The following is a 60,948-nucleotide window of genomic DNA, read 5'->3' as shown; positions in this document are numbered from 1 at the left end:
GTTACAAATAAAATTAAGGTTATTGGTCAATGAATAGAGGGTGGGGAGGTGTTTAACAGGCACCCTAAATAGGACAAGCCATGTTTTAAATGATAACCTAAAGGCGTAAATGTGGATAAAAGCTGGTCTCCCAATTTACAGAAAGTCATCCAGCCATAGCACTGTTCCAAATCAAATAATGCATATATCCAGTCAGAAATACATTAAATCTGGAATCACTATACTCAGCAACATCTTCAATCTTAGATTAGTACGATTTCTGATTCCAAGAACTATCTCTTCACATATATATCCAGCAACTGGAATGCTGTATATGGTACTACATCCACAGCAGTGGAACCAGCACAGTTTGGGTGGAAACAGTGTAAACATTAAAATCGATATATATGGCTCATCTAACCTGATGAGAGTCAACTAAGTGACATCAATCGGGACTTTCCATTGGAGATCCAGTGTTGAAAAAATCATGATGTCTGTGTCAAATGTTCTAATGATTTGGTAGGACAGTCACTCTTCTCATTCAAAACAAATCTACTTCTAAGCGTTTTTGCAGTCTTAATTCAAACTAGGTTCTGGGACTATTTCTTTGCATAACAACTGAAAGGTGCAGCATTCAAGTCAGAATAAATGCAATTATTTCTTCTCCATTCTCTCTATATCCATTAAAATAGAACGTATGTGATAAACAGTCTCAAGTGGGTTACATAATGATTGAACTCATTTTAGAAATTCAGCATTAAATAATTGTCCATTTGAGATCCTCTACTTAATATGAATCCTGCTTACAAAGGTAACTTATTGTTAAACTTTAAAAAATGTTTCCAGAATACAGAAGTAAAATAATTCAAAATATTTGAATACATTCATATTTTTCTGGTTATTTTCCTTCCAATAGTTGTATTGGATTTTGTTGACCAGTCTATGCACAAAAGATGTATACCAGTCTATATAACTCTATGATGCAAGAATTATATAAAAATAAGTACAACTCTGATGACTCCAGCATTAAATGATTGAATATTTTGCCACACTCAAATGACTTGCTCATTTCCTGTGCATTTCTTCTCTGTGACCTCAATAAACTCAAAACAAGTGGAAAATAAAGTGGAAGAGATAATTTGGACCTGCAGTGCTTTGAGTTTCAAAGTTCTAATGTACATGTGAATTGGTGATGTGATAGAAAGCAAACAGAGATATAAAATCTCTGGCAAAGAAATAGATCTTTCTTTCTTGGAGTCCAATCAGTTTCCTGACGGCTCAAGAATTACATGGAAAAATGGTAAAATTTCCACAACTCAGCCATCCTCTGCTTGAATATTGCACATTACCCAAATAATTTGGTCTGTCCCCATGTCCTTGGTCTGTCCCCATGTCCTTGGTATGAATTAATCAAGTGGCGAGCCGTCTTATTAAAAGCCAGTGACATTAGAAACATCTAAACACTGGAAAACTTGAACAAAACAATTTGGGAGCACACTGCTTCAAATTTTCAAAGTTCTAATGTACGTGAAAATTGTTAAGATAATAGAAAGCAAAATGAGACAAAATCTTTCTTCAAAGCAGCATGTCTCCATCATTTTCTCAGTGTTTCATCATACCACCCACTAGACAAGTGATAGCTGTGTATTGCTACCTGCTAATACATGCAAGAAGAAAAAGAATTAATGAACAAACATGTTTATTTAAAAGAGAAAACTATCTTAAAACTATCCTAAAAGAAAGATGATGATCGTATCAAGGAGTTAAAAGGGTATATGTACACGTGCTTTTAGTTTAAATATGATTTTCAACAAAAGTCAAAAATAAATTGATTAGGTTAATAAAATCTTGTACCTTGTTGCTTTTCTGCTAAAAATAAATCTAATATAGTTTAAAGTGCAAGTTCTTTTGTAACAGGCATGCTACAGACAGATATGTGTAAAGACGACTGTCTATGGATCCTTCTGCATACAATTTGAAGGTAAAATCTAGTATTAAAATACAATAAAAACATTAATTTATCTATGAATTACAAAAGTTGTCACTGACTGTATATACTACATCCAATCCAAGAAATTTTAAAATGGAAAATTATGTGCAAAATTTGGCAGTGATTTTTGTCATACACATGAATGAAAAAAGGAAAAATTTGACATTAAAGGACATCCTATCTACAAGGTTGGAAATTAAACACATCTAATATTTATAAAGCTATAACAAAAATAAAAACAGAAATATACAATTCACTGTTGTGTACAATTGTATCAATAATTACTCTGAAGACAAACAAAAGTTACAAGTTAAAGACAAATGTAGCAATTTGTAGAAAGTCTTATATACAATTAATTATAAAAGGACAAATTAAGAAAAAATGTCAGAGTATATCTAATATTTTCTTTATATTCCAGTCCTTGAGATTTTGATGCTTTTGATGCATCTAGATTAACAAACAGAGGGTCTTACAGCCGAGCTAATTTCAAATGAAATTTACTAAATGAATACATGTGAAATTCCTGGATGCTGGGGTTTTCACCCTGAGATGAGGGGAGTGTCTGGTCCTCCTTTCACTCACTGAAATCCCCAGTGTATGCAAAAGTATCATTGAAAATTTTTATTTCTTCCATTTTTGTTACATCATTCCTATGGCAATGCTGCTTGTGATCACACATCTGTGAATTGGCTTGAAGCAGTGCAAGACAATTAAGTTGCTAATTTCAAGCATCGTTCTGATGGCAATGCTGCTTGTGATCACATGACTGTGACTGGCTGCAAGACAATTAAGATGCTAATTTCAGGCATCATTCCTATGGCAATGCTGCTTATGATCACATGACTGTGAACTGGCTGCAAGACAATTAAGTTGCTAATTTCAAGCATTGTTCCTATGGCAATACTGCTTGTGATCACATGACTGTGAACTGGCTGCAAGACGATTAGGTTGCTAATTTCAAGCAACACAAAACATTTAACACCCTTTGGAGCTAGACTCTATGGCAGCAAATAAAATGTCAAATAAGAAACAACAAAAAGACAAGGAAATTTCAGCAACACTTGGTTGATAATTATCTATGGCTTGAATTCAACAACTCTAAAGGAAAGATGTACAGGTTGGAAATTCAGCCAGTGAATTTGTCATTGGAACTAATAAATTCAGGATTTAATCTAGCAAGTCTCATGACAGTTTTGGACCTCATAAAGCCTGTGCAGCACAGTATATGTATTACACTAGCCAGCATGTGCAGCACAGCATATGCATTACACTACACTAGCCAGCATGTGCAGCACAGTATATGCATTACACTAACCAGCAAGTGCAGCATAGTATATGCATGACATTAGCCAGCATGTGCAGCACAGTATATGCATGACATTAGCCAGCATGTGCAGCACAGTATTTGCATTACACTAGCCAGCATGTGCAGCACAGTATTTGCATTACACTAGCCAGCATGTGCAGCACAGTATATGTATTACACTAGCCAGCATGTGCAGCACAGTATATGCATGACATTAACCAGCATTTGCAGCACAGTATTTGCATTACACTAGCCAGCATGTGCAGCACAGTATTTGCATTACACTAGCCAGCATGTGCAGCACAGTATATGTATTACACTAGCCAGCATGTGCAGCACAGTATATGCATGACATTAGCCAGCATGTGCAGCACATTATTTGCATTACACTAGCCAGCATGTGCAGCACAGTATATGTATTACACTAGCCAGCATGTGCAGCACAGTATATGCATGACATTAACCAGCATTTGCAGCACAGTATTTGCATTACACTAGCCAGCATGTGCAGCACAGTATTTGCATTACACTAGCCAGCATGTGCAGCACAGTATTTGCATTACACTAGCCAGCATGTGCAGCACAGTATATGCATGACATTAGCCAGCATGTGCAGCACAGTATTTGCATTACACTAGACAGCATGTGCAGCACAGTATATGCATTACACTAGCCAGCATGTGCAGCACAGTATTTGCATTACACTAGCCAGCATGTGCAGCACAGTATTTGCATTACACTAGCCAGCATGTGCAGTAAATCCCTAAGTTAGAGTTCATAAGATTCCTAACTGAATGAGTATGAGATGCAAAACAAATGAGAGCTCTCCTTAACATGGTATACACCAGGGGTCTCAAACTCAAACCACCCTGAGGGCTGCATGAGTGGATTTTTGATGACCCCAAAAGGCTGCACCACCTTTGTTATTTCTCATGACACTTTGTGGTGTCTCTCATTTTGGGGATCACAAGATATGGTTTAGCAGGCTGTATGTGGTTCCTGGCATACACCCTAGCTCAATATGGAAAACCAATTTAAAAAAATGGAAATTCTGTTGTTCATTCCAGGAGAAGAATGGTCTTAAACTTGGTGCTAATTAATTATACGATCAGAGGCAAGAGACTTTGTTCTGTCAATTGACTGAGTCTTGAGAGAAGTTAGCGAAGGTCTGAATGCCAGTAAATTACTGTCCATGATTCTTGCTGATGGAGGTACTGGTACTACCATATTGGAGCAGGTAATAGAGTAAATAACGTACCCTGAAAGGATCAGAGAGATTAATTGATTATGTTTGGATTATCTAAGGGTTCAATCAGCACATAACAGGTAAGTTTGGCTTCAGTGTTTAAAGTTTCATCAAACTGTCTAAGTGTGTATTATCTCCTAATGCTAAAATGGCAAAATAAAAAATGACAAAATCTAAGCTACTGAAATATCACATGATATTCTGTGATGGATAGAAATGTGAATTTCAGTGGATGAAATAAATTCAAAGGATATTAATATGCATTCTACCCTTCCAATAAAGCTGATTTTAAAATTTGCTACGATGGTAAGAATGATATTAAATGACATGAAGCATGGAGCATATTAATACATATTATATGTGACAACAAATATGCCACCATTGAAATCCATGTCCATGGAATCGGCATCAAATGTGGAGAAAATTACACATAGGTAGACACCATTTGCCAACTTTATAGTCAAACATAATCACCTGTTTAAGGGAGCAGATCATTTTTCAGATCTAGTCAAAATAATGTTCCCTGATGCATAAATTGCACAAAAATTATCCTACAATGGATGAAAATGTCTCACATAGTGACACAGACTTCAGGTCCTCTTTGCATCCTGCCAAATCTTGCAAATCTTCCAACTTATCCTAGTCTGACTTCTCTGTTCTGTCACATGTATAGAAATAAGTCAATAGAAATAGAAATGAGTCAAATATTTTCTACCTTTTGTGGGCCTTGGTAAAGAAAATATTGAAATTATTGAACAAGTCTGATAAATTTTATATGGAATGAGTACAATTGTAAGATGAAAAACATGAAACTTATTCAATAAAATCTTATGAAAGTGGAGTAATGCTGACTTTTTAGATCACTGCGATGAGTTGCCTGCCTATATCTCTCAAACATGATGATATAATGAACTTTGCTATGTCTGTAGGTTTTATTAAATATGTTTAATCTGAGAAAAATATGAACCTCAAAAACACAAGTCATGTGATAAACAATGCAACTTTAAGATTTATCTTTTGTTTAAATGTAAACTCTTAAAATGATGCACAAATAGGAAAATAGAACAACTGATTCATTAAAATAACTATGCATAACAAAAATTGTATTATTTATGATTCTCCTTATTGGATCCAAGCACTGCAGCATTATCATGATAAGTTTTATTATTGAATGTAAATGTCTCCATATTTGATTTTAGGAAGAATGCATTCTTTAATTTGTATTAGCTCCAATAAGATCCAAAATATGAAAGCAACCAAAAATCAAAACTCGGGTATCTTTTAAGTACGTATCAGGTCACCAGTCTAGACCATTACCTCCCTTTTCAATGGAACTGTGCAACTTTTGAAAACCCGTCTTATGAGCATCAGCACATCAGTATGTAAATGTCATGATGACGGAAGAAGAAAAAAACTGGCCATAATTCTGTACAAAATAAGACACTAAGCTCTTGACCACTTGACCATTTTCACAACCTCATGTTAGCTAAACTGTATTTAAAGGGGTTCAGAGAGAGACCTTGAGGTCAAAAAATTAAATGAACAGAAATATGAGTTTGAGTTACATCTTAAAATTCTAAAGTTGGAATCTGACCTGTATTTTTTAGTATGTATCACAATATAATATTTATAACTGTTTCATTAACACAAAATTATCATGACATTTAACAGGTGTGTTATTAAATACCACCAAATTAACAAATATATAATACACATAATACTTACTGAATAAACTCACTTTTAAGTTGAGTCAAAGCTGCACAGACCCAGATCTACCATTGCATAATGCATCTGCAGGTCTGGGTTTATGCAGTTTGTTAGGAGTAATCAGTAGAATGAACAAAAGAACCTAATCTGCCAGTGCATTATGCTGTGGTAGATCATGGTCAATGTTTCTTGAAGTTGCATTCAACTTATGATCAGTGAGCATTTATTGTATACATCTGAAAATCTGGTCATGGTAAGATGCCATTAGATTATACAATTTGCTATGAAGTACACTGGATCTGATTTGCATCAATTTCTGGTAATGTAAGAAATTACTCAAGGTTATAATCTCCAAGACTTCCAAAAATTACAGATGGCATTTTTTTAGATTGTCTTCAGACCCCCTTTAACAAAATGATGTAAACAAATAAGCCATCACAAGCATGTGGTTATAGATGAAATAAACAAATTTGTGTTTTCTAATCCTTATAAGGCACCTTACAAAATATGCATTATTGATGATTTTTAAAGCCATTTTTCTTGTATATAATTCTTTACTTTACTTATTTTTCATTTGTCAAAATCATTTATTTAGAATTAAATGATGTCACCATGTTGAATGTTATCATCTGGTTTATCACATGAAAAGCCTAAAAATAATCTTAATGCTTATGATGGTTCACATATTATTTTTCTGGCATCTACACATATAAATATAACAGAAAAACAAGAAACCAGTTAAGTGTTCAAATAATTCTATCCCCGAAAAAGAGCAAATTCTAAACCAATAAACCAATAAAGGCCCAATGAAAATATTAAAAAAACTATTGAAATATCCTGAAACAAAATCCATACAAGAAAGAGGCTGTTAAAATTTGATCTGAAAAAAGAACAATCTTACTTGAATACCATGTATGAATATAAATGTGTTAAAATGTTTACTCAGGTCCACTGATTTTCATGGAAATGAAACTAAAGTTAGGAGAGCAGGCAATCAGGGGCCATAACTCTCATCAATGCTAATGTGGGTGCTCAAAATTGAAATCATCAAAGGCCTCATGAATATAAAGCCGTGGAAGAAATTTGGTTGAAATACAACATAGCTTACAAAGGTATGATGTAGAGGAATGCTTAAAATCAATTTACTAAAGGCCTCCTCAATCTGAAGCGATATACCAAATTTTGGCAAAGTGATCTGGTGGGAACCAAAGTCAAAGGAAAAGCAATCTTTGGACCATAACTCCTTTAAATGCAACCAAAACCATCAAATGTAAGTCTATGAGACATACCCAGTTGGATCAGAATACATGCATGCTGATTCCTTCTTAAGCTATACCAGTTACAAGCAACATCCTATGTGATGATATAAAATTAATATTCAAGGGCCATAACTCAAGTCTATGAGACATACCCAACTAGATCAGAATACATGCATGCTGACTCCTTCTTATGCTGTGGGGGTGTTCACCAGTTATTATGTATTTTTGAGAGAGTGATGTATGTAAGGTGAAGTTGTTTGCATTTAAAACATGCACAGTGAAGAGAATGTTGGCATACCTCTATGCTACATTAATGTAATGTGGATGATATTTCATTGGATATTGTACTTTTGGAAACTGTACATGATCTAAGCACACTGCTAACTAAAATGACTACTCCCTTGTGCTAAAAAATTCAGCCTGAATTAGTCCAAAGTTCACTATCCATAGCAGCTATTAAAATAGGGAAAATAAATTTTGCCAGACTAGACAATTCCAGCTTCTAAAAGTGCGATGAATAAATTACCAAACACATAAAATGGAAAAAAAAAACTATTGGCTCTTTTTTTATAAAAATTACCTCTGAAGTTCACAAAGTGACAATTATTAAGTGGAGCTAGCACTTTTTTGAAAGGTACACATCTGTAGTAAATCCAAGCTGTATACTCTATAACCCATATTATACCCATCAATCATACACCAAAATAAAGGGAATTAAAGGTTCTTTGAACTATACCTAAGATATACAGGGTCTTTTTTAAATAGCCAGTATAACCTGTGAGGAAAGCTGGGGAAATTCTTTTGCTTTAAAATTCTAACCTATTCAAAATAAAAAAACTGTATAGCGCCACCTATATCAGTTACAAGCAACGTCCTATGTGATGATACAGAATTCATATTCAAGGGCCATAACTCTAACCATAATCCAGTTGACAAAAAAAAAACTATAAAAGTCATGTCTATGGCTAAGAGACAATGTATACCAAATTTCATCAAATTATGTTCAATGGTTCCAGAACTATGCTGGTTATAAAGGATCTGCTGTAATGGAGGTGAAATATTGATAGAAATATAGCAAAATCCATGTCAAATTGGAAAGACAACACTATTTAAAGGCACATCTACATTTAATAGGCAATTGCCTGAGAAATAGCATCCAAATATGTGCATGGGTTGCAGAGCTATTCTGGATACAAGCAACATCCCATGTGAAGATATGCAGTTGACTTTCAAAGGGCAATCATTCTTGTAATTGAAGCTGACAAGACAAAACTCATAAAAACACATCTGGGGCTATGCGACAATTTACACTCTAAACTGCATAAAAGTATATTGAATTGTTCCTGAGCTATAATTGTCACAAAGTCTGCTGTTGTAAAGATGCAAAATTGAAGGGAAAAGGACAATTGCTCCCTGAAAATTGGAGATGATGAAATGAAAGCTTTAAAAGGCAGATCTACATGTAAAAGGCAATTCACCTACCAAATGGCATCCAAATATATGTAAGGGTGGCAGAGCTATGGAAGTAAGGATGGATGGACAGATGGATGGTGAAGCTGAATACTTCAGGACTCCCACATCTTCATTTGGAGATCATAAAAAAGTGAGTCACCTAGAGATGACATATTGCTCTGGTCAACTGCCTATGTACCCTATATAATCAATTATTAGTTGAATCCAACTACAAACAACATCGACCCTGATCTGCCATTGCATAATGCACTGGCAGACCATGGTCTGTGTAATTTGTTCTACTGATTACTCCATCCAAACTGCATAGACCCAGATCTGATAGTGCATTATGCAATGTTAGATCTGGATATGTGAAGTTAGCAGTTGGACTCATAAGAGAGTATATATGGTAGTGATTCCTACTAGAAGCCAGGAAAGTCCTTGCCTCATTTTTTAATACTACTTATGCTAGTACCCTATGATCCAGTATTCTCAATTTATATAATATTTACCTTATACCTTATTTCCATTTTAACATAAAATGTTCTGAATGCAGAAAATTCAAAGGCACCTCTATGCAACTTGCATGATGTGCACCAAGTCTGTTTCAGATACCTTAACAGTTTGAGAGTTATGCCCCAGAAATGAAAAGATGAAAGTGGGATGCCTTGGGGAAATTATTCATGTATGACAATTAGACAGATGAATATCATTAAAGCAAGTTGCCCTTTCATCTATAGCTCTATGGGTTGTTAATTTACCCAGTCATCTGTAGCCCTAGGGGTCATTAGGTCAATATAAAATATCACGTGTTGTGCTGCCAATTATATTAACTGGAATAAAAATACACATTATCAGGCAAAAAGACAGGTACACATTAAGCTTCCAATTACCTACATTGATAAAAATTCAAAATGTACACAATATTACATGAATGATGAAATGTACAACTCCTCAAAGTTTGTAATGGACACAGTTTTCTTCTATTTTCACAAGTCTATTCTGATCCTCTGTTACTTGATCCTGCCCTTCCTTCCTCACAGGACTGAGCTCAACAATGCTGTCCAATCTCTCTCTAGTGGTCAGTTCAGATCTTGACAAGTGCTGGACAATTCCCGCTCCAAAGCAGTCACCTAGCACATTCACTGAGGTACGAATCCTGTCCCTGTGGAGAGAAAGAAAGAAAAGATGAATAGTAGGGTTGTACATGGTTACTAATCTTAAATGTTACCATATATACATTCTTATAATTGGAGTCCAATTGCCAACAAGATAGACCCTAATTTTTGTTGCATAATGTGCCAGCAGATCATGGTTCACTGATTACTTCTAACAAACTGCACAAACTCAGATCTGCTGGTGCATTATACAATGGCAGATCTGAGTCTGTGCAGTATTCAGTTAGAGTTTACTTACAAACGTGTATATATGGTACATGTTCAAACTGTGTTTTGATATTCAGTGGTCCCATACTTGCAAGACAACTCTTTCTGCAACTGAAATTGTGGCCCATCATTAAGTGGACACAATTAGTAAAAAAACCAACATGTACATGTATATAGACATGTATATAGACATGTATATAGACAGATAAATGGATATGTAGAAAAGGGTTTGGAAATAGCTATATTTTTAAAGTACAGGATAGAAAGAAAGAGATGTTGAGGTGAAAGACCTTGAACTGAAAATTAAATACCCAATAACAGAACTGCACTAATTTAATTGTAATAATGTTTTAATATATTAATATTTTTCTTTATCTACTTTTCCACTGAATGTTCAAATGATCATGAAGATTTTAATATCCATCCAAAAAGAAAACAAGGTTAAAATGAGTCAATGACTGAAAAATTTAAAAAATATCAGTTTCAGTCTCTGCTTTTATCGCCTGCACATTTTGTAGCATCATACTTGTCCATTTTTTGAGAAACAAATTCATTTGACTTTTTTAAAAACTTCATCATGTTTCCATTTTTTGCCAGATAAAATAACAGTCTCATCTCATCAACAGTAATGAAAGCTAGGCTGTAATAATTTATTTATTCTTGCAAATGAAAGATTTCTGAAGACTTGCTTTATCCATTTATTTAACAATCATTGTCTAGTCGCCATGAAATTAGTGACATGCATCAAAACATGTTTTTGCAGACTGATATATCCTTTTAATTGCATGCCAAGCAGTAAGTATGTATTATTGCTTGTAATTAACATGTAAACAAAAGATCATAAGCACTGCTTGTTTGTGCTGCATTTATAGTACATAAATCACACTTTGAATGAAATCTTCTTGGTGGTTAATCATTAGAGATGAGTGCCTTTTATTTCTAAAGACACCTGTTCAAGAAATCTCACAAAATATATTATCAACTATTATTACCTACTCAACTGAACTTAGTGACATATATGAAAAATAATTTTTGACGAGCACACTGTTCAGAGACAACAAGCTCACAGACTGCCAGAGGTTATAGGTTATCACCTAGAATTTGTCAAATCCTGGATATATACAAATATTATGATTAAAATATAACTGATAAGTTAAAATATAAATACATATTCCACATTGTCAACACTTTTTTAAATAGTAAATATTCAGATTATCTTATCTGTGTGTGAAAATGTGAGATTGACCTTGACACTGGGTACAAGCTGGAAGTGACACATGACAGATGAAGGAAACTGTGGCCTGTCACATAAAAGAAGAATGCAGTACATATAAACACTAAACAAACGGGCTGAAATATGTTCTGTGGCAAGATTGCAGGATATAAAACTTGCAAAACATAAAGCATTATGAACATAACATAATTCCTTTCTCCCTCCCTTTCTGTCTGACTGTCTGTCTCCGAAATTTTGGATTTGCCTAAGGGCAAGTAACCTGAGCTTGTGCTAGGAGTAAGGCAAGTGCATTTGTAAATCCCAGCTGACCCATGCTATTTTTTAAAATTAAAACCACATACAATTTTTTACTTAAAATCCATGAAGCCCATCAAAATTTAGTGAGCTGAAATTAATGATGTGAGAACAAACCACAAAGTCCAACAAAAGGGTTGATATTCAGTCAAATTTGACAAACTACACACACACACACACACACATATATATATATATATATATATATATGTTTCATTCAATATAAAGCCTCATGGGAAATCTGGGTTCAATCCAGAATTTACAATACAAGAACAAACTCTGAAGTAAAACATGGACTATTACTTGGTCATAAAAACTAAGTTTCACCAACAACTACCAACAGATAGGCACCATGAACATCAACAAACACCAATAGATATGCACCATGAGCACCAACAGATGGATTGATAGTTTAATGGTCAACAATGTGACCTTCACAATGCATGTTTGGGACATTTATTACAAGTAGCAAAATGAAAATAATGCAAGACTAAAGTGATGCATGAAGTCTGCCCCGGCTTTATCATTTATGTATATGGAAGCATCAGTGGCCAGTTGTCAGCATGCTGGATTCTTGATATTGGGATATATGCTTGTAACCTGCATGAATAATAAATATTATGAAATGAGAGAGTAACCTTTCTTGACATTGGGATATATGCTTGTAACCTGTATAAATAATAAATATTATGAAATGAGAGTGTAACCTTTCTTGACATTGGGATATATGCTTGTAACCTGTATGAATAATAAATATTATGAAATGAGAGAGTAACCTTTCTTGACATTGGGATATATGCTTGTAACCTGTATGAATAATAAATATTATGAAATGAGAGAGTAACCTTTCTTGACATTGGGATATATGCTTGTAACCTGTATGAATAATAAATATTATGAAATGAGAGAGTAACCTTTCTTGACATTGGGATATATGCTTGTAAATAATAAATGATCATATCTTACTTCTCATAGAATACAATCACCCTTAGGATAACTGTGGCAATTAGAAGGTAAAGGTGGTCAGAGACAAACAACCACCAATCCACAGGTTAATTAACTGAATGACAAACGCCAAATTGATTTTGTTTGCTTTTCCACTGTGCACTGTTGTGAGAATGTACATTAGGTAAGCACTGCTGTGAGTGTCCATTAGGTGAGTACTGTATTGAGAGTGCTCATTAGGTGAGCACTTTTGTGAGAGTGTCCATTAAGTAAGCATTGCTGTGAGATTGTCCATTAGGTGATCACTGCTATGAGACTGCCCATTAGGCAAGCACTGCTGGGAGTGCTTATTAGGTGAACACTGCCATGAGAGTGCCCATCCTTCCTTGAAATGTTCACTAAACATAGAATCAATACACTAAAAACAGTTATTATATTTTGCCAAATAGATGCACCTGGTAAGTGAAAACTAGTGTGGATGGTAACTCTGTTGAGGACTCCAATTGCTAAAGTATCTAGTTCTGTATGACATTCAATAGCTAAAGTGTCTGGTTCTGTTTGAGATCCAATAGCTAATATATCTGCTTCTGTCTGGGATCAATAGCTAAAGTGTCTGGTTCTGTCTGAGATCCAATAGCTAAAGTATCTGGTTCTGTCTGAGATGACTTTTAAATACAAGTTGTCATGCTTCATTTTGATTTCATCTTTCCTTGTGTGTGTAAATTAGAGAGTTAAATGATTTGCTTTCTGGATTGAATTCCTTTACTGGATATATCAAAATCAAAGGCAGGCAAAAGTGTTTTGCATATAATAAGGAAGATATAGTAGTACAAGGGAGTTTGTATATGTGTTGAAAGTTACCCTGTTGTTTTCTTCATTCAAAAGGATAGAAAGACAATAAAAAAATATTTTTTTAAACAGTTTATATCATTTACTTAATGTTTCAATCTGTATTGGTAGTTAGAGTCATATCATGATACACTATCAGTGGAATAAATACTGTAATTCGTAGATAAATCACCTCTTTTTACTATGATGCAGAAAATAAATTCAGACTAAAGCAATTTTTACCTATGAAATGTTACCCCCGTGACACGGTTTAAATGACCCCCCCCAATCTAAAAAAAAAGACTTTTTCGATAATATCGATAATTTTGATAATATCGATAATTTCGATAATATCAAGGCAAAGCCTAAGAGGAACCATAATGAGTTGATAAAATTAGATATAATTTGTTCTTCTTTTTCTTTCCCATTTTCACATATCTGTTAATAAAATCTGTTTCGAAAGCTATTATCATAGTCAATCCACACTGCTCTAGTGGCCTAATTTGTTAGAGCTTACACTTTGGATGCAGGGGGTCAGTGGCGGGTTTGAACCCCGGACAAATCATAACAAAGACTTAGAATGATGGTAAAAGCAGCTGCCTTGCTTGGCACTCAGCATTAAGAGGTTAGTGTTAGGACAGGTTGACCTGGTGTCAGGATAATGTGACTGGGTGGGACATGATGCTACATGTCTGTGACATGATATCCCAGTGCTAGACATCACTATAAATTGCCATACTGTAGATATTGTAGTGATATGACTGAAAAATTGTTAAAATCTAAATCACACACACACACACATCATAGTCCACCCCAAATCTTCCTGGCTGAAGGTGACAAGGTTTGAGTAAACTTGGAGTGACAGCAAGGATGACCACTATTACAAAAATAGTTCATGCATCATTAATTACCTTGATTAGCGACTACATCTGAAGCCATACATGAAATGCAGGCAGTTCATTCCTCTGTGACCTATTCATTTATAGAACCATACAAAATTAACCTCTTCAGAATAACATGTAACAGTACACAATTCATATTCACTAAAAAGTGTGCCAGGAAACAAACATATTATTTCTTACTTGCATTTCACTGGTTGGAAAGGGTATTCTTTGTAGCAAAACCTATGCTGTCATTAGCTAAACTCAAATACTTAACATGTTATCAAAGCACAAAAATGAAATGCAGTGAATTTTTTTATTTGTAAACATATGCATCCAATTATCAAGTTTGATCAACTTAACATGAACAACGAACTTTAAATAAAAAATTTCAACAAAGTCAAGGAACAATGAAATATAGGTCACAGAAACCTCTAATTTGCAAAAAGGCTATAGTACTTATCAAAATGCATCCTCGTGCAATGATTCATGATTCTAGGTAGGGTAGTGTGTACACAGCATGCCAAAGACATGTATGGTCACAAGTTAAATGCAAAAATGTAACCAAAGCCTGTAACAGGTGACATTTATTTCATGGTGAGATTTTTGTTGTTGTTGTAATTGTTAGTTACTAATGGATATCTATATTATCATCAATTTTCATGATATCAGTACATGATAAAATGAACACCAAGTTAGGCTTTAAATCCCAAGTTTTTAAATCCCAAGCTGGTGAATCATACATTATGGGTCACAATAACCTACTTTTGCCAAGAGAGGGTAAGGCTGATCAAGATGCATCCCCTAAAAAGTTTCATGATAACATTGTTATACACCTGAACAGTCTTTCAAGACCGGTTCCATGGTAATGACTGAAGAAAACATAACTCAAAATGCAAAGACAAAGTTGAAAATCAAATAGAGGCCATGGTTCAATCAAATTCTTGAGGATATCTTTCTGAAACAAGCTTAAACCCAATCTGCTTACTAAAAAACTTCATAATAAATTTAACTGACATTACACAGAGACTTTCAAAAGTTAGTTAGCAAAAACACATTCTTGAAATCTGGCTAACAATATGTACTGAACCTGTGGGCACATAAAAATCTCTTTTGTTTACGAATTCGAGACTTCATATTGGAGTAAAACTTACAAGAACCAGTCCACAGCCAGAATAATACTGACATCTTCCACCGGAAGTCCTACTGATGTCAGAACCATTAGCATGGTTACCAATCCGGCACTGGGTATGGCTGCGGCACCGATAGCTGCACATGTTGCAGTCAGACTGAAATAAAAGCCACACCTTGTCTTATGTTTATTGCATGTTTGAACTTGGCAAGCAATGTACAAATCTGTATTTTAACAGCTATTTGAGAGCTGATTGTGAAAATTCAAGATTGCAACATAAAAATAAATACCCAATTTATCTAGATTAATCTAAATGCTTTGTAAAATATGATAAAATCTGGAAGGAAATAATTGTTTGAAGTGTTTTCAATTTATAGTAACAATGCCATGTTTTGTTTGGCAACTTAGACACTTCATAACTGGATGCTGTTGAACAGTTACAAGAGATAATTTTAAATTTATGCTATTTTATAAATTGTAGATATTTTCCCAATATTTCATTCAAAAGGCTCATTGTCTTATTGGAATACCAATATCCAGACTCCACCATGGTATCTGAGGCTCCGACACATCAATCACTGATAAACCAATAACATATACATACACTGATGGCATACAAGTTCTCAAAACAATAGACTAGAGATAGTTCTATCTCATGGGATCCTGAGGAACAGGCAGAATACAATGTATGTGCATAGGCATTGTTTATTCAGATTTGGAAAGTCTTGATGCCAAGATGTTCTCCACTGAATTTGTGCACTTTAAAAATTTTTGATAAACAACTGCTACATACATCAGTACCATTTTTTCTAACTTGAACACCACAATGGTCTCCATTAAAATTGATCAATATGATCGTGAGATTTTAGCAAATGCGAAGTTTGCTTATGTGACTTACATTAGTATAAATGGTGGAGGAAGAACCGGGAAAACCCCAGAAAGAACCACCGACCCAAGAGAAGCTACTGGCAAGCTAGCTCACATACCCACTTTGGCTGAATCTAAGACTCAAACCCATGTCGACAGAGGTGAGATGGCAGTGCTCCATAACGGTGAGTGCTTTGGACCACTTGGCCACTCAGGGCCCCCTCTGATGATAAGTCTACCCTTACTATACAAAAACTGTACAAGGCAGGCCCTCTAATTTTTCACTGGAGATATGCCATATATAGATGCTTATGAGTTGAGTACACATGCAAACTGCACAGATCCAGATCTGGGTCTATGCAGTTTGTTAGGAGTAACCAGGAAAAGAACATACAACATAGACCCTGATTTGCCAGTGTATTATGTGATGAAAGATCAGGGTCTATGTTGTATGGAGTTTGATACAACTTATAAGCAAGTCTAGGCAGTACTAAATTTACCTGACAGTGACAAGCTGTCCAAAAGTCAACTCTATTCCATTCATTTGAGCAATGAAGATTGGAGCCACTGCTTCATACAGAGCTGTACCATCCATGTTGATAGTAGCACCAAGGGGAAGCACAAATCTAGTAACACGCTTATCTATGCCTAGATTCTCCTCCAGGCATCGAAATGTTACTGGTAAAGTGGCTGAGCTGCAAAAGAAACATTAGAAACTAACAATTTTATACAACAATTTAGCACTACATAATAATTACCACCATATAGCAGATTGACTTTATGAGTAAACAGGTATATGATTTGGAAGCATTTTATCTTGCTTACAATAGACTTGAGATATGATATTTAACTCCATAAATCTTGTTGTTTTCTTAAAAAAAATTGATAAATGACTAAGCTGATATTACTTAAACTCTATCGGCTGAGTCATACCAAAGACTTATAAAAATGGTACTAACCGCTGCCTCACTAGGTACTCAGTATTAAGAAGTTAGTGTTAGGACTGGTTGGCCTGGTGTCAGGATAATGTGATAGGGTGGGACATCATGCTACATGTCTGAGGCATGATGCCCCAATGCTAGGCATCTCTATAATCTGCCACACTGCAGACATCGTAGCAATATGACTGAAAAGTTTTTAAAGCTACGTTAAAAATCCCAATCACATACATTCACTTAAACTCTATGACAAAGTTTCATCAAATATTTGAATACTGAGTACTAAAATGTGACTATGATTTATGTTACGTCTAAGCTAACAAATGATAAACCATGTTAAGGAGGGCAATGTTACCCAATATACTTGCTACTTGTTAAGATGCACCAACATACAAAGTTTCATCAGTGGAATATGTGAAAAAATGCAAATGTCACACAATAATGAAAATTAGGTCACACTGACCTAGTATTTGCTTGGATGAGTTACACTTATCAAGATTCATATAACAATGTTCATGAGAGTAGGTAAAATAGGGTTCAGGATATCAGTGGTGTAATGAATGGATAAAAAACAAGTCAGTCAAGTGTGAAAATTAGGTAACACTGACCAACATTTGAAATGAAATGGGTGAGTTACTCTACTTGAGATGCATATACAGACTAACTTTTATGAGTATAGGTGATTAAGATCAAATAAACTTAGGGTGTATAGAATGGTTTGCTGAAAATACAAAGGTGAATCAAGTCTGAAAATTGGGACAAAGTTACCTAATTTTAAAATGGTTGAGTTATTTTTGTTAAGATGCAGCCACATGCCTTTTTTTATAAATGTAGATGAAATAGGGTTCCAAATATCTGGATTTAACAAATATAAACTGAAAATACAAAATTCACTCAAGTATGAAAATAAGTTCACAATGACCTAGTTCTGTAATGGCTGATTTACTCTCAGCGCCATGCACCTACACACCAATTTTGACCTTTATTGGTGAGGAGATGAAAAAGGACAGATGCTACCAATAATAATTTCTTGTGTTTCCTTGAGCATCCTTTATAGACAGATTTCACAGCAGCATTAAACACCAGTAGCAGGCCCAAAAATCTAAGTCAGAATGACTTTTTTATTGATTGTATAGCTTAAGAAAACAATTGTTGTGGTGGTTTCTGTTGTTGGGTTGTTTTTTGGTGGTTTGTGGGGGTTGTATCTTCATCCATGCTTCATTATATCTCTGCATCATCTATCAAATACTGAAAGACCTTCATCCCAGGATGCTTTCTGTCAAAGTTGGTTAAAATCTTTTGAGCAGCATTTCTGAGATAAAGTTGTTGAAATGTTTCTCAATTTTTACCAATGGCAGCCCCACTTGATTGTGGATCAGCATGTCTTGTAAATGCTTTAAAGCCTTTTGTGTGATGGTTCATTCCAACAAATTTGGTCAAAATTCTACTGATTAGTTTTTGAGAAATAGACATTTAAAGGTTTTTCCAATTTTCCTCACAGTAGTCATATTTGATGGAGGATTTGTCTCATTTATATCAAAATGAAAGCTCTTAATACCAGATTGCTCTTTTCAGATTTGGTTCAGTACTATCATGTACAGTGGTTTCTGAGAAGAAAACATTTAAACATTTTTATACTTTTAGTATAACAGCAGCCATACATGATGTCAAATTGGAATAATTTGCACCAGTTTGAGAAGCCTATATCCCATGATGCTTTCTGTTGAATTTCATCAGATTCTTTAACCGGAATTTTAAATTTACTTATTTTTTATAGCAATTGTGGCCAAATTTTAAGGTGAATTGGCACCATTTGTACAAATCTGAAATCTCTTGCATGCAGGGTGCTTTCTGGTTAAATTTGATAAAATTCGTTGAATGGTATTTGAGACAAAGTTATTTAATTTTTCTTGTATTTCTAGTAATGGTGGTGATACTGGATGACAAATCAGCATCAACTCTGAATGGCCTGGGAAATTATGTACAAAGCTGTCAGTGGTATATAGGAAGTTTCTAACAACAAATGGGAATGGAAGACTCAGATAAACCATGCCATTAGACTACTTGGTGTTACCACCAGGGTGAGGTAAAAATATGTGAACAAAATTATCAAACATAACTCAAAAAAAAATGACTGATTTTTAAAAAATTTATCAAAAATAACCCACTAAAAAATCTGCCAAACATGACTGATTTTAAAATATCTGCGAAATGTGAATGATTTCATTCAGGAAACCAATTTTTCTTAGGATGGTTCTGAAAGAGTAAAACAAACTTAGCAAATGCAACATCATTTTCATTTGGCAAGTACTCAAAACATTTCAGTTATATCTATATGTGGTAATTCCGAAGTACAAATGCAGGAGGTTTGTGAGTCCAATGTGGGAGATTTATTATCAACATACTGATGTATGCCATAAAAAATTTAATATCTAAATTTTAAAATCAGTCAAAATATTTAAGTTGAAGAAAGAAAAGAAAAAAAATTACAATTTTTTCCCAGCACTTTATGGAAGAAGATAGTAGTTTATTATGAAATCAATAAGAAACTATGTGTCCATGTTTTGAATGCAGTCCAATATCACTAGGCATAAAAAGCCATAATTAAACAATGAGATTTTGTTTCTTTAGAATCTTTAACTGCAGATCATTTACCCAAACTACCTGTCAAATTATATTTATTAAACACATTTAATTTAAAAAGCAGAATGGAATCAATGGCTACACAGAATGGGATCAATGTCTACACAGAATAGAATCAATGTCAACACAGAATGTAATCAATGTCTACATAGAATGTAATCAATGTCTACACAGGTAATTAGTGTAACTCCTTATGGTGGCTGTACAATATGTTTTGGAAAGGAAAACAACTCTTTAGAATAGTATAAATTGTTCTGCAAAGGGAAACAACTCAAATTAATAATTTGGCAAGAAATCTTCAAAAAACCTCTGGCAAATTCTTATAATCTTTGCATTAAGAAACAATTAATGTTTTTAATATGCATAAAACCATTGAGAAAGTAGAACACTTACTGTTCTGCCTACCCAATTATCTATCTATCATAAATTAATAACAGTAAACTAAAGAACAAAAGCAACAAATTTATAAGCCATTAGCAAAGCTGGGAAATCTCTTAATGGTCGAGGTATACAATTGTAAAGTTTTCATGCTTTCTGTGAACTTTGGTCAAATTCTGCTAAGCATTTTCTAAGAAGTAATTTAAAGGTTTTTTTAAATTTTTAAAATCGTAAAGCCCCTTGTGCCATGATGTTTTCTGGCAAGTTTGGTAAACATCTGTTGAAGGTTTTATTGTTTTATAAAAAGAAATAACTTAAAGGGTTTCTTAGTTTTAGTAATGATGGATATACTTGACAGTGGACTGGCATCATTAGTAAACAACTGAAAGCTTTCTATACAAGGATGCTCTCTGTAAAATTTTGTCAAATTCTGTGGGGTTCTTTATGTTGATTCCAGGATGCCTTTTGTCAAATTTTGTCAAATTCTGTGGGGTTCTTTTTGTTGAGAAGTTGTTTAGTACTGGAAGTCTTATCTGAAGCTACATCAGCATCATTTGAAAAATAAACCTGAAAGACCTTGATTCCAGGATGCTTTTTGTCAAATTTAGTCAAATTCTTTTAACTGATGTTTGAGAAGTAATTTCAAGGGTTTTCTTTTTTTAGTAACATTAGCCATATCTGATGGCAGATTAGCATCATTTGCACAAAATTAAGACCCTCTATGCCAGAAGGCTTTCAATTAAATTTGGTGAAAATCCACTGTGTAGGTTTTGAGAAGAAGTTTCTTAAAGATGTTTTAATGTTAGTAACAATGGCCATATTTGAGGATGGATAGTATGTCTGCCAAGTCTGGTTTAAACTGGTCATTTGGTTTTTGAGAAAAGGTTGAAAATTTTGATGGACACAGCAGACAACACACAATGGACATGGAACCATAACATAAGCTCAGTTGGTAAGCTAGAAATAGGCCATTTAGTTTTCAACTTCAAAGACTGTGTTGTGAACCGATTTTCCGAGAGACTCCTGGAAAGACCTACAGATATCACATGTACGGTTTTGCCTATGTCATCTGTTGCAATATGTTTCGTTTATTATATATGTTACTATATAAATTTTGCCCTACTCCATGTAAGACAATTTATTTTGATGATCACTATCAAACCAATGAGATGACAAGTTGACATGTATGGACTGTTATGCCAGTCCTGTATGACTAATTCAGCGATACACTAACCTTGATGCGGTTGCCAAAGCAGTCAGCCAGGCCTGGAAAACCCCCTGGAAAAGCCTGAGTGGGTTTTTACGGCAGATGATGAAGTATATCAGTGGGAGAGTGATACCAGCGTGTATGACGAGACCTGTGATGACCGTGATGATGTAGAGGCCAAGGCGCTGAGCAACTTCAGATGGATCTTCTAGTTCCAACACCTTACCAGCAATTAAAAACATGATACCAAATGGAGAATACCTGTAACACATGGAAAAACTCTTTGACTGACTGACTGTTTGTTTCAATACTTGCTACCAACTCCAATTTATGCAGACCACTTCAAGACATTAAAAGAATTCTGCAGAATGCTATTATTGACTCTATAAGTGAAATCCATGGCCAGACAGCTTAAGGCAATCAGTTTTCTCACTGCAAGCACTTTGCTTATGTGGCACTGGGTGAACCGAACACAGTTCTTTTAAATAACTTAAGATGGAAATAAACCACTGTCTGGTAATGCTGTATGGTAAAGAAACCTGTGTACATTTTCATTCAGGTATAATGCATAACCATTAAGTACAAATAATTCTATGACACACATATATTCATGAAGATAAACTGAGGGATTCATATTTTGAATATTTGAGTGCTTTTGTTACTGACATAAGTTATAACTAAAGTTTCTTTCATTGCTTGGCATGGCAACTCCATATGCTTTTTATTGCATAGTCCCTTTTTAATCCATAGGCAATAACCAAAATTGCATTAGTTATATTATGTGGCTTTTCACTTAGACTGCATACTTCAGTATTAGTTAATAAAATTTTACCAAATGCCACTATTACTACAATTTTTATATATTTGACCTTTGCCCCTTGCCAGGGACCCATGGAAGGGGCCAAGAAATGTGCACCCTACTGGATGGTTATCACATGAGGAACCCGAGTAAAAAATTTGGTGAATTTCCCTCAAGGAGGGGATAGTGTTACTTACAAATGGACAAACAGAGGGTATGACAATAATCCCGATTATAGCACATGCATTCATGAGTATCCTCTAATTCTACATTAAGTTCTATTTCTTTGTCACTTTGACATGTACACTCATGAACCTTCATGAGTGTACTCATCTTTAATGGCACCACATACTGCTTTCACACCATCCTTCTTTTCTTGATTGTACTGGGTTGAATTATGTGCAAAATGAGAAGCTAAGAAGTTAGGAAGCTGTCCACTTTATAGGACCAGTTTTCAGCTTAAGAAGCATGTGAAATAAAAATATGTAATTTTTTTTCTTTATCTGTATTATCTGATAGAATTGTTTTGATATATTGGATGTTCCAGTATTTACTCTAAATTTTACAGATAGTTAAACCTACCGTATGTCATGTTATTGGATGTACTATAGTCTGTTTTCAAGTTAGCTGTTTCATAAATGAATAGACAAATTAAACATGTTTGTACACTGCATGTACTAAAGGAGGAGAAAATGTTTGAGTTCTTATAACTGTGAGTTTTTCTTGTTCAATACAGATTCATGTATGAACCTGGTTAATGTAATACTAATCACATACAATAGTTCTGATAGAATTATTTAATATGTAATGAAGCAACTTCACATGCATGCATGTGTAATGTAGATCTCTGCATTTGAACTTCACCATTTCTCATGGCTCTAGTCATTATATGTTTAGCTGATTCTGGATAGGGATTCATGGAACTCTGTGGGGTTTTGTATAACATGTGTGCTGCTGTCAATGCTGACAGACTGGAATGGACTGACCATGTGTGGTGGCTCTTAGACCATTCAGCGAGAGTGGTGAAACTGAAAATGCTTCATAATCATCAACTGGATGCCGTGAGTTAGATATACTCTGTTGTTCAGTCAATATTAAATATTGCTATAAGAGCCAAAAAAACTATTCCATACAACTATATGAGTGCAGGTCAAATCAATGATATATCCAACTTGTGGATGAAACATTCACATTTTTATAAAAATTCTATGCTTTAATCACCCATGGTGACAGAATTATACCTTATTTATAGTTGTGTAAATCCTATACTTTGATACTCTTGGTGGTAGATGAGACATTGTTCACTTTTGTGTTTAAATTTTAAACATTGATACCCATGCAGAGAGATCCATATATCAATCATATTATTTACAAGTTTTATACATTGATACTTGTTTAATTACTCATTTAAGTTATGTGTTATGATTTGGAACGATACCATTTCTTTAGATCACATTTTTATATCAGTGTGCATCATTCTGTAAAAATGATTGTTGCACTTTATGTGCACAAGTCTGGTATTAGATTCATTCATCATTTCAATTACATTATAAATAAATATCTTATTCATGAAATCATTTTGTGTCTTTGCTAAAATCTAATCCCAGCCCAGATCACCCTGTTACAATGTGCGATAATCTCAGAAATAATGAAATAAATGTAATGAAAATTCTGCAGAATGCCACGTCTAGATAATATTCCAAATACCCAATAAAGTCACTTGAGTATGCAGATTAGGTCACCATGACCTCCTTTTGCCTGCAATGAACATTACCATCGATTATGAATACACCCCTCAAGTTTCATTACTGTACATGTAATTAGTGTCTGAGAAGTTGATCTCATTGCAAAGACTTGATGTTGATTTGTACATGAAAATACAAAACTGTCTAAACTGGGATAACTATAAAAACCTGGCATAATGACAAGTATGCAAAAAGTTGTCAAGTGTTACTTTTAATGGACCATCCCATGACCCTACTTGTAAAATTGTTCAGGAAATAGAGGTTAATGCAATCATTCACCTGAATGCCAGAGATGTTACATTACCTGGAATACCATATAAAAAGTGACACTCATGGACTACAAATCTAAACAAAAATGGCAATTTCTGAGGTGTCTTGGCTTACAGTGAACATTTGTACATTGAAAATTCCAAATAAAAATGTGTGTTCTGCTGCAATCAGTTTTCTCATCCACATCTTTGCAATGATGTAAGGGCCCCAAGTGGCTGAGTGATCTAAAGCACTCTCCGTTACGGATCACTGCCATCTCACCTCTGTCTGTGTGGGTTCGAGTCTCGGATTTGGCCAATGTGGGTATGTGAGAAAGTTTGCCAGTAGCTTCTCATGGGTCGGTGGTTCTTTCCAGGGTTTTCCCAGGTTCTTCCTCCATCATTAATACTGGCCGTTATGAATAGCCTATCATGTGCTGATAAATGGCGTTAAACCCTACAACAACAGCAACAACGACGTATCTCCAAAATACCCCATTCACCACCACCACTCCTCAAAAATGCTTGTAACAAAACAAAAATATTGAGAATACCAATGCCAATGCATACATTAATTCTTATCAGAGTGTAAATAGAGATTTTCCATGTCCATGAAGAAAATGAGCCATGGGGTTAGAATGCCAGAGTTGTGACCAAAATGTTCCAAGTTTGAAGCCTACCAATGGATAAGCCTAAATACACTAACATTAAACCAAACCCATACCAGAAAAACCTTTAAGAAATTTGGATAAATATGAAGTCATCTATCAAACCTCCAACAGCTGGGTCAGTCTAAAGTGTTTTATGAAACAGACTGAACTGGATTCATGAAACAACTGTAGTTTGTGAAAAGAATGAATAATACAAGTTTCATTACATACATCAATGTACACATGATGTTAAGTCCCAAATCAACATCATTGTTCAAATTTCATGTTTAGCTCCTGAGTTCCAAACACCCTAGAGCAAACAGGCCAGGCAGTGATACAACTTTCCAAGTAAAGGACTCAGGCTTTCACTCTATAATGCAACCATGGGAAATATTGGCACCACCAACATGAAAGCTTTCAAAACTGACATAAATATTTCTTAGAAGCAAATGATCTAAAAGTAGGAAATATAAAACTATAATAAAAAACTTCAATAATTTTTTTATTAAGTTTCAAGTATCAGGTAACTTGTCATTGTCTAAGATATGACATCAAAGTTTCAAGTATCATGTATCTTGTCATTGTCTAAGATATGACATCAAAGTTTCAAGCACATATCAAATTTGCAGTTTCAATACTGGAATTTTTATCAATTCAAGCCAAGAGGTGACAAAGTGTAGTATATTTTGTCACAAGTTGTGACATTATCTCATCACTGCATGACAAGGACCACAAGCCTCATCAACAATATGTACATTACTTGTGACATTGTCTTGTCACCACATGACCAGGACCACAAGCCTCATCATCAAGTACATTACTTGCAACATTGTCTCATTATAACATGACAAGGACCACAAGCCTTGTCAACTACTTTACTTGTGACATTATCTCATTACAACATGACAAGGACCACAAGCCTCATCAACAATATGTACATTACTTGTGACATTGTCTCATTATAACATGACAAGGACCACAAGCCTCATCAACAATATGTACATTACTTGTGACATTGTCTCATTATAACATGACAAGGACCACAAGCCTCATCAACAATATGTACATTACTTGTGACATTGTCTTGTCACCACATGACCAGGACCACAAGCCTCATCATCAAGTACATTACTTGCAACTTTGTCTCATTATCACATGACAAGGACCACAAGCCTCATCAACTACATTACTTTTGACATTGGGGCCCCAAGTGGCCAATTGGTCTAAAGTGCTCTCCATTATGGATCAATGCCATCTCATCTCTGTCTGCATGGGTTCGAGTCTCAGATTCGGACAATGTGGGTATGTGAGAAAGCCTGCCAGTAGCTTCTTGTGGGTTGGTGGTTCTTTCCAGGGGTTTTCCTGGGTTCTTCCTCCACCGTTAATACTGGCCGCCATGTATAGTCTTCTAGTGATTAAAAATGGCGTTAAACCCTACAACAACAACAGCAACAACTTGTGACATTGTCTCATTACAACATGACAAGGACCACAAGCCTCATCAACAATATGTAATTTATTTGAGACATTGTCTCATCACCACATGACAAGGACCACATACCTCATCAACAATATGTACATTACTTGTGACATTGTCTCATCACCACATGACAAGGACCACATACCTCATCAACAATATGTAATTTGTTTGAGACATTGTCTCATTACCACATGACAAGGACCACATACCTCATCAACAATATGTACATTACTTGTGACATTGTCTCATCACCACATGACAAGGACCACATACCTCATCAATAATATGTATATTATTTGTGACATTGTCTCATCACCACATGACAAGGACCACAGACCTCATCAACAATATGTACATTACTTGTGAAATTGTCTTATTACCACATGACAATGACCATTAGCATCACCAACAATAAGTGCACCGCATACAGGGGCTAGTTACAATTCTGATAGGCTAATAAATTGATAGCTGAAAACAAAATGAGCTAGAAGTTTCTTCCTAGTAATTTATACGTATTCAAAATAGCTTAAATTTGGTGGTTGAAAATTTTACAACTATCAAAATGATGCTGGTACTGAAAAAGTTAATTTCAAGCCCTGCACATGACCAGGAACACAAACTTCATCAACAACAAGTGCCTAACTTGTGAAATATTTGTGAGATATTTGTGTCAGTCTCAGTATTACTTTACAAGAACCACAGATGACATCAACAACAAAGTATATTACTTGTGACATTGTCTCAATACTACATGACAAGGACCACACACTTCATCAACAAGTATATTAATTGTGACATTTTCTCATTGCTACATTACAAAGATCAGAGACCTCATCAACAATAAAGTATATTACTTCTGACACTGTCTCATTACTACATGACAAGAACCACAGACCTCATCAACAATAAAGTATATTACTTCTGACACTGTCTCATTACTACATGACAAGAACCACAGACCTCATCAACAATAAAGTACTTACATGTGACACTGGTGGCCAAGTGGTCTAAAGCACTCTCCGTTACGGATCACTGCCATCTCACCTCTGTCTACGTGGGTTTGAGTCTTGGATTCAGCTAATGTGGGTATATGAGAAAACTTGCCAGTAGCTTCTCGTGGTTTGGTGGTTCTTTCTGGGGTTTTCCCAGTTTCTTCCCCCACCATTAATACTGGCTGCTATGTAAAGCCTATTGTGTGCTGAAAAACGGTGTTAAACCCTATAACAACAGCAACAACTTGTGACATTGTCTTATTACTACATGACAAGGAACATAGACCTCACCACCAATAAAGTATATTACTGGTGACATTGTCTCATTACTACATGACAAGGTACATAGACCTCATCAACTATTGAGATATTGTCTCCTTACCACATGACAAGTACCGCAAACTTCATGACAATATTGTTCAAGTACATCAATAAACTATTGAGATATTATCTCCTTACCACATGACAAGTACCACAAACTTCATGACAATATCGTTCAAGTACATCAATAAACTATTGAGATATTATCTCCTTACCACATGACAAGTACCACAAGCTTCATGACAATATCATTCAAGTACATCAATAAACTATTGAGATATTGTCTCCTTACCACATGACAAGTACCACAAGCTTCATGACAATATCATTCAAGTACATCTATAAACTATTGAGATATTGTCTCCATACCACATGACAAGTACCACAAGCTTCATGACAATATCATTCAAGTACATCAATAAACTATTGAGATATTGTCTCCTTACCACATGACAAGTACCACAAGCTTCATGACAATATCATTCAAGTACATATATAAACTATTGAGATATTGTCTCCTTACCACATGACAAGTACCACAAGCTTCATGACAATATCATTCAAGATGTTGAAGAACTTGACCATGACCTGACCCTCAGGTCCCATCTGCCCAAGGATGATGGCAAATCCCACACAGAAAGTGATCAGCCCTGAAAATAAAAAATCCCATTAAACAACAAGTGTAAACAATGGATTTATCCACATGCTTTTCAATTAAGAGGTGGGGATCATGTAATCTTGTCTGTTCAAACATGTGTGCAGGCATGATCAGTAATATCAGGCAATTCCTCTTATACTGTCCAATATATAGATTTCATACTGTCCAGGATATAGGCTTCATACCATCCAAGACATAGACTACATATTGTTACAGATATATGCTTCATCCTGTCCAACATATAGAATTCACACTATCCTGTATATTGGCTTCATACCATAAAAGATTTAGACTTCATAATGCCCAACATATAGGCTTCATACTGTGCAATATATAGGTTTCACACTTTCCTAGATATAGGCTTTATATTGTCCAAGATATAGGCTTCATACTGTCCAAGATATAGATTTCATACTTTCCTTGCTATATGTTTCATACTGTCCTATATATAGGCTTCATACTGTCCAATATATTTGACTTCATAATGTCCAACATGTAGGTTTCATACTGTCCAAGATATAGGCTTCATACCATCCTAGATATAGACTTCATATGTCCAAGAATAGACTTCATACCATCCTAGATATAGACTTCAAATCTAAAGATATGATTAAAGGTGGTTTGTAGATGTAAATTTCAATCCAGCAACTTGAGTGAATGCTAGGGAGTGGGCGAGAGATTTTGCATAAACTTGAAATAACTCCAAAATTATGGAATCAGTATGTCTGAGAACAGGTGTATGTGATCTCTAGACCAAGTATCAACACTTCTGATAAAAGGATTGAAAGATAATCATGTGTTTTGTCCTGGAGGCATAGTTTTGGTCCTTGTATAATTACCCATACACTTCTGGTCTCTCACCCCAAAGATAAGGCAAATATATACAAAAGATATTGTCTCCAAGGTCCATCCTTATCCTCAAACAATTAATGCCTTAGTCAAAACTTTGAAACTACTGAGATCCCCACCCTATGGCTAAGTATAATATTAAATGAGCATGGAAAGATGAATTCAGATATGTAGCTAAAAGTAGGGCATAGATGGTTAGGTGTGTACATGAATACATAATTTACAAAAATGCATTAGTTAGTTTTGAACAAAATGCTTAAGGAAAAATTCAAAATTAAGATAAGAATGGATACACCATGCTAGGCTATATGATTCATATTTTGTTGTCTTTGAATAGTATTAACTGGAAATTAGAAAGTATATTAAACAAAAACACAAAATTGTTCACACAAACAAATCAACAAAACCTGTACAGGAAACTAGAAGATCAGGAACCTTTTAAAATTTTGATATCATTTGAAATGCAAAATTCTGTTGTTCAGCCTGTCATTGAAAAGAAATGCTTAAATTTTTAAAAAATTGGCAGTGACTAAAGAAAGATTTCACAGAAATGAAAAAAAATGTATCATTCGATCATGATGATACCACACTTAACATGAAATTAATACAAATAACAAAGTACGGTACACACTATAGTACTTTTGTTTCCATCACTGCTATTTTTGTATTAAATACATTGGCTAAAATTTATCTCAGCATAGTATAACTTACATGCTTGTCTATAAGTCTGCATAATGTGCCAGGAGATCAGGGTCTACATTATGTGTTCTGTAAACAGACCCAGGCTGCAGGAACATTATTAGATCTGGGTCTATGAAGTCTGTAGCTAACATTCAATCATATACAGTAGCCAATCCAATTTCCATCTTTGATGCTCATAAAATTATATAAAGTTGATACGTTAAACATTTCATGTTATATTTTTTGTCATTTCACAGGTATTTAACCTTCTCTGCAGCTTAGGATCATTCACTAAATCCCATCAAATTAGAAATTTGCTCAGATAAAGATTATAACAAAGAAACAATGCTGCATTTGGCTGAAATTAAAAGAATACATTTTATATTTCTGAAATTTTTGTAAGGCTGAGCAATTTTAACATTAGCTTTGTATAAAGAGTCTTGATGACTGACAGACACAGACTAATTCTTTAAAGATGAGTAAATTTGCAAAACACAATCTCAAGCTATTAAGATGAGTCTTAAACATGAAGACAAATATTCATGCCTTTTTGGGTGCATCAAACAGCTTTATCAACCAAATTTAGGATGCACTTGATTATTTGGGTCTGTTTGAATGTTTTCACAATAATTAAGTACTGAAACATGCACTAAACATCTGAAACCTGAACTAACATGGCATAGTTTATATTGATCAAACATGCCATCATTCAACATTGTGTTCACAAATGAAGAGGAAGTTGAAAACTTTGAAATAATTGCTTAAAATTAAATTGTTTTGCATATTTGTAATGCATTTAAGAGTTTAAAAATGTTGGTATGCATTTTTAGTTAATTTGTTTGCATAAAATATGCAAATATGCAGCTTATCTGGAGCTATGATGCTGATAAGAAATTGGATGTTCTGACATTCAGTGGCCAAAACTCAACTAACTGAAGAACACCAACAATCAAATGCAGGTGAGGTTTCACAACCTGTGCACAAAATTTGCTTGAAAAAAAGGAAAGATTAATCAAGTCAAAGTAGAACCTGTATTGAAAGACCACAATTCTGCCTAAAAATAATGGTCTCTCAAAACAGGTGGTCTCTCATAACAGGTCACAACATTATATAATCAATAAATCAGTGCATGGTGATCCTGTTATCTCAAAACAGGTGGTCTCTCATAACAGTGGTCTCTCAAGATGGGTTTTACTGTATATGGAAATGGTCTTGCCTATTCCCCTGACACAGGGGTACATAACAATCAAGGACAGGAGTTACTAGGGTCAGAGCAAGGGTAGAAGTGAACAGATATGAAAGGGTAGAGCTCCCTGATTCTACAGTCTAGGTATGATAGCTATGTCTTACAGGGATTGGGATGATTATGATCATATACAAAATCGTCAACCAAAATTTGAAAAGGATTTTTAAATGACCTTGACCTTGCATATGGGTCAGAGCAAATATGGGGATGCAGGGATATAAAGTCATGGAGCTCCCTGATTCTGTAGTCCAAGTATGAAACTATCCCTCCCTAAATCTGGGAATTTGGGACTTGAAACCAAATAGAAAAACAATTAACTGAAAGCTCAACTATGATTTTGCAGCAGCTTTTCCTATCCTGAGGATAACAGGGTGGGTTGGGAGTGCATGGATATGAAATTAGGTGGAGTTTCTGAATAATAGAGTTCAAGTATGACATCAATCCCTCCCAAGGTTTAGGACATATGGCCAGTGAAAAAAAAACATTAACCAAGACCATCACTAATGTGGAGGTCGCCAATACCTGTGGTGGCAGAATGAATGACACCTGGGTCTCACCAATGCTACAAAAGGCAACACAAAAAGTGGGCGAGTCTGACAATAAGGGGCCAAAGTTCTGCTAAATGATGAGGTAGAAAGCAGAAAATCAAACTCAGCCAATATGTCATCAACATAAAATTGAGTACCAAATTTAGTCCACATCCCATAAAAATAAAGGGACTCTATGTGAAGAAAAGAAAATCGGTGAGTCAATCAGGGACCATAACTCCTCATAACGTTCATTAGGAATGCTGAACATTGAACCAAGCAACACCAACAATCAAACTCAGCAAAGGCTTCAGCAAGCAGCCTCTAAATTAGTATCAGTATTCCAACTGACTTCTAATCATATAATATGTGTCAATCATTACACAGTGTGTTTAATTTATGACAGAGAATCTGTTTATTGACAGCAACTTAAATATGTTTTTGCTTTCAGTGGAAATTCCTGTCCATGATCATAATCGTGATTAAACAAAATTTAACAATTATTCATATGCCTTGTTTTTGTTGTTGAGTGTTTAACACCATTTTTCAGCACATGGCAGTCAGTATAACTGGTGGATGAAAAAGTCATAGGAAAACCCCAATTGAAATGGTCCAAATCATGGGAAGCTACTGGCAAGCTTTCTCAAATACCCACATAGGCTGAACATTTCCACTCTGTAGTAAACCAAGAATAACCACATGACCTATTTATCTTCAATTGTTTTGGACAATAGTTTCCATGTTTATTTTGGTCACAACCTCATTCTCAGACCCATATGTATATTCATGCCTTTCGTTAGCTGATAATTTAAAAACTTAATTTTCTGCATTCACAATCTGCATAAACAAAATAACAAGCCATCAACATAATATGGCCACCCTTGTTAACATGATAATGAATGAGCAATATGACTGGATAATGACATCATCAACAAACCAATGAGCATTTAAATTAAAGTTTTATCAAGCTACATACCTAACACATTAATTCCATCAGAATATGGGAAGTACCGAATTTCCTTAATTTCCTCTCTTTCAATAATAAATTTAGTCATGTTTCTGGGCACAGCTGTTGTTGCTAGTATTTGATTGGTCATAGTGATATTGGCTAGGCTCCCAATGGTGCTATTGATATCTTCCACAGGCACGTAAATTATCTGTTTCCTGGGTATTGTCACATTCTTGTATGCTGTCTTCTCATGTTGGAAACATGCCTGGACTATGTTGTCTGGGAATATGTTTCTGTGGAAAAACAGTGAAACTTCTTAGCATGAAATTTCTTTTTGTCTGAGTTTTAAAAGAAACAAACAGTGATTCTGCCACAGTCAAGTAGCATAGACTATGAGTCAAAATTTTGGCAAGAGATGCTAAAAATGTTTTAAAAAATATTTATTTACATACCTGTGTAAGCCTATTTAATTCTGATACAAATATTAAGCAAGAGTTACTACCCTTGGATAGACCTTGACCATAAATTTTCAGTTAAGATTTACTACATTAATAGATGTAAATTATTACAAATATGCATTGTAACTATCCTTTATAAGTCCCTTTGAAGAACTCTCAGTGTTAGTTTATCATTTAGATCACAGAAGGTGGCAGCAATGGCCTGTATGTCAAGTCAGCACTAATATTACGGTAAACCTTGTGACCTTCACCCTTCAATGGAGTGAACAGGTGGGTCACTGAAAGGATTATTTTTACTGACAAAAATTATACATTAGAAAGGAAAGGTAGTCCTCAGAGATTCAGACAGAAAACACAGAATGAACATTAAAATGTGACCCACATGCATAAGTCCTTAAGCAGTAATGGTGGTATACAGTCAACAGCATCAGGTATCTCTTTAGTGTTAATTCAAGAAAGCAGGTTTATTTAGTTCACTTATGTATGGAAAAGATGCATAGCAATATAAGATACTGTACTGTGGATTGCTGTCAGTGTGTGTGTGTGTGTGTGTGTCTGTGTGTGTGTGTGTGTGTGTGTGTGTGTGTGTGTGTGTGACATAATACATATTGTGAGATACCTTATCAAGTCAAGGAATGCATCAACTGAGGTAAGTTTGCTGGTACTGCCAGTCACTGTCTCATCTTTTAGTACAGGGTCACCAGGGTGGATACAGATGACCAGGATAATGCCCAAAATAATGGCTGCAAATGTCGTGGCAAAATAATAGACAAGTGTCCTTAGTCCCATACGACCGCTGGACTTAGCATCCAGTGCAGAAAGACCTAAAAGAAATGAAAAAAGCAATGAATGAGGAAAGAAATGAAATTGGGGGTAATTTTGTTCTTGTGTCACTTCACAATCTAAAAGGGAAACTGATGGTTTATCAGCAAATGAGCCCTAAAACCCTAACCTCTGACCTCTGACCTGCAGTTAATGAGAGCTCATGTACAGCCCTGCTGAATAAAAGTGCCAAATCAAATGGGAGTCCATGACTGCTTTGTCAAATAGTTACTATTTCAACGCTTGGGAAAAGGATATAATTGGTTTAATGCAGATACTCTGAACAGTGGTATAATAATACTATCCCATAATAGTAGTCATTTAGAAAGTATTAGCTAACAGAGTAAATGTTGCAGGGTTAAAGTTGTTGGAATCCATATGTCTTCAGTTATAAGTCATTTAAAAACATCTCTCATCCTGGCACAGGTTTTCCTTATCCCAAAATATTAGTTTAGTTACAAATATGTTTAGTTTCATTGTCACTTTTACCAACCTATCATGTTTGTATCAACTAAAACCATATGCAGCAAGTTACAAACTAAATCGTGCAACATTGTTACTCAACACCATACTTTGGGTCTCTAAACCAGTACTTCCCAACCTGTGGGCCTCGGATCCCAGAAGACTGGGGTTATTTCAAGGGGTCAGTGAATTCACATACATTCAATCCAAGTCTTACTTCTCCAGCCAGCAACTATTAGCATGTGGGGTCTGCAAATTTGTTTCTAAGCTAAGAAGGGGTCCTCATGCTCAAAATGGTTTACCACGGTTCTAGACAAAACAACTGACCACTGCAAGTTTATCCACTTTACTACTTCTTCCAGGTGATTAAGTGTCACCTGACTTATACAACTTGAAAATCAGTCATTTTACTAAGCAGGCTTATGTAGTATTACAAGTACACATCCTATATAACTACTTCCCAAGCTTTTTGACCTATTTTACTAAAGTCTGATACAAATTCTTTCCAATAATTAATTAATAATAAGGCCATAATTAATATGCATGGTCTTATCCTCATGATTAATTCATTGTGATTCCAAGATCTTGTCTGCATGCTATAAACCTATTTTCCAAGTCACATAAAAATTGGATATGTATAGTCACAAGACATGTAGAGAGAAAAAAAGATTGCAGCCAACCAAATGCAAGATCATCTCATTAATATGCACAAATCTACTAATTATAAAACCTTTCTAATGCAATGATGATATAAGTTTATTTACCAAGATGGAGTAAACTTGTATTACATTTTGACCACCAAAGAAGCAACAAGCTCAGCCAATCTGATACAAGATTACCTGATAAATATCCAAAGGTCTTGTTCATAATCAAACTCATCCAAGATTTTAATGATACAAAACTATTAACAAGTTTGATCAAAATCTCAATAGAAATGCTGTTTGAGTTTGACAAGCAATCCAGTACAAGATCACTTCATCTATATGAGGAGATTTTGCTCATAATCTGATCAGAGATATCAAAAATCTGTTTTGGGTTTTACACTGAGACAAGTTAATCCCAGTCAATGGGTTACATTATTTGTCACCCCACGAGGCATAGCCTCATGTGGAGACAGATAATGTAACCCCATGACTGGGATTTCTTGTCTTGGTACAAACACGAACATAGATTATTTTTCTCACAATTTTTTCAGCTAAATTAAAATAGTCCTGCACCTTTACAATATAGTTAGAAGATTCAAAACACAGTATTCATCAGGTATTATTATTGCTTCTCACTCTATATAAAAGTCATCAGGTTTTGTATTCTTTTTTGAAAATTGAAATAATTATCTAAGCAGAATCTAGCAAAATATGCAATTCTTAGAAGAAGAGAAAAAAATAAAGAAAAAAGTTAAAACTGTTAGAGGCTAGAAGTATTGCACAACATTAATAAGGGTAATTGGGTGACCTGTCAACCATAACTAAAAAAGTTCTACACATAATAAAATAGAAACATAAAACCATTTGATATTACTACTTTATTTTCACATTTAATTGATAGGTATCATTAGAAAATAACAAGAAGTAATTCATATATTTTATACAGGTAACTTTTAACTTTTATTAATTCTAATCTGGAAAAAGGCATACATTACATAACTGGTACAGACTACCATATGTTCTAAGTGTGTAGTGATGGAGGAGATTTCTAATTCATGATAATCTTGGAAATTAATATTTTCTTTCTGGGAAATATGGCAAGTGTTGCTGCTGCTAGTGCAATAATAGGTTACATGGAAATCTTCTTGTGGAATTATAGCATGTGGACTATGAATGAACCACTCTGATTGATAAATACAGGAATTTTCATTTGTTTACAATGTTTGATTCAAATGGTGCTGTTTGGGGGTGTTTGATAAAGTTTGAAAACTGCAGGTTTGATATAACACATTTCTAGCTGTTATGGTCTTTGTAGTAGCTCTTGAGAGAGTTTGCATTTTTTATTTTTATAGTCAGTAATGTGTATAGTCTGTTTGCCTAAAACAGTGTTTTCTGTCATAGTTCAATTTCCACATAGCATTGCAAATTTTATCCTATCTGTAGATCAGCCCATTTTCAGGTCAGCACAGTTAAATGTAGCTAACAGTATCTAATTTGTTTCACATAAAGTAGTTAAAACTAATTAGGTAATTTTAGCTACATTTAATGGCACTGACCTGAAAATGTACTTAGGCCTCCAGATAGGATAAAATTCACCATTCTGTGTGGAACGAATTGTAGTTTCTAGCTCAATACCAGATAGCTTGATTTTGTGGTTTGGGTGTGTCTGTCTGCTTTACATGGTGTGTTCTCAAAGTTGGAGAGACCTTAAGTTGCTATATGGATGTTTTGTGTTATATATCTGTTGTTGCTGTTTGATTTTAGATCAAACAACTCTGTCAGGAACAGCACAAGACAAGGGTTTCTTCTTTTGGAAAGCAGTTCCTAGCACATGGACACCTTGACTCAGATGACCTGACTGAGACAACCAAAATGTGATAAGAAATGAATAGCAAAACAGCCAGATTTCTCTGACACATGGGTGAGAAATAGTTGTTACAGTGCTGACAAACACTGCCAATGAAATAAAAGATTATTTGATTAATATGAGGAGATCTCACAATCATATCAAAGAGATTTTGATGATAAAAAGCCTAAAAGTCTGATTAGATTGTTACTAAGAGACCTAACAAGCACACTCAATCATATGCAAGCACACCTTATAAATATGTACAGGTCTTGCTCATAATAAACTCACCCAACATGCTGAGTTTGATAAAATACTGTTTCATGAGTGGTCAGAATCTCAGCCAATCAGAAACAACATTGCTTCAATAATATTCATAAATCTCACTTCAACAAAAAATTTCATATCATGATGAAAAACTAAATTTGAAAATATCATGTCATAAGGTGGCTTGGTCTGTACAGCATCAAACTTGTAAACCAAGGATTGTTGGTTCAATATTCATACAGGCCTGGCCAGGTCGACTGCCTTGATGTGTCCACAGGAAATTATACTTAGCTATAATGTTTCCAGCATGATACAGCCAGTAATTTTTTGAAAATGTCAACAAAAACCAATCGATGTTGTCATAAATAGATTTGCTAAAGTGCTGAGAAGCTCCACCAATCAGATATAAGATCCTTCAAAAAAAAAACACCACCTGATTAGTATGTGTGGATCTTACTCGTTACTGAAATCATCCAAGGTCATCATGATACAAGCCTATCTTCCAAGTTTTATCAAATTCATATCAGAAATATGACATCCACAGTGGTAACAAGCTCATCTCTTTAGCATGCATGATATTTTGCTCAGTAGGGAACTAATCTGAGATCTTGATGAGATATACCATATTCCAAGTTTGATCAAAATATGATCAAAAATATGGACTACAAATTCAGCCAATCAGATGCATTATTTCTTGATTAATATGCACATATCAAACTCATATATAAGCCCTATATTCCAAGTTTTATCAAAATCACATCTGAATTTTATATTCTCCAGATTGGAAAAAAAATAGCCATTGACAGATTTTGATGGGTGCACCATAAATTTGTCATGTTGACTATAACTGTTGGATTTGTCAGGCCATGATATCATATGTTTTATGACAGCAGTTCAATTCAAGTAAATGAAATACATACTGAATATGGCTTAAGAAGAGTGATGGAAATTAATCTATAGTAAAGAAATGCACTCAGCCCTTCCAATAGTACTTCCAATAGTACTTCCAATAGTAGTGAAAGTAAAACCAACTGTCTGCATGCATATCTTTTACAGCAAACTACAACCTGTATTGAAGACCACCCTTTCTGTCAAAATATAATTGTCTATCAAAACAGGTGATATCTCATAACAGGTCATAACATTATAAATTCAGTAAATCTGTGCATTGGGATCCAGGTCTCTTAAAACAGGTGGTCTCTCATAACAGTGGTCTCTCAAGACAGATTTGATTATAGGTACTGAGTTTCAAAAAAATACATAAAAATCCTTGATAGTAGTTGCATTCACAAAATTCTATCAACCAATGCATCCAGCAATAATTATACAAGGCCAATAAGTTATAATTCTTACAAAATTATGGGAGCACAAAAGTTTGAATTTTTTGCATCTTTAGATAATGACTGTAACATGCAGCTGTTATCACAGCAATTCATAGAAGAAAGTGCAAGAAAAATTGTGAACTGAGTTGAGCTGAAAAGATTGTGTCAAACATTGCATTTAATTTGAAAACAAAAAGGGCAATCAGCTAAAAACTCCACCATTGCTGCAAGTGATTTGTTGATATGAATATCTCCAGGTGATGAAACAAATAGTGACCAAGTTTTATGGCAATCCATAAAAAACTGCACAACTGCCAGTAGATCTGCCAACAAGATAATGTCACTGCACGAGTCTAGAGGACACAAAGGGCAATAACAAAACAAAAAACAAACAAAATATGTGATTTTGTTGATACACCAGTCCCTTTATAACTAATGCCTGGATAACTTGTGAATTCACTTATAATGTGGGGTCATGTCTGGATCTCATTTTTTAAACTAGACAATAACCCCAAAGTTGGACCCTATTTTGTTTAGCATGAAGAAAAATGTGATAAAAAATTGGAAAATGAAACCTTGATATATTGCTTATTTTATTATCTAAACAGTGGACAGTACCTAGGAAGTTAAAACTTTTAAAATGAATCATACATTTTGTAAAATTTTCTTTCCAAACAACATTGATTTCCCAGTCCATTGTAAATAACAATATCTGATGAAATTTTTTCAATTAAAATATCACTGATGCCTATAGGTGAAAACATTTTAATAAATAAATTAAATAAAAACCAATTAAATAACTTTTGTCAGTGAAATTTGTGTTTTATCTCTATTCTAAAATTCAGTTTCAATGTAATCATCATAAATGTAATATGCCCTCTTGTATTCATGTGTGAAAAATGTAAATATACCATCATAGCTACGTCTGCAACCATTTCTGTGAGAAGCTAATATTGTGTTGTCTTTAAATTTGGTTTCAATGTAATCATCATAAATGCAGTACACCCTCTTGTATTCATGTGTGAAAAATGTAAATATACCATCATAGCTATGTCTGCAACCATTTCTGTGAGAAGCTAATATTGTATTGTCTTTAAATTTGGTTTCAATGTAATCATCATAAATGCAGTACACCCTCTTGTATTCATGTGTGAAAAATGTAAATATACCATCATAGCTACGTCTGCAACCATTTCTGTGAGAAGCTAATATTGTGTTGTCTTTAAATTTGGTTTCAATGTAATCATCATAAATGCAGTATACCCTCTTGTATTCAAACATAAAAATGTAAATCTTCCATTACAGTAATTTCCAGGATCATTTCTGTGAGAACCTAATATTAATGTTCTGATCATTCTTACATCACTGATACATGGAAGTATTTGTTGTGTTGTTCCACTCACTTAAAAGAAAACCATGCTCTGTATTGTCCGGTTATGGTAATTATGTCTTTTGTAGCAAATCAAAAAAAGGGGGTGGAGTAAAAGAAAAGTTAAAAGACATGCACATCCTACCTGTGTAAGAGCTAAAGGTCACTTTTGTGTGTCAGGTCACTCATATCAACAGATCAATCAAGCGATGTTTTAATTATAATTGAACTACCCTAAATTAGTCTACTCATTAAAAAATGTGATTAAAAAAAGCAAGGCAAGCAACCAAGATGAGTGTTTGGTGAATAAAAAGCTTCATGGACAAGCAATTTCCAGAGTTTGTTTTTAACTTAAAATTCACGAATTGGCACTCAGCAGTTTCCTCAAGGATGAGAAGAAGTTTCACTATTATTTGCAATTAAATTATCAATATTGTGCTAATAGAACAAAAGAAAAATGAGTTTCAACATTAATCATTGTTTCATGAAATAAATGTCCTGAGATTTAGAGAAAAGAAATCTTGTTTTGTTGTGAGTCAGCAACAAAATGCAGTGATGTACTACACAAAGTTTTCATGTATACATCATAGTTGTTGAAACCATTTGGAATAATTTTGTTAATGAACTTTCAAAAGTAAGATATTTTTAAAACAAAGGAAATTTAAACAAAAAAGAAAAGTTTTGATTGTAAAATTTCTATGTTTTGTTTTATTGAACTTTAGAGCAACAAAATCAAAGAAATTCAACCTTATTATATGATAGAACAAGTACTGTATGGCAATTCTTCATGTCATGTGTCCTACTGCATCAGTCATTGGTCATAACTGTTCCCTTATCCTATCATTATTCCAGCAACAAAGAATTCACTGTTGTGCCCTAAATGATCGCATGCTATTAGGTATCCTATCAAGCACCAAACAGAATCTCCACTCTGTACTGTTGGCACCACAGCACATAAAGGCAGAAACACACAGAATATAGGAAAGTAAAAATCAATTAAGCAAACAAAAAACCTATCCAAGTTTAGTTGATTGGTTGTTTATAGAAACAACAGCTATTCAAATAATTTTGTTGATGCAAACCACTGCTGTTTAAGAACTTGACAATTATTAAGAAGACAGGAAAGACCCTTTACAATAATATTCAGTTCTTACAACATGCATTAACCATCATGAATAAGGGAGACAATTGGGATTAAAAATTTGAAGAAATCAGTAAGTTTCAAAAGCATGTGGTAACTTCTAAAACCTTTGTTGTGCCTGGGATATGATGAAATGATGAATTGCTGTTTTGCAAGTTAAAGTTATATCAACAGCAGAATTGCAATTTTGTTGCTCCAGGTGTTCCCCCTTTTTGAATGTCAGCCTTTGTCAATTATGCAGGGTGTAATTAATAGACCAGGGTGTAAGAGATGTATACATTCTGTAAAAACTGAACATGCAGCTAAAACTGTGTTACTATGTTCCAAAAAGTGTCATTCTTGGCAGATGAAGCTATGACAATGCCCTCTTCATTGCACAGGATATTCTTTTGATTGAAATGTACCACTCCTGGAATGGGCTCAGTTTAACAAAATTTTTAATTTAAAATTATTTTTACAGCAAATGCTTTCACATTGTTAGAGAGTAAAATTATTTTCAACAGAGACCAATTCCAAAAAGTTCTAAATTCTGTAACAAGAACCCATCGCATGTTTAATTGTAGTAAGGAATGGTTGAAAGTGGAAATTACTGACCCTGGCCATTTATCTTGAGTTTTGAATTAGCTTCCTGTGCAGAAACCAATATTTTTTTTATTACTTAGTAGTGGTGTCACTCGGGTTGGTGTCACCCAGTGCAGTAGCTCATGGTGTCACCCCCATGGTCCTCCTTCTGTAACAGACCATACAGAATCCTTAGTAATGTCATTTTGGTGTCACACCCTCTGATGGTGTCACCCGGTGCAATCTGCACCCCCCGCATTCCCCTAGCAACGCCACTGCTGTGCCTGCTAGTCATGTATTTAACTATGATTGGTTATCCGCTTATGAAATCCGACTAGACCAAGCAGTGTGTGCTCTGCAAAATTTGCAATTTTTCATTTTGGTGTCACCCCTCTGAGATGGTGTCACCCGGTGCGGTCCGCACCCCCCGCAACCGCCTAGCGATGCCACTGTTACTTAGAATGAAAAGACTCTAAGTGAAGGCTATCCACAACATTTGGAAGCAAAATTTACTTTAGTACAAAGTTTTTCTGCTAAACTGATTTTTCTTTGAGTCACAATAATTGATCATTTGATGCCAAGAGTAGGTCTGTTCCATTCCTTAAGTACAAGCCCTGCACAAACTTTGGTCAAGGTATTGTGGTCTGTTCTAGTTATCAGACAAAAACCATTATTCTTTATTTAGTCTCAATGACCTTGTTCTTTGACATTTCAACCCCAAAATCAAGGACATTTTACATAACTGAAATCTGTGTGCAGAAATTATTTTTTTTTTTTTCAGTCCAAGTGATATTGACCCATAACCATTTGACTCCAATATCAATAAGCTTCTTGCTTACCCCAAATGCAAACCTTCCACAAAGTATATGAAGTACAATGTACAGAAATAACATTATCTTACTGGAACCATTTCTTTTCTTTCAGTCAGTGAATATAACCTTTGACCTTTAGAACACTAGAACAATTGGTTACTTCCTTACCCCAAGTGCAATTCATCCATTAAGCTTGGTCCAGGTCTCTGATGAAGAACTGATGTTATTGAGTTGAAAACATCTCTCTTCTTGCTGTTGCAGTCACCTTTGACCTTAAGACCACAAAATCAAAAGGCTTTATTTTTATCTCAAGTGCAAGCCATTCACAAAGTTTAGTTAACTGTAGATGGTGGAGTCAGTCATGTTGAACTTTGACCTTTTGACCTCTTAACTGATACTGGTCTTCTTTACCCCAAGTACAAGTCATCCATAAAGATCAGTAACTGTAGATGATGGAGAACTCAAATGAATGTGACAAAACAAAGTAGATAACAGATGGAAGAATGGACAACATTGTTACATAATATTAATATGGTGTGCATAGAAAATGAAAATGTAAAAATCGCTACAACAGCATGAGAATAAATATATTCCTATCCGAATTTCAATGTCTACCTCAAGTAATTTTTAATTCAATGTCCTTACAAGGTTTTGTCAAAAATGTCTACATTCAAAACATTCCAAATTAAAATGAGAACACGATCACCAGAATCCAATCAGGTTCTATGACTCATTCAAGGTATCTAAAAATCAAATGTAGTCCTGATTCACTCAATAATTTTTGAACAAACTTAATTGCAAGAAATTGTGATGGACTGACAACACAAAATCTATATGTTTTCCAGCCTAAGCTGCAGGGTTCATAAACCTCACACCAACAAGACATAATTATCAGTTGAACCAATGAATTAACAGTAACTATTCCTTCTGCTCTTTTACAAAGCTGATGGAACTTGTAAGGGACCAAGGATGACCTCCCAACCCAGTACAGTAGAACCTATCTTGAAAGACCACCCCTTCTGCCAAAAGATAATGGTCTTTCAAACCAGGTGGTCTCTAATAATAGTGGCCTTTCTAGACAGGTTTTACTGCATATGGGAGGGGAATGTGTTCACATTCCTTCCGCAGTACCTTCTTCTATTCATTTTCAAAGTCTGAATTTTTCAAAGTCAAAATTTCCAAGTTTATAGCCAAGGATAACTGCTTTTTCCTTTTTGGGGGAAATAAATCTGGCAAGTGGTAATTTTCATGCTTTAATCACATTATCTTCTTTAATCAGGCCATTCATGTCCTCTGCATATAGTAGTCCTTGTGATATGTCACACCTGCATATAGTGGTCCTTGTGATATGTCACATATGCATATAGTGGTCCTTGTTATATGTCACACCTGCATATAGTGGTCCTTATGATATGTCACACCTGCATATAGTGGTCCTTGTGATATGCCACACTTGCATATAGTAGTCCTTGTGATATGCCACACCTGCATATATTGGTCCTTGTGATATGTCACACCTGCATACAGTGGTCCTTGTGATATGTCACACCTGCATATAGTGGTCCTTGTGATATGTCACACCTGCATATAGTGGTCCTTGTGATATGTCACACCTGCATATCATGGTCCTTGTGATATAGCACACCTGCATTTAGTGCTCCTCCTTGTGATATATCACACCTGCATATAGTGGTCCTTGAGATATGTCACACCTGCAGTAAGTGGCAGTTGATAACTGCTGCATGTGCTATTATCACTTGACTACATATTGAGGTAAATCATTGAATTATCAACGAATCAAACCACTTAAAATAAAACACATCCAGTATGATTAATTAGCAGTATTTTAAACAGTCTCAAGTGTTATACTGTTGTTTACTCAACCAAGACAGTCACAAGTATTTCACCACTTGATACCAATTAGGTGAGTCAATGAAATTAAAAATAATGAAAGTCACCTTACCAATATTCTTGTTGGATTAAATGAAGTATCGATTCTTTAATTATTAATTAACTATACACAGGATCAACATCCACATGCATTTGAAGTGAAATTATTGTACTAATTATGGAGCTATATGTAATTATATATAATGACAAAAACTACATTATTACCACACCACTGGAAGACGTTGTCAAGTGAAGTGATCTTTACTATGTACATAAAGTAAGATACATAAAGTAAGTTACTAAGTTATTTTTTTTTCAAAGAAGATAAAAGGGAAGATTCTTCAAAGGAAAATTCATGTGAAATTATATGGATAGAATGTTCGGCTCAGCCACTGAGTCTGAGGTAACTATTTGTCCAAAGAGACTTAAGCTAGGCTCTGTAACATCAATAAACATCCAACACGACACAACTAAGAGACAAATATTTTAACCATATTGGATTGACAATCATCCATGGTTTGAGTTCATTGGCTCTGAAGGAATGATGCTTTGCAGTTTTTTAAACAATATTCCACTTATGCATAGGCTGGAAATTTCCACCAGTATATTTGTTAATTTACCTGACAAAGTCAGGATGAAACCAATGGAGTCTCATGACAGTTCAAGACCATATCAGGCCTGTGAAGCACTGTAAATGCATAACCCCATCCAGAATATGCAGAAAATTCATGAAGATGGACTTTCTTAAACTCCACCTGAGAGACCATTTTAAGACTATATGAGGATGAACTGAAGAAATATGAGAGCTAATTTTAACAAAACCTACACCCTAGCCCACTATGAAAAGTAATTTTCTGATAAGGAAATGTTGTGTGCACTCCAGAATAATATATTGTTGTACTTGGTGTTAGCTGTAAGAACACATTCAAGGCATAGAACTTTGTTTTGTCCACTTATCATGTCTTGAGAGAAGAAATTAAGGAAAGTTTGAATTCCAGTAAATTCTTTTCCATTCCTGCTGATAGAAGTACATGTACTTACACTTCTGCATTGGAACAATAAATAGCATAAATAAGTTACCTTGACAATGGAAAAGTAAAAAAAAAATTTAAACACTTTAAGAACATGTTGCACCTTACATGTATTTCTTTTGTTCTTTCTGTGGATTAAAGTGCATAAATCTTACTGAATCAAGGCCAGTGATTGAAATTTCAGGACAAGTTAAAATGTGGGTGGGACATGTAAATATTCTTAAACTACTTGTACTGGACAAGTGGATGAATACAAAATCTGATCATCTTTGATAAGGCAAGGAAAATTCTAAACAGATCGTGTACATCACCTAATTATAAATGCCAAACCTCATCTGCATAATTCAGGCCATTTCAATATATAAAAAAATATTAACAAAATCCCAAATAAAATTTTGAAACAAATCTTCTTGAAATAGCAAGAAAATCTAATCAGTCATCATGCTATGAAATTTAACCTTTCAGCATCAAGTGTTGTTTTTAATAATTGAGCTAACAAGTTTCCCAAAATGAACTGATGGACAGACAGGACCAAATCAAGATTTCCTGACCTCAGCAAAATGTAACCCCTACTGAACAATGCCTTACCCACAATCAGGCTGGACACAATAAGAGGTAGAATAAGCATTTTCAGTGCCCGCATTAAAATTTCTCCAGGGAAGGAAATCAGCATAATGGCATCTTTTGAAGGCTGTGCCAGCCGTAGAAGAAATCCAAGGATTATTCCAAGAACAACACCAGCAATTGTCAGCACCAATAACATGTTCTGCTTACACCAACCTGAAATCTGCAACAACAAAAAAATCCCGAACAACATTTTTGGAATTGAAAAAAAAAAGAAGTTAAGGTGGCAAACAATCATACATGTCTTGTTATATAAACAATAAATGGTACTACATTTACCTTAACCTTTCATGACCCTAATGGCACACCTGTCACTTGGTCTATTTACCTTAACCTTTCATGACTCTAATGGCACACCTGTCACTTGGTCTTTTTGCTCTCTCAGTCCCCAGATAATTTAGTGAAAATAAGATTACTGATTATGGCACAACCAGCCTAAAAAAAATCAGTTAAAAGCTATGGTGAAAGATTACTATGACTTCTGTGTCATCCACTTGTTTACATGTCAAAATCAAGCACAAATGCCCCAAAAGAGAACTAAAAATGAAGAGGGAAGGAGAGAATTTTCTCGTCCCTTTCAAAAAGGGGATTTTCTATACATGGGAGAAAGTTATCCAAGTAAACAAAAGGCAGGGCTTGCCAATATTATTTGTGATTTTGTGCTTTTTATTAATTATTTAGCAAAATCTTTTTCTTAAAACCTGCAACCACTTGTACTTGAAAACACTCCACCATTAGAGGAATTCAGCATACAACGCTTATTATGACTGAGTTATCTCAGCAGGTTGTAGGTTCAAATACTAACCCAGATCAGTCCATATATAGTGTGACCCTATTCATGGCATTTTATTCACAACCCTTGGAACTAAATAATCTTTCATGGGCTGAAGTACCATTAATATAAAAACAACATTCACTCAATCAATCAATTATTTTGAATTACTCATATGTGAATTCAGAGTTTAAAAAGATTTTGGTCCCCCCAAAAATGTGAAATTAGAAATGTGAAAGAGGTGATAAATAAAGGAGACTTACCTTTACCCATATGCAGTGATATTTGTTTATAATGAAAACATAAATAATAATGTAATTTATCAATAAATAGGTTTGTGGAATGGTATTGACAGCTAATATGGTAAAATGTCACTGTTGTTAAACTTCCACAAATTTATGATTTTTTTTAAAAACACTGTTTTATTTTTGCAGTTTTGTGGTTTTGGTGGCACAAATAGATTAAGTGTATCCCTATCCAAGGTTACATTTTCATGACTGTTGACTCAAATGCAACAATTGCATGAGTAAAACCATACAGATATTTCTAATATACCATTTGTATGAGATTCACTGGATATCCTAAAGCTTCTGACCTTGAAGACATGATGACTGTGTTTTTTTTTGGTTTAACACCATCTTCCAGCACATGATAGACTATACATGGCAGACAGTATATCTGGCTGAGGAAGAACGTGAGGAAAACCAAGAAAAGAAACACTGACCCAGAGGTAGCTTCTGGCAAGCTTTCTCACAAACCCAGGTTGGCTAGCCCAAGACTTAAACCCATGCAAATGAAGGTGAGATATTAGCACTCTACAAAGGTGAGTGCCTTATACTCTTGGGCCTCTTGAAAGCATGAAGAGCCTTTGAAAGTTATGTAATAGAAAAAAATATTTCAACCAAAGATTTGGTATTTAGAGTGATAATATTAAAACTATTGAGATCTGAATAGTGGCAAAGTGACAAGATAAAAATCTATAATAATAATAATAATAATAATAATAATAATAATAATAATAATAATAGAATTGAGTTTCTGTATTGTATTAAAACTGACCTTTCTTATAAATAATAGGGACTGAGTCTTCTGTACTGTTAACTGACCACTGTCCATCATGGGAGCTAAAACCTCTCCATCAGTCATTTTAATGCTTTGCTCAACTCAACCTGAAAAGAAAAAGAACATTGACTATCCACTGAATCTGCTGCATTTCATCATGGCTCCAGAGTCTAAAATACTACTGAAAATCTGTATTGAAAATATTATTGACTTTAATACATTTGAAATGGATACAAATGGTATTGTGAATTTTTTTATTTTTATTCTCTTTGGACTATTGTTCATTTAAATTGTTGTAATTATAACAGAAAGAGGGGGATCTTGTAGATCTTGACTTAAATATAAATGACACAAACTTAGTCAATGAAGCATGGAATATCAGTCAGAAAGACCTACTTTGGAAGTATGGTGCTGTATAAATCCACATGTTACATTTACTGACTCGGCAGTAAATGATGCCTTAAAAGTTGCCTACAAAAAAGCTGGGGCTTGAAAAAATATGACACAGTGACCTAATGTTTGCAAGGTGGCATTGTGCTCACTTAGATGAATCAATATACAAAATTGCATGCCTCTGAGAGAAAAAGATACTCAAGAAACTGACTTTAAATGCAAAACTGAATTAAGATTACTGACACTTGAAATTAAGGTCACAGTGACCTACTTTGGAAGAATGGATTTGTACCCACCAAGAAACATCAGCATATAAAGATGGAGAACTCCGTGAACAATGGTGCCCGAGAAACTAAACCTAAACACAAAACCTAACCAAACTCATTATCACAGTTATGGTGCAGCATAAACACAGAACCAAGCCACTTATGCAACTGATCATGACAGCTTTGACCCAGGGAGACACCAGTGCTGTAAACATGAAACCTAAGACAAACAGCTATGTTGATGTATGAACCTAACACTAAACAGATGTATGTAGCCATTACCATTAGCTACTTGACTTTGTCTATAGGTTAGTTGAAAATTTCTCAAATTAATAAGGTACTTTTCTTTTAAAAAAAAGAAAAAGAACACACTTCAGTTCAAATCACATGTCTGTAATATTTTGATTTTATTATCTTCCTTATCTTATATCTTTTCTATATCCCCCTCTCCTCAACCCACAATAAAAATAAATACTTTTTTTCAACGTGTGTTTACCAAAATGTTTGCCACATGTCGGTCCCTGATTGCACTAAAGCCAGAATTCCATGATCTAATTGCTAAGACTGGAGGGGGTTATAACATTAATCCTGGTATGAGATAATAAAGTATTGCTTAATTTCCAGGCAGACTCATTACCACATTAAGCGTTACAATTACCATCCAACTGTACACACTATAGAATTTTGTCCTTTACTGCTCAATTGGGCCAAAACCATCCAATTGTACACCATAGATAATTTTGTCCTTTACGGCTCAATTGGGCCACAACCATCCAATTGTACACCATAGATAATTTTGTCCCATACTATTCAATTGGGCCATAACCATCCAATTGTACACAATAGATAATTTTGTCCCATACTGTTTAATTGGGCCATAACCATCCAACTGAACACAATAGATAATTTTGTCCCATACTGCCCAATGGCTGCAACAATCCAACTAATGCTCACAGTGCTGTAGTACTCAATGGCCCAATCATCCATTTGTACTCAGTATCAAAGTTTGTACTCAGTATCAAAGTTTGTACTCAGTATCAAAATTTGTCCTGTACTGCTAACTGGCCAACAACCATCTAACCCATACTCCTAATTGACCCACAATGATCCAACTGTACATGCCATATAATTTTGTCCTGTACTCAAAGACTCACAACTATTCAACTGTCCTTCTGCTATCAAACTCAACATGATACAAGCACCCATATTCAAGTCAGGCATACCCCCCCACATGTGTTTCCATCGCACTGGTATTAAAATATGGTTAGGTAGGTATATTTTTTAAACATTTTATAAATACTCATAATTATATATATATGTATGTATGTATATGTATGTATGTATGTATGTATGTATGTATGTATGTATGTATGTATAATTATATATATATATTTATATGTATGTATAATTATATATATATATATTTATATGTATGTATGTATGTGTATATATATATATATATATATATATATATATATATATATATATATATATATATATATATATATATATATATATATATATATATATATATATATATATATATATATATATATATATATATATATATATATATCGCCTTGCCTGCACACACGAGCCCATATCCCCTCATGACTAAGCACACATCACATGTAAATTGCGGAAAATTGGAAAAAAAATTCCTTTAGTCGCTTATAAAACCCTATTTCCCACCTGCATTCATATTGCAATACAAATCCACTGTACCCAAAATTCAAATACTTTCACTTTGATACAAATCTTTAATATAAATACTAACAGTGAGAACATTAGACGATACCATGCCTACATCTGTGTCTTGCTGTAATTTTGTAAAATGTTATTGTCCATAAATATCAATGGCATTATGTATTGAACTGCAGTATAACCTGAAAGATAAAAATGTTCCTTGTGTACATTTGTACATGTGTATAAATGTGCATGTACATGTATGTGTATGTGCATGTGTGTGTGTGAGTAGTAAAAAAAATATCAATACAAGATGATTTAATGCTCACAAAATATATTTATGACAGCTTAATCTTAGCAAGTGTTCAAATAATGTTAATAAATATAAAAATTACCTTAGTAACTGAACTTGGTGTTGTTTCTTTAATCTAGTCTTATGCAGTTTGGTATGAACATCCAAAACTGTGAAACCTTGTTTCCATAAATACTTCTATATTGAATTATTACTATATTACTAATGTATTCCCAAGTTAGGTCAGTGAACTCCTTTAGGGTTGATATTCATTTAGAAAACATCATTTCCATACATTTCCTTGCCTTAAAAACAGTCCTTGAGCAATGCAAGAATCACATTTACATCTCATAAAGTAACAGTAACCTTGGAATCCCTCTGGGATTTCATCAAAGGAAAATTCCATTCATATAGAACTAGGCAGATGTTTGTGTCATAGATATCTTTTTCTGAGTTGACCTTGCTGTGTTTTGTTTCCAGCAGCACTAACAATTTGCTACCTACATTGACATGAACAGCACAGTACTGGCAGGCCCACACTACTGGAAGCCTTGAAAATATATGTACTGGCAGTCAACCAGGGTCCACCTAAAATCTAATATTTTGAGTATAGCAACTATTCTCCTGCATCAAAATAGGGTAAAATAGTGGCAAAAAGGAAAAAATTAGTGAACAGCGGTCAATAGTTTACATGTTTACAAGTCTCTTTTTAAAATAAAAAAAAAAAATACACACATATATATATATATATATATATATATATATATATATATATATATATATATATATATATATATATATATATATATATATATAATCTCTTCATTAAAAAAGCCATTTTACTAAACATTTCAGGGAAATAATTTACAAAGAACGTTGCACATGTATTTAAAAAACTTTCAGAAAAAAGTTTGTTTGCAGTAAAATTGCTAGCAATCTCATAAAAAGGTTTATTGAAAATGGCTGACCGGTTTTAAAGTAAAGTAATTTTTTCCCTGCTTTTACAGGACTCCAAAAAATGGAAAGTCAACATTGGATTTCTCTGTATGTATGGGTTTAAGTGACATGAACTGGGATGACTATTTTACTTAAATCACCCCACCCCCCAGCATGAACCATGATAATCATGAAGGTGCACAATTGTATTGGCATTCTACATACAGAATTTATGTAAAGGAAACAGACCCTAAATGGCTGTTTGACTATATTTTGGGGGTGGGGGGTCATTATATGCACATGAGCAAATAGGACAATTGCTTCTGTCTCGTGACTGAATAATGTATGGACTATGGACAGAATTTTGGTCAAGTCAGTACAAGCCATCTAATATGCAACATTCTGTTGCCAAATGGTCTATAACAGCAAATGGAGGATTAACGAATGCATGCTAAAAAGTAATGGCTTGATAGGTTCGTTACAGATACCAGCCAACCTACCGATTGAACATCTTTAATTTTGCTCAGAGAAATTCCTATAGTTCATTCAGCTCATCATGAATAATATCTGCATCCAAATAAGCTCCAGTGTTGTACTTAGGGTAAATGGCACCCATGGGCAAAGATGATCGCCCTCATGGGCACCCACAACATAGGTCATGGGGGGGATCATGTGACCCCCCTTGGAAATCATACTGTAAATATATATATAAATTCCGACAAGTTTAATCATGCAAATGAAACTGAAAATATGTCACAAGATTCTGTTCAAACTGTTTAGTAAATATTATCTTTAAGACTGCTTACTATACTAATACTACCTGGCTGTGAGTGACTGCCCCCTCCCCTGAAAAAATCATGTGGGCACCCATGATAGCCCTAAGGGGTTTAGGTGCCCCATTTGACCTCTAGCACCTAGGGCAAATGCCCCCCCCCCCATTAAAACACTATGTGTAGCTCATTGAATTTTCACATGAGTGTCTTGAAATAGATAAACTTACCAAATTTATTTTATGCACAAATGGTCCTTGATTTAAGGAGGAGGCCAATTTTGAATCAGGACTTAATGGACACTGTAATGGTTACTGGAACCATCACATGCCAAAGGGTAAACAACATCTGCTCATTAGACAAATCATCTCATAAAAAGACATTAAGCAGAAATTATCAAATGTTTCAAGGCAGCTAGATGATGCAGATGATGTTTATGGAAAGTGACTGGTTCTATTACTGCTCCGAAGGGAACTGTATGTCATACCCTGATTACATTCATGAGACAATATTTGGGGTCAAATAGGTGACAATTGGCTTTTTGAGCATTGCATACATGATATCTACCTGCATATAAATTGAGTCCAATTGAAAACAATAGAGACACTGATTTGCTGTCACATAATGATCAGGGTCTATATTATTTGTTCTACTGATTACTCCTAATAATCTGCATAGATCTACATCTGCTGGCACATTATGTGATGACAGATCAGGATCAGTGCAGTTTGCAATTGGAATCAAGTTACAAGAGACCATATAGGGTACAACAAATTTAATTCCCAGCAGTCAAAACATAATGCAACTTACAACAGAAACTATATGTAAATTTAAATTAAAATATGTTTATAGCAATGACAGTGATTCTCACTTCCACATTCAGCTTTGGGAATTAACAGAAAACTGCTTCAATCCATCATGGACTGATGGTCCAAACGTGTGGCTATCCAATAAATAATCAACATGAAAATCTAATTATCAGCTGGCCTTAACGGATCCAAAATGGAATTATGCTAAGAAAAAAGAGATTAAGGTACTATATGAATCTGAGATAGAAGAGAGCATTGTATTGGATAAATCAGTTTTCAATTTTCCAAATCTGGTTGTTCTCAACCTAATATACAGCTCTCTCACTGGAGTCATACAAGTGACCTACATCCTTATAAGTGAGGGAACCTTATCCTGGGGGAGGGGGAGGTAATTCCAATAGGACTGTGTCATAATAGTTCACAAGAAACACAAAAACAGGATAATTTATGAAGTGTAATCACATTATAATTCCTTCTTGAGTGCCATGAACTAAAAATTTATTAAGTGAAAGAATTCATATGGCAATAATAAAAGTAAAACAATTTAATGGGTTCATCAACCATGCCAGCCATATATATATGGTCTAAAGCGCTCTCCGTCATGGATCACTGCCATCTCACCGCTGTCTGCGTAGGTTCGAGTCTCGGGCTCGGCCAATGTGGATATGTGAGAAAGCTTGCCGGTAGCTTCTCGTGGGTCGGTGGTTCTTTCCAGGGGTTTCCCGGGTTCTTCCTCCGCCATTAATACTGGCCGCCATGTATAGCCTGTCTTGTGCTGAAAAATGGCGTCAAACCCTAAAACAACAACAACAACAACATATATATATGGGGTAGTGGTATAATCAGGGATTCATGATGATATATGTTTGGTATAATAAGTGTATAATAGTCATGTGTATAATAGTTATATATGTGGGCTAGTGGTATATTGAGTACTTTATAGTTATATATGTTAGATAGTGATATACTGAGTGCATTAAAGTTATTTATGTGGGCTAGTGGTATACTTAATGCTTTATAGTTATATATATGGGGTTGTGGTATATTGAGTGCTTTATAGTTATATACATGGGCTAGTGGTATATTGAGTGCTTTATAGTTGTATATGTAGGGTAGTGGTAGTGGTATACTGAGGGCTTTATAGTGAAAGATCACTGCATGGGAAGCATATAAGTACATATATTTTGTAAAGGGAAATAAATCTTATTGAAATGGTATAGTGCACATTAAGAAAAACCCTGCTTATCTTGACTCCTCATGAAATATGTTCAGCTAATTAAAGTTTTGAATGAACAAGTCTGGTTCACATCACATGAAATCTGGCACATTTGATGAATTAACCAATAATGTGTCGAAACAAATTCAGGCAAACAAGTTTAGACCTCTACTGTAAATATTATGCTTACACATCACGCAATTGTTTATTCTCTTAATTCAGCTAAATTATTCTATCAAATTTTCACAACTATGTAATCATAATTATTAAATTATCTACTTTTTCTTCATATTTTCATAAATAATGTCTGTACTCACATATAAGTCGTCAAATTGCAAACAACAAAGAACCTGATCTGCCACAGCATAATGTACCTGCAGACCAGGGTATATGTTGTTCTACTGATTATTCCAAACAAACTGCATAGACCCAGATCTGCCAATGCATTATGCAATGGTAGATCTGGGTCTATGCAGTTTGCAGTTTGACTCTACTTATAAGTGAGTATATATGGCATAGTTTTCTTTTAAAACAAGAATGCTGTCCTTATCAAAATTTAGGCTCTAAATAATAGCACATCAAAGAAAAACATGGATTATGCCCTCAGATAATGTGAGATACCCTTTTTGCTGCATAAAAGCATCAAAGAAAGGGAAATGAAGGGGAAGTACAGAACATCAAAAAAGATGTTGGATCCAAGAATGCTGCTAAGAGAAGAAAATACGACTATCTCCTGCTCGATCTCATTAGCAGTATTTTCTATCTCACATCCTTTTAATTCACATTTGTCAAGACTTTTTGATTGGAAAAGCTGTTAAGCTAAGGTGCTTCAAGTAGGATTGACAATGAAGTGATAAAATCAATGAACAATAGTCCCCCATTGGGACTATACATTATACTCTATAGGCGAACATTTATTTTTGCATTTATAGTTCATGCCATTAATTTCCATGGAGAAGATTTTGCAAGGTGGGGGGAGGCTGCATGGTTCAATTATGGGCTCCAATAGGAACATTTTAAAATGTTCCAAAAATACTCAACACTTGTGAATTTTGTTTTCCTAATTGATCTAATTATTTCCCAAAATTACAAGTCCACACTGTCTCCAATCCTAGAAACCCTGGCCCCACGCTACCCAGATTTTCAATCTCTATAAAGGCAAGTGGAATGGTGAGCAATTTCCTCACATAAATATACCCCTGCCTATCCTGAATCCCTGGCACCCATACCACATGCCCACGTTGACGAGTCCATAGCCCAAAAAAAGTGCATAATTCTAAGTGCATAAGTGTGAGTCAATAATTAATAGACATAAATATGTATGTAATGACCTTAATTATGTAATGACCTTAATATGTATGTAATAACCTTAATATGTATGTAATGACCTTAATATGTATGTAATGACCTTAATATGTATGTAATGACCTTAATATGTATGTAATGACCTTAATATGTATGTAATGACCTTAATATGTATGTAATAACCTTAATATGTATGTAATGACCTTAATATGTATGTAATGACCTTAAGTATGTAATGACCTTAATATGTATGTAATGACCTTAATATGTATGTAATGACCTTAAGTATGTAATGACCGTAACATGAACTAAAATATAAGAGGAGTCATATTCACACTATTCTGTCATATACTGCATTCAGTTGTATCTAAAAAAAAGAGTAATTACTAGTAAAAAATGTCATAGGTGCACAAACATTGTCAAAATAAACAGCTTTATAGGATGACCATAACATGTGCCATGTTTTGTAGCAATACATAAAAAAAACACATAAAATACTGCAAGACAAGTTGCAAGATTCTGTGATGCAGTGCATTCAGTTTCTGGACAAAAAGGGGCAATAACTCTAACAAAAACTGTGAGAGCATGGTGATTTGTTGATATGAACATCTTCAGATAATGGCCCTAAAATGTACAATTTTTTTTAAGGCAGTCTGCTAGACTAGTTGTGTTTACAAGATTCTGTCATATGCTATGTCTGGCTTGAAGTAAAAAAAGGGCCATAACTCTAACAAAAATAAGTAGCACAGTGATTTCTTAATATGAACATCTTCAGATATACAGTAATATGTATCACGTTTTCACAGTAATTTGTCGAAAACCATTGGGCTAGTTGTGTTCACAAGATTCTAACAGACACTGCATTCAGCTGCAGACAAAAAGGGCCACAACTCTAACAAAACTTCCAAAGGATGGTAAATTGTCAGTAAGTGAAGATCATAACAAAGGGTTGGACAAAATAAAATTGCAGTAGCACATTGTTTAGTAAATATGAGCATCATCAGATGATAACCATAATATGTACTTCATGTTTCTCACTGATCCATAAAAATCTGAGACAAGCTGCATTCACAATATTCTGTCATAAACTGCATTAAGCAGCCTGTGAGTAATTTGTGATTACATAACTCACCTCTACTTTTTACTAGTGTCCAGTAGTCATTGTAAATAGTATCATAATGAAAATAAAATCAGACTAAAATGATCCTGGCTCCTAATGTCTAACTACAGATTTATGTACAATCTTTAATCAGCACTATATAGCCTGTGATGTGTTGACATACCATGAAACCACCAATACATTCTGCAACCAACCAATCCACCCAGCTGGCTAGCTAGCTTATCTGCTATGACAGGGCATTAAAGACAAACAATAATAAAAATATTTTTCTATCATAATAAACCCAAGGTACTATAATCAATTGATCAAGATCAAATATTGTTTGTGGTTACATTTTTTTTAAAGATCATTCTTTTTCAAATCTGTTTCAGAAGATACTGTCACTGTCCACTCCACCCCAGAAGCCAAACTGTACTGATTGAAAGTCACAGGCTTTGAGTAACCTTGCAGTGACAGCCTTCAGTTTATAGTTCATGCATCAATAATTACCTTGATTAGCCACTACGTGTGATTAAGGGTGTCAGTTACACATGTAAATGACATCATTTGTGTTAGCCCTGGAAATGTTTACAAAACCTGCATTCAGTTCAAATAATAAATAAAGCAATATGGTTTCCAATATATTTTGTTTTCCCAAAAAGAGGAAAATATTGGCAGTATAAGTTCTACATTCTAGTCTGTCCTCAGCAATCATCATAATCTGGGAGAAACTTTTGAGATGACTGCTCCTGCTTGAGATGACTTTTGAGATGACTGCTCCTGCTTTAGATGATGTTTGAGATGACTGCTCCTGCTTGAGATGACATTTGAGATGACTGCTCCTGCTTGAGATGACATTTGAGATGACTGCTCCTGCTTTAGATGACTTTTGAGATGACTGCTCCTGCTTGGCATAAAAGCTGCTGACTAGACTTATCAAATTTCATGACTGTAATATAAGCAGCACTCTCTAAATCAGCTTTAGCATAAAACTGCAACAAAGTCACAAAACCCTAAAATATAAGTTACAGAGACCTCTTTTTGCAAAAATGGTGTAGAACTTATCAAGATGCATTCACTTATCAAATTCTATGATTCTTGCCACGATTGTATGCATGGGCATGAGCTAAGTGCTAAAACCTAACCAATGCCAGTACAAGATGAAATATAGGTCACAGAGAACCCCTTTTGTTGTAAGGGTGTGGTAGTAACAGTGATACACATCATCAAATTCACGATTCTAGCATTAACAGTGCCTGAGAAATGGACACCAGCACAAAATTTAAACCAAGTCAGTGAAGCATAATGATCTAGAACTGAAATCAGGGAGTAATGCAAACAAGATGCATCCCCAATTTTCATGATTCTAGATAGTACAGTATGCACACAGCATGCCAAATATCGATGCAGTGGTAAGCAAATGCAAACAGTTAATCTAAAGTTAGCAAAATGAGAAATATAGGTCAGAGTAGTCTCTTTAGTGATAGGTCTTGAAGTATTAAGAGAGATGCAAAGTGAGATGATTAAAGTATAAACTGTACAAACATCCAACTGAATCAAAGTCATTGAAGTATGAAATAATGGGCATCCTCTCATCATGGTTCATAATTCAAGCATAACAGCATTATGCAGTAAAATAATGAAATCAAATGTGTTCCTGAGCTAAAAGCAAAAACTTGACAAAAGCCAGTAAACTGTGAAATGTAGGCAACAAGGACCTTCTTTTGTTGTAATGGTATGTTACTAACAGACGTGCACACAATCATCTACTTTGAATTATGTTTGAGACTTAACCCAAATCTGTAAACTTGTCACTATGAGTGACAGTGACCTACTTTTGTGATGACAGTGTAATACTCATCAAGAGTCATTCCATCATTTCTTCAAGAATCTTGGTACAACAGTACAGTGTGGACACTAATGGGTTATTATTTTCTTGTTATTAAAAGCTAAAAAGTACCCAAAAAAACATTTAAAATAATTTTGGAGTAATAAATAATGCACAATACATGTGATAGCATATAAACAACAAATAAACCAGGCACTTTAATAAGGTAATACAAGCACCTGTCAAACTCTATCTAACCAAATTTCTCAAACTTGCTTCAAAATATTCAACAATTATAAATGTAACATAGTCAACCTTTAAGCAATTTTCTACAAAGAAAAGATATTCTTACTAAAACAAAATCTTTTTGTAGCCTATGAATAAATGTCAAGAAATTCTGATTCTTAGGTCTGCATCAGAGATACTTTCAGAGGGTATACAACATTATTTGTAAATCCCTGCACAGGTTTATTCTTTAGTTTAAAAAAAAATGTTTTGCAGAGACAGACAACATTCCTGGTTAGGTCGGGCTAAGTACTGCCTTAAAGTAATTGGAGTAAAGGCTTTAGTTAGTTTTTGCTGGGCAATCAGATCAAAGTGTCTTACCCAAGAACAGTTTGGCAGCTGATTTGACCTGGTCTGGGAATCATCCCAATAATCCTCTGTAAGAGTCCAGCATGCTACCCATTGATATTTATAAATTTATCCCAATCAAAACTTTAGCATGTATTATTTCATTATATTTTATGACTTTCTTCTCTTAAATTGTTTGCACTGTGTCAAAAACATTTATGTTTCAAACTTTTATTTGCAAGAGGAAGAACTCTGCATAACCCCAAACTTGTGATTTTAAATAGTTCTTATCCTGAGCTACAATACACCCTTTGCTTTGCTTTAAACAGGAAATCTAGGTCAGTACAATGCTTTCTGCAGAATTTGGTCTGACGATGTTGATTACATGTTATGAAAAAGTTGTTTAAGTATTCTCTAGTTTCTGTACCTTCATTCATATTTGATTACACATCAGCACCTATACTAGGCTGCTTATTTTAAGTGCTGGTCAAATTCTGTCTGAGCAGATTTTTAGTTGATAAAGCTGTATAAATCTTTTACCTTTACTAACAGTAGCCATATTTGATGGTTGAGTAGGATCATTTGTATAAATCTGAAAGAAACTCAAATCAGGACACATTCTGTTAAGTTTGATCAAAATCTGTCCAGTGTTGTCCAAGAAGTCATTCAAGGTTTTATGCTTTAGTAACTTCAGTCATATTTGACAGTAGATTGGCATAGCTTGTATAGACTTCATGCCAAATTGTGGTCAAATTCTGTTGAGTAGTTTTTCAAAAGTCACTTAAATGACTTTCCCAGTTTAGCGATGGTGGCCATATTTGATGCCAAAAAGGACATCATCTGTAAACATTTGATATTTCTTACTACAAAAATGCATTTTGTCACATTTGATCAATTTATACTGAATAGTTCTGAGAAGAATTGGTTTAAAAGTTTTGTTAACATTTTAAACTTGCAGCCATATTTATTGGTGGATTGGCATCACTTGCACAAATTTTAAAGCACTTTATACCAAGATAATTTCCTTCAAATTTGGTCAAATTCTGCTGAGCAGGTATTGAAAAATTATTTTTCAAGAAAACTCAGCTATATGTCATGATGGTTTGAAATCACTGAATTTTTTTTTGAAAGACCATATTTATTTCTGATTTTTCAAGTATGTGATAAACCATATATATTTTTGGTGGAGCAAGAGCCTGGAAAGTCACCTTGGGCACAGCTATTGACCCACAGGAAGCTGATTGCAACATGACATTTTTTAAAAAGATGTCATTTAAATGTCTATTTTACATAATGATGATTATATTAGATACCAAACCAGCAACAAGTTTGAAAGACTTTCATGAGAGGATGCATTCTATCAAATTGGTCAAGTTCTGTTAAAAGGAGTTGATATTAATTAGTTATTTTTTGTAAAAAAGTTTTTAATAATGGTGGCCCTATTTAATGGTGCATGAACATTATTTAAATAAATATGAGAAACCTTTATGCCATGATACTTTCTGTCAAATTTGGTATAATTCTATTGAACAATGTCTGGAACATAAGTGATTAAATGATTTTTTTTTTACTTTTAGCAATGCTGTCCATATTTGACAGTAAATCAGCATTATTACAACAGCTTTCAAAGACCATGTCACGGTGCTTTCTGGCAAATCGATAAAATTTTGTCGCATAGTGTTAGAGAAGTAATCTAAAGGTTTATCTATTTTTAGTAATGATGATAGTGTTAGAGAAGTAATCTAAAGGTTTATCTATTTTTAGTATTGATGACCATTTCTGAAATTATATCAACACCATCTGAACAAATATGAAATACCTTTTTGAGAACTAGATGTAAATAGCAACTGTGAATGGACACTTCATCAGAGATGAG

The 60,948-nt window shown here is 34.4% G+C and overlaps 1 protein-coding gene across 1 annotated transcript; it reads right to left on the bottom strand.

Annotated features, from left to right (window-relative positions):
* Nucleotides 1-1,661: 1,661 nt before the first annotated feature.
* Nucleotides 1,662-48,008, bottom strand: LOC149797264 (excitatory amino acid transporter-like). The gene is made up of 9 exons (XM_089961967.1): nucleotides 47,897-48,008; nucleotides 46,030-46,228; nucleotides 33,894-34,098; nucleotides 32,844-33,109; nucleotides 28,430-28,556; nucleotides 21,699-21,932; nucleotides 17,006-17,200; nucleotides 15,661-15,795; nucleotides 1,662-10,104 (listed from the first exon to the last, which is right to left on the bottom strand). The coding sequence occupies exons 1-9, from the start codon at nucleotides 47,981-47,983 to the stop codon at nucleotides 9,894-9,896; spliced, it is 1,659 nt and encodes a 552-aa protein (XP_089818093.1). The 5' UTR covers nucleotides 47,984-48,008; the 3' UTR covers nucleotides 1,662-9,893.
* Between the last annotated feature and the right edge of the window lie 12,940 nt (nucleotides 48,009-60,948).

The sequence above is a fragment of the Sinohyriopsis cumingii genome, chromosome 6, assembly GCF_028554795.1.
Source record: "Sinohyriopsis cumingii isolate HCF-2022 chromosome 6, ASM2855479v2, whole genome shotgun sequence".
Lineage (NCBI taxonomy): Eukaryota > Metazoa > Mollusca > Bivalvia > Unionida > Unionidae > Sinohyriopsis > Sinohyriopsis cumingii.
This window is presented reverse-complemented; position numbering and strand designations above follow the sequence as displayed.

Coding starts and splice junctions, on each gene's coding strand:
- LOC149797264 (XM_089961967.1), bottom strand. CDS start 47,983: ATGACTGATGGAGAGGTTTTAGCTCCCATGATGGACAGTGGTCAGTTA. Junction 15,796..17,005: donor GGACAGCTTGTCACTGTCAG/GTAAATTTAGTA, acceptor CTTTTATTTCAG/TCTGACTGCAACATGTGCAG. Junction 10,105..15,660: donor CTGGCTGTGGACTGGTTCTT/GTAAGTTTTACT, acceptor TTCTCTCCACAG/GGACAGGATTCGTACCTCAG.